Source organism: Ictalurus furcatus, chromosome 16 (assembly GCF_023375685.1).
Source record: "Ictalurus furcatus strain D&B chromosome 16, Billie_1.0, whole genome shotgun sequence".
Lineage (NCBI taxonomy): Eukaryota > Metazoa > Chordata > Actinopteri > Siluriformes > Ictaluridae > Ictalurus > Ictalurus furcatus.
This window is the reverse complement of record NC_071270.1, coordinates 7,984,723-8,046,192: the sequence shown is the minus strand read 5'-3', so window position 1 is coordinate 8,046,192 and position 61,470 is coordinate 7,984,723. Positions and strand designations below refer to the sequence as shown.

The 61,470-nt window shown below is 39.4% G+C and overlaps 3 protein-coding genes across 5 annotated transcripts in view; 2 read left to right on the top strand and 1 right to left on the bottom strand.

Annotated features, from left to right (window-relative positions):
• Window positions 1-17,380: 17,380 nt before the first annotated feature.
• Window positions 17,381-21,380, bottom strand: crybb1 (crystallin, beta B1). Its single transcript, XM_053645759.1, has 5 exons — window positions 21,261-21,380; window positions 20,945-21,063; window positions 20,574-20,706; window positions 19,768-19,910; window positions 17,381-17,627 (listed from the first exon to the last, which is right to left on the bottom strand). Exons 1-5 carry the CDS (start codon window positions 21,378-21,380, stop codon window positions 17,450-17,452), a joined length of 693 nt encoding a protein of 230 aa, XP_053501734.1. The 3' UTR covers window positions 17,381-17,449.
• Window positions 21,381-25,461: 4,081 nt separating this feature from the next.
• cryba4 (crystallin, beta A4) lies at window positions 25,462-29,215 on the top strand. Its single transcript, XM_053645905.1, has 5 exons — window positions 25,462-25,629; window positions 27,841-27,959; window positions 28,258-28,399; window positions 28,671-28,813; window positions 28,986-29,215. Exons 1-5 carry the CDS (start codon window positions 25,462-25,464, stop codon window positions 29,131-29,133), a joined length of 720 nt encoding a protein of 239 aa, XP_053501880.1. The 3' UTR covers window positions 29,134-29,215.
• Window positions 29,216-49,618: 20,403 nt separating this feature from the next.
• Window positions 49,619-61,470, top strand: part of grk3 (G protein-coupled receptor kinase 3) — a 135,811-nt gene continuing 123,959 nt past the window's right edge. Inside the window, exons 1-2 of one of the 3 annotated variants that reach the window (XM_053645754.1) lie at window positions 49,619-49,818; window positions 53,248-53,326. In XM_053645754.1, the coding sequence (XP_053501729.1) occupies window positions 53,313-53,326 (14 nt within the window). In that variant the 5' untranslated portion in view covers window positions 49,619-49,818; window positions 53,248-53,312. Of the gene's footprint in view, window positions 49,819-53,247; window positions 53,327-54,738; window positions 57,035-61,470 lie in introns of those variants that run through there. The other 2 variants (XM_053645751.1, XM_053645752.1) reach the window with 2 other exon arrangements.

Genomic DNA, 61,470 nt, shown 5'->3' with positions numbered 1-61,470 from the left:
TTTACTATTTTGTCTTGCTTTTCAAAGAAAAAAAATCAATTACAAAAACTACAATTTCAAAATATTTATTTAACACTGAACATTTTTTTTCATTCCAGCAGGTATAGGCTACCAACAAGGAACAATATAACTTTAAATAAATAAATTAGTAAAATAAAAATATTTTGATGTGGTCATCTTTGAGCCCCCCTTGAATAGCCGATGTTAGGCCTATAACTGACTGCTGAAAGAATGTAACACTCTGTAGCCTACAACAAAAAAGTGCATTAAAAAGTACATTGACAAGAGTGCAAAAAAATGGTTATATACGGCTGATTATATTCAGTATATATACCGCTCGTGTCCCTGTACACCTCGCGGAGTATTATAGTAGATATAGTATAGTTAGATACGTTGTTAATGTGATGTTCCCTTAAATAAATACGTCTTTACCTGCTTCCGTACTCTACTCCCTTACGTCTCGCGACGTGACAAAATACTCCGGAAGAGAAACAAAACAAACGCATGTATCCACAGTAAACAATGTCACAGTTGTCAACATCCGAAGAGCATGCGCTCATGCACGTAGCTCGTGCATGTGAGCGCCCCCTCATCACTTCGAGCGTGCTGCCGGAAGAGGAGGTTGTGAAATTCGCGCATGTCACTCTGGTTGCTAGGCTATTTAGCGCGTCATCAAACATGTCATTGTTTGGTCAAATTTATTCGGCCTTTTCACTTATAATTTCGGTTACCGAACATTCGGTGCATCCCTACTAAGATCAAGTAATCATATTATGTTGAGTCATGTACACATATGGACTGCACTTAGATAAAAAAATAAATAAATCACATTATATTGAGATATGTACACCAAAGATAACTGCACTTAGATCAAGTAATCATATTATGTTGAGACACGTACACATATGGCCAACACTTAGATCCGTACGTTGTTCTGTACATATGGTCAGCACTTTGAGACGTACGATCATTGTGCATTCTACACGTACATAAACGCATATGCCCTTGTCTATAAAAGTCAGACACTCAGTTTGGAAAATCGGCAAAGGATCGAAAGAAGTTCCAGTCTCTACCCTTCAAAACTTCCAGACACCATAGATTTCTCAGCAGGTAAGAAGATGTGTTTTAAACAATTAAATAGAATGTTTATGTAATTATCCATTTGATATAACCCTAACCTTTCTGAGTACAACAATCATTATCCATATCCAGTCATTATGTAACTAAAAAAAATCATCATATTTTAATAATATCAGATTTTATCAATCTTGATTACCTTTCTCCACATATACTGGCATGAATTTCCAAGACATCAAGGCCCATTTCTTCCTGGCATATAGGACAGCAAGCCTATGGTGTATGGCACATTAATACAAACAATATGAAATAGACATGGATACAAAAGTAACTAAGACAAATGCAAAAATGCAAAATTTATATATATATATACACACACACACACATACATACATACTTACATACACACACACACACACACACACACACACACACACATTAAATATATATATGTGTGTATATATATATATATATATATATACACACACATATGTGTGTGTGTATATACACACACATGTGTGTGTGTATATATATATATATATATATATATATATATATATATATATATATACATACATATGTATGTGTATATATATATACATATATATACACATATGTATGTGTACATATACATACACACACACACACACACACACATATATATATATATATATATATATATATATATATATATATATATATGCATACACATACAGTAAAGCATAAAAGTGAGTACACCCCTCACAGAAAACCCCTCACCCCTTTTTGTAAATATTTGATTATATCTTTTCATGTGACAACACTGAAGAAATGACACTTTGCTACAATGTAAAGTAGTGAGTGTACAGCTTGTATAACAGTGTAAATTTGCTGTCCCCTCAAAATAACTCAATACACAGCCATTAATGTCTAAACCGCTGGCAACAAAAGTGAGTACACCCCTAAGTGAAAATGTCCAAATTGGGCCCAAAGTGTCAATATTTTGTGTGGCCACCATCATTTTCCAGCACTGCCTTAACCCTCTTGGGCATGGAATTCACCAGAGCTTCACAGGTTGCCACTGGAGTCCTCTTCCACTCCTCCATGACGACATCATGGAGCTGGTGGATGTTAGAGACCTTGTGCTCCTCCACCTTCCATTTGAGGATGCCCCACATATGCTCAGTAGGGTTTAGTCCATCACCTTCACCCTCAGCTTCTTTAGCAAGGCAGTGGTCGTCTTGGAGGTGTGTTTGGGGTCGTTATCATGCTGGAATGCTGCCCTGCGGCCCAGTCTCTGAAGGGAGGGGATCATGCTGTGCTTCAGTATGTCACAGTACATGTTGGCATTCATGGTTCCCTCAGTGAACTGTAGCTCTCCAGTGCCAGCAGCACTCATGCAGCCCCAGACCATGACACTCCCACCACCATGCTTGACTGTAGGCAAGACACACTTGTCTTTGTACTCCTCACCTGGTTGCCGCCACATACGCTTGACACCATCTGAACCAAATAAGTTTATCTTGGTCTCATCAGACCACAGGACATGGTTCCAGTAATCCATGTCCTTAGTCTGCTCCTCTTCAGCAAACTGTTTGCGGGCTTTCTTATGCATCATCTTTAGAAGATGCTTCCTTCTGGGACGACAGCCATGCAAACCAATTTGATGCAGTGTGAGACGTACAGTCTGAGCGCCCCCCCCCCCCACCACCCCTTCAACCTCTGCAGCAATGCTGGCAGCACTCATATGTCTATTTCCCAAAGACAACCTCTGGATATGACGCTGAGCACGTGCACTCAACTTCTTTGGTCGACCATGGCAAGGCCTGTTCTGAGTGGCAACTGTCCTGTTAAACCGCTGTATGGTCTTGGCAACCGTGCAGCAGCTCAGTGTCAGGGTCTTGGCAGTCTTCTTATAGCCTAAGCCATTTTTATGTAGAGCAACAGTTCTTTTTTTCAGATCCTCAGACAGTTCTTTGCCCTGAGGTACCATGTTGAACTTCCAGTGACCAGTATGTGGAAGTGTGAGAGCGCTGACACCAAATTTAACACACCTGCTCCTCATTCAAACCTGAGACCTTGTAACACTAACAAGTCACATGACACCGGGGAGGGAAAATGGCTAATTGGGCCCAAATTGTACATTTTCACTTAGGGGTGTACTCACTTTTGTTGCCAGCAGTTTAGACATTAATGGCTGTGTGTTGAGTCATTTTGAGGGGACAGCAAATTTACACTGTTACACAAGCTGTACACTCACTACTTTACATTGTAGCGAAGTGTCATTTCTTCAGTGTTGTCACATGAAAAGATATAATGAAATATTTACAAAAATGTGAGGGGTGTACTCACTTTTGTGAGATACTGTGTATATGTATATATATATATATATATATACACATACCCACATACACATACATACATACATACATACATACATACATACATACACACACACACTTTTTCCCCCCTTGTCTTTCCAAAATTACATGCATTCTACAACTGGTGGTTGGGAGTGTATTCATGAAAACAAAGAGGGCCATATGGTTCTTGACATGGTCAGGAAGAACTTGAAGAGGATAGGATGAGTTGCATTTTGTATAAATTGCTTTTGGCATGTTGCAGAAGGCCACAAATGTTGGTGGCAATGGAGTCGTGTCAAGCTCCTCCTGGAGTGGAGCTACATATATAACAGTGTTTTCTTTTGTTCTTGACGATTTTTGTATCCTTCCTTCCCTTTGGATAGATATAACAGGGTCATTTAGAAAATGGGCATGGTAAAATATACTCAAAAGCCTGTGGATCCTAAACACAAAGTCAAAAATTCACAAAACTATGGGAGGATGTGCAACATATAATTGGAAAGATGCATGCAAACTTTTATGGAAATTGGACAATAGGTGGTGTTATAACTGTTAAAAAGCTTTTTACAAAAATTTCTTTAGTAAACTGCCTGTATTAGCTCTAACTTGTCTTTTCTATCTCTGACCTAGGTGGCTACAGGCTAGTTAAAGAATACATAATACCTTTTTACACATGTGCTTAAAGGCCTTAAAAGGTGGGCTTGAGCAAGTGTACCCAAAAGCCTGTAACTTATCAAGGAATGCTTAGATCTTCATATATGATTTCAAAAGAATAACCTCTGAAAATAACTACTATTGAGCAGAATTAGCCAAAGAGTGGTCCTCTGCTGCCATAAACTCATTATAATAACATTGGCAATCACATTTTGTCAAGGTTTATCACTTCATTTGTTCATTTGAGGTATCAGGGTTTGCAATTATATTATCACATTATGATTACAGTAAGATTGGGAAATTATGTTATAAAAGGGAGACCAGAAGTAAGCATTTTTCATACCCATCATTTATTTCATGTATCTAGATCAACAAAAAAATGTGTGCAAAACCTGAAAATGGTTTTATAAAGGGGAGACCTGGACTAAACATTTTGTTTCTTGTCATTCCTTATAGGATTGCACAATATTAAGTAATATATTTTAACGTCTTTAAGGGTCATAAATAGCTTGAACCCTGATAATTGCTGCTTGCAGCTATATTTTATGTTTATTTTCCTTGTTCAATTCGATAGGCTGTTTTTTTAGACTTATTATTAATAATTTACAATTTTATAAATGTTAGGCTACATTTAACTACGTGTAGGAGAATACCTCAATCACTGCCATAGTTAGTAGCCAACCTTAATGAATTTGGGCTATTGAACTCCATAAAATAGTCTGGGAACCCGGGGCTTTCAAAGTATTTTTAAGGTAGCGTAATACCTTGACATGTCCACGCATGAAGCTACAGACTCAGCATGTCCCTGATGACTACCAGTAAAGCTAGCTAGTAAGTATGTAGCTAGCCAAGCCATTGACTTCGTGCAGGTGTTAAAAATATAACATCGTTAGCTAACGTTAGCTAGCTAGTCACAAAAAGCTAACATAACTTCGCTACAATGAATGACTACCATTTTTCCGAAAGGATAAATTAAAAGTAATTCAACAGTATAGTAAAATATACTACTGCGCTCTGGATAAATAAAGAATAGCTTAACTTACTCCTTGGTTCATCTTCTGCTTCACTACCGGCCCAGTCCACACCACAACCACCAACACTTTAAGCAGGTTCTGAGCAGCGTGTTACAATAGTATCGGCAATCCATTGCTCTTCCTATGAAACCCGGATGTAAAGACTTGAATTTTAAGACCCGAATTTTAAGACCTGAATTTTTGCAGCCTGAATTTGTGAGGTTGAAATATAATGTGTCAAAATATTACCTGACGAATAATGAAGATGGTATTTTAACAACTGAATATTTTGGAACCGTTTTTTAGGAAGGTGAATATGTGTGCATTGAATTTTGAATGCTGGAATTTTGTTTTCAATCAAAATATACAAACCCAATGAATTGCAGAGGAAACTAATTCAAGCACTTATATAGTGGTGTTTGTTTGTTTTTTCGATTTGTGTCAAATTGCTGGGCAGAAAAATTCAAGTATTGTTACTACGATATGTTTTTATTCAATTTATGTAATTCAACATGCCATTTTGCCTTGAGGACATTTGGCACTATTATACTTCCATAGCTAGTGACCAAAAATAAGCAATAAACAAAAATGTTATACCCTTTGTCTTTATTCCAGCCCTGCACACACAGTTCATTCACAAGCAATGTCATGAGGTTCATCCTAATATGCCTTTTAAGCCATGTTGACTGCTTTTCCTAAACTATCTGGTGCAAATCCTCTATTTCTAAAATAAAATAATAATAATAATTTAAAAAAAAAAAAGAAAGAAAGTAAATTTTACTTCAGAATGTTTTTAAGAACATGTTAAACAAAATCAGTTTCATGGAAACCCTGGAAATACAAAGGAAATTTGAAACTGTGATTTCCTGTAGTGAATGACAGTTCATGATCGGCATTGCTCTGACAGGGTTTATCATTAATTTTTCATTACTGATATCTCAGGTAGGCCATTATTTAATGCAGCAGTAATTTTCAATTTATAGCACGTTTCTACTGATGAGAATATCAGAAATTAGTCTCACATTTTTGAAAAATACATAAATATTCAGCTAGATAATGGAACTTTGTGGATAGTTAAAAGATAATTGCATTTTGCAACATGTTAAACACTTTATAGAAATGTGTATGTTTACATTGGAAGGCACAGAAACATATTTACAGGATCAACAAATGCCACACTTAGCAAAGACCAACCGGCCTGAAACTCACTGGCCCTGGGCCAGTGCTTCATATTGTTGAGTCCTGTCTGAAATATTACATCAGCTAAATTGCTATTTGTGAGTGTATGCACTTAAAACATATTTTACATACTTAGCCAGTAATCACAAATAATATAAAATGTAATGAAAATTAATTTGTCAAAAGGTCTGAGTCAAGTGTGTCCAAACATTTGTCTAGTAGTAAAAATACTTCCGGAATTTATTGGATCCAATGTAAATTGGTGCTTAACTTTTGAAATAAAGTTGGAAGAATATGTATAATAATTAGAAGTACATCCACTATGCTAAATGACAATGTTTGCTCAGTTCCAAATTAATATTTGTCATCTGAATTAGTGCCTGGCCCTAGAAAGGAAATGTAGTGATGTAGAAATAATGTAGTGATGTAGAAATGTTTTAATCTGCAGTATACTGAACATGAATATATCAGCAGAAGAAGATTTCACATTCAAAGCAGGAAGAAAGTTGACTGCCCAGCAAAACTATATGTCAGATATATATTAAGGTAAATTTGACATTGTCATGGCCCATTTCAATGCACACAATAAGGAATGTTATGCATAGAGTCAGGAATTTCCTATGTTTAAATAAGAGATTCAGGTCTGCCAAACAAAGGCTATTTCTCATTAGAATTTATGCACATTGTTAAGGTAATTTTTATTATTTAATACAATTATTTGTAATTATTTCAATATAATTAATTTAATATTTATAATACAAATGTCTGTTGTTTCTCAAGTGGTTTTGCTTAAGAACCCAGTATATGCATTATGCATTTGACATTAAGTAGTGGTGAATCATTCTCACTACAGGTTACTGTAGTTACAGTAGTAACCCCCCTGTCCATAGCCTGATTACAGGCCAGTAACCCACCAGCTGAGAACCACTGCTGTAAAATGTATAACTTTATTACTATTTATAAAGGTATAGTATAGTATGGTGAAAGGAGTGCACTCTTTATTTCTGTCTTATGTAAGGGTGTTACAACATATTAGATGGGGACTACTTAACTGGATATTTTTCAGACAAATACTTATGGTATGTTGTTTTTGACAGACATGACAACTTTGCTGTGAGAGAGAAAAGTTATAGAAGTGAAAAACAAGCAGCTATAAAGGTGATTCAGGAGTCAATAAAAGAGAACCCCACTGCCACTTCTGAAGTAATTCATGTAGGGCTGCACGATTATGGACAAAATGATAATCACAATTATTTTCATCAATATTGAGATCACAATTAGTTATCATGATTATTAATTGATTTTAGGGACAACATATTTTTATTGCACTTTCACGTCTAAATAAACAGACCACTGCTTTCACCTCCATGTTGTGCTACATTCCTGCTCATGTACAAATCTTTGTGTAACCAGCTACTCAAAGACTGGCCACTATTATAGGTAACCACAGATTCGCATGACAGTAATGAGTAGTCAAGGTATATAGATGTTCGGAATTTGTCCAGATCAGAAGATCATAGGTTCAAACGCTGAAGCCAAAAGTTGGATTACGACAGTAAAATAACAACACAAGACACAGAGATTAGTTTAACTGCATATATTAAATGCAATGCACGATAAGAACAAGTGCAATGGCAAAGAAATAATATGGAAAAGTGGAAAAGTAGGATCCCAAATATACAAAAGAAGAATATCAAAATAATAAAAGCTCAGTACAGTTATGAGTGCACTCAAATTAGACTAGACCTGGCTCTGTTAAAATAAAAGTTCACAGTCCATCGATTGCACCGATATTGTATTAATGCAAGGTGGGTGTCTTCCTCTAGGGAAAGCAAGTGTCAGTGTGCACATAGTTCTGCCTGACCCCTTGGGCCAATGTGAAACAGATCAAGGCTCTCTGGCTCAGTGTCTCTAGGTTGCAACCTCCTAGCTACAACCAGGCTCTATATCAAGTGGGGTTGGCTCGCTATCCAGTACTGGAACAGTTCATCCAAGGATCTTCAGAATCTCCACCACCGGTTCGGACTCCACCAGTAACAGTGATCACTCAACATCTGAATCCAACAATAAAACCTGACCTATATGGAATCAGTCAACATTAAATTACCTTACAGCTAACACTATTGACATTGCTGTCATAGGCTAAAGCTAGTATCAATAAACTCAATAAACACATTCAAAATACACTTAATAGCCCTAAATGCATGAATGAAGTGCATGAAAACCAGCTCTCCGTTATCATTCACTAATATAAGTGTCTCAACAGGCCGCTAGGCCTCAAGGGCGCAACGGTTAATACACACAATTTAACCCTCGACGTAAGACACAGTTAAAAATCATATAACTCAACGGAGCTACTCCACTCACCAGCGGTAGCAGTCCAGAATACCATGAAATATCCCGTTTAACCAATAAATACATTTCTATTATGTTAACAGGGATAATACACTTTAGCCGTTAGCTTACAGCAGCACAGGGCGTGGTTGCAAGCGCTGTTTACATTGAGGTAAATTTGCATATTCAATTCAGTTCAATTCAATTTTATTTGTATAGCGCTTTTTACAATAGACATTGTCTCAAAGCAACTTTACAGAAATATCAACACGGTATACAGATATTAAAGGTGCGAATTTATCCCAACTGAGCAAGCCACTGAGTGGCAACAGTAGCAAGGAAAAACTGTCTAAGATGTTTTAAGAGGAAGAAACCTTGAGAGGAACCAGACTCAGAAGGGAACCCATCTGGGTAACAACAGATATTGTGAAAAAGTACATTATTGACTTATATGAAGTCTGTAAGGCCTTAGAAGCAGCCGAAGTCCCAGCAGTCTGGAATTGGAGTAGATTAGAGCTCCATCCAGAGGCAGGACATCCGAAATGGATCAGGCAGGTCCGGAGATCAGAAAGGATCAGGATCTCTAGTATCTCCATAAAATTGTGTGTGTCTCGGCAGAAGGAGAGAGGGAGAGAAAAGATTATTAGCACTGGGAATTAGCATAATAGAAAGTCTAGTCAGGGTAGTCTTGAGTAAACAAATACGTTTTAAGCCTAGACTTAAACACTGAGACTGTGTCTGAGTCCCAAACACTAATTGGAAGACTGTTCCATAACAGTGGGGCTTTATAAGTGAAAGATCTTCCCCCTGCTGTAGCCTTCACTATTCAAGGTACCGTCAAATAGCCTGCATCTTTTGATCTAAGTAGGCGTGGCGGATCATAGAAAACCAAAAGGTCGCTTATATACTGTGGTGCGAGACCGTTTAGTGCTTTATAGGTTAATAAAAGTATTTTATAATCAATGCGAGATTTCACTGGGAGCCAATGCAGTGTTGATAAGATTGGGATGATATGGTCGTATCTTCTGGTTCTAGTTAGGACTCTAGCAGCTGCATTCTGAACTAACTGGAGTTTGTTTATGTTCCTACTGGAACATCCAGACAATAAGGCATTACAGTAATCTAATCTAGAGGTGACGAATGCATGAACTAGTATTTGTGCATCATGTAGTGACAATATATTTCTTATCTTAGAAATATTTCTGAGATGAAAGAAGGCTATCCTAGTAACATTATCTACATGAGCATCAAATGATAGGCTGGAGTCAATAATCACTCCAAGGTCTTTTACTGCTGTACATGATGAAACAGAAAGTCCATCCAGAATAACCATGTGATCAGAAAGCTTATTTCTAGCTACACGTGATCCTAATAAAAGTATTTCTGTTTTATCAGAATTAAGTAAAAGGAAGTAAGTTAATATCCAACGTCTAATGTCCTTTACACAATCCTCAACTTTACTAAGCTGCTGTCTGTCCTCTGGCTTCGCTGAAACATACAACTGTGTATCATCAGCATAACAGTGGAAGCTAATTCCATGTTTACGAATAATTTGACCTAGAGGTAGCATATATAAATTAAAAAGCAGTGGGCCTAAAACAGAACCCTGTGGAACTCCAAAGGTAACCTCGGTATGCGTGGAGAAGTCTCCATTTACATCTACGAACTGATAACGATCGGTCAGATAAGACCTGAGCCAGGAGAGGACTGTTCCCTTAATGCCAACAACATTTTCTAATCTATCAAGGAGAATAGTATGATCTATAGTATCAAAAGCTCCACTAAGGTCGAGTAACACAAGCAGCGAGACACAACCCTGATCAGAGGCCAGTAGTAGGTCATTTATTACTTTAACTAACGCTGTCACTGTGCTATGATGAACTCTAAATCCTGACTGATACATTTCATGAATGTTATTCCTATGTAAGTACGAGCATAACTGCTTTGCTACAACCTTTTCAAAGATCTTAGAGATGAAGGGGAGATTTGATATAGGTCTATAGCTGGACAGTTGAGAGGGGTCAAGGTCAGGTTTTTTAATCAGGGGTTTAATAACTGCTAATTTAAGTGATTTAGGTACATAGCCAGTGCTAAGGGAAGAATTGATTATATTTAAAAGTGGTTCAATTACTCCTGGACAAATCTGTTTAAAGAAACATGTAGGCACAGGATCTAGTATGCAAGATGATGAGTTGGCTGAAGAGATTAATGAAACTAGTTCGGTCTCTCTAAGCGGAGCAAAACACTCTAAACATTGATCTGATATTGCTACATTAACATCTAATGGGTTTGTTACAATACTGTCTGGTTTTAATTTAATAGCCTGAATTTCACATCTAATATTTTCAACCTTACCAATGAAAAATTTCATGAAATCTTCACTGCTATGTAATGATTGAGTGTTTCTCTCTGTAGTGGTTTTATTCCTAGTTAATTTTGCTACTGTGTTGAATAGAAATCTAGAATTGTTTATGTTATCTCCTATTAAGGTGGAGAGATAGATTTTTCTAGCATCACTAAGAGATTTTCTATATTTCAGGAGGCTCTCCTTCCATGCTGTTTGGAATATCACCAGTTTGGTTTGACGCCATTTACATTCTAATTGTCGAGTTGTCTGTTTTAAGGTACGCGTTTGATCGTTATACCAGGGTGCTAATTTTTTCTCTCTAATTATTTTTCTTTTGAGTGGAGCCACTCTAGCTAGTGTGTAGCGGAGTGTTGACTCTAAGCTTTCAGTCGCCTGATCGAGTTCTATCGGATCTGATGGTGATCCAAATCTAATTGATGTTTCTGCGAGGTTATAAAATGGCAGACATTAGCATATAGGTGAGCGGAACATAAACTCACCAGTGCAATGGAACGGCAGGTTTTCTTGAGCATGCCCTCCAAATTAGACTCTCTTGTGGTATTCCACAATGTTAGTAGTTTACACCCATAACAGAAAGTAAGTACCAATATACCGCTACGATGATTCAGTTGCCACTGGCATCACCACTGGCATCACCACTGGCATCACCACTGGCATCTCCCTCACTACCGTGAATAGCTGAGAGGCAGGCCTAACCATTCTATTGGCTGGGATGGAGTAACACTCAACCTTACAGGCTAATGTCCCGATAACAATATGCCCTCTTATTGGATGATGTCAAGGTTCACAAAAAACTCCTTTTTAGTTCACAAGAGATCTTTTCAGCATAACTCGCTTTTATATAGTTGTGTTAAATATCCCATACACTCTCTTTCTGGCAGCCAAGAACAAGTTGTCCCTCTCTGAGCAAAACGGACTTCTTGGCCACCTGCGTGAGATAGCTAGTGCCCCAACTGAATCATCTTGTGATAGGGAGGTTGACAGACTGAAGAATTACAAGAAATAATTTGAAGTCAGACATTATGTTGATACAAGGTGGCTATGTATTCGGGAGGTGAGGTACTGCACTGGACATGTTCTGTGTTCCACATGTTCAATTATTGTACACTACATTTAGATTGGTATAAAAGGACATCTCTGCTTGAAACTGTTATGTGCGAGTTCATTGCTATCCTACAGTAGACTCAACTTCATCTACAGTAGTGAATGCAAGGCATACAAAACAGATGTTCCAACGTTCGTGAGAGACAGACCCAGGAGTTTTGTCAAACATTTGCTTAAACAGTATACAAGCAGCTTCCATCTATCCAGAAGAGAATGTTGGGGTACTTGGAAAGGAATCATTCAAGGTAAAGAGTGAGACAACCTCTGGATGGTACAGAGTAGAACTCAATGACTCTGAAAGGTACCTATCTTGTGAATGTGTCTTCTTAAAAACAATGTTCTTACCATGCAAGCATTTCTTTGCTGTTTTTAGTCACACATGGGGAGACCTTAGCTCAGTGTACTGTCAAAGCTCATATATAACTCTGGATTTCAGTGCTGCTCTAACCAATCCACCAATCGCTGAAATCAGCACTCAAGAAGACTTCTCTACTTATGTTTGTGTTAGTCCTCTGCCTTGTCTAAGGAAGCAGACACAACAGTGAACCACAGTCAACTGGTGTAGGAGCTGGTCAGCGGCATCTACGCAAAGAGCTCAAACATTTATATGATGTATCATATATGTGCACTGACAAGGAGGCAATTCAGAATGCATCTTGTGTTCATGAACTCAAATCTAGTTTACCCAAGGATCATGGGCTGGTTCTCCAGCAGCAAGAAGCTGTCAAGCAAAACCTTCGGGCTTTACCAAGTCGCTGTAAGAAGGCCAAACAAAAAACTGTCAGGAAACACAAAATGAGAGTGATGGCAGCTGAAAATGAAGGTTTGTTTTATTACCAAAAAAATTATGTAAATTAAAAAAGTAATAAAAATTTGAACTTTTGTTATCTTATAGCAATATAGTGCTATACAATGTTTGCCAAAGTGTTATTTTTGTAAATTATGTACTATTTCCTTTTCTGTTTTGTTTTGTTGACCTGTCAACTTTGTGTATAGTACACATGGCATGTGTTGGCATTTGGCAACCTTTTTTAATAGTCAATTGTTGAAAAGGGCTCTATGTGTTGTACAAATGATGGCATTTCCATAAAAAGTCTAAAAAGACAGAGAGGGCAGAAGACACAGAGATGGACAAAGACTTGCTTCAAGCAATATACAGTTACTGTACTATTAATGAATCTGTAATTAATGCATGAGATCTCTGTGGAAGAAACTATGAAAGCATCCACATTGATATATGTTTAATTTTGTGACCCATAGTGAAAATTTACCTAGGTTAACAAAGGTGAAATAATGTGATTGTGAAATAAAATAATTTGTTCTGTCAATAACTGAGCAAATTCTTTGAGCTTGTTTATATGTATGTTGCATATATGTTTAGGACATGGCATCAGAGGTGAGACATATTCTGGAATATTGGGTATTATTCAGATTGACTTAAGTTCATCCAGCATAATTCTTTTAGTTAACTTGTGTTGTGGATAAAAATGACATGAAATAAACATGAGGGAGACTTAGTATGAGTAATATGTAATTTTATAGATAATTCACAGGACTGGTGGGTGCGTAATCTTGAGGAGAGCGGTAGGGGGAAGAAAATGGGGTGCGTCCTGGGGACATGGGTAGTCAGCAAAGGTGAAGTGAGAAGACCACTAAGAGTGGGGCGGACTGACAGGTGAGAAGAGGGAAGAATGGTCAGAGCCCAGATCAGAGAAGGTGACATCTTCCTCAGACTGAAAGCTGGAGGGGGGTTCTGGCTGTGTAGAGGCGTCAATACACACGTTCACGGGGTAGATTCTGTATCGGGGGGGGGGACCCGCATTTCCATTTCCAGAGGGGGTGCTGCGAAGAAAGTTAAGTAGCACCATGATATCAGCAGTGAGATGCGCAAGCTGATAATGAGTGTCCAGATCCAGATCCAGATCCAGTAAAGGGGAGAAGAAGGAATGACGATGGGCACCTAGACACACAGAAGCGGTATTAGGCGGATATTGACAAATTGGATTCACACTTTAAAGATCTTTTAAGAGTAACACACTATGGTTTATTAGTCAAAAAGTCAAAAAGAAGTATAAGAGCTGAGGAGTGATAACACACACACACACACACTCTCGTATAGTCAAGGGCGGGCATGTAGACATAACACACAGACACACTCTCTCTGTCTCTCTCTCTCACACACATAACATTATAACTTTATAAGAATAATAAAAATTAGTATTAAGATATTATAAGGGTAATATCTTAGAATAATAAAATATAAAAATAAAGAGTAGTAGGATATGTAGGATAGTAGAAGGGTAATATAATGATATTATGAAGTAGGAAGTACAGTAAACCATTTTGCAAGCAGTATAACTATATATAAAAGAGAGATATAGAGCAAAAATGAAAATAAAGTATAAACTAGAAATACAGAAAAAATGTAACTTACTCATAATTCAGATGGTGAAGATTCTTGTCTCGCAAGGAAGGCCTTAATTTTAAGAGAAAACCATGAGGAGCCATTTATAAGGGTAGCTGAGTCAAGCTGCCCCCCCCCCCCCGCGAGTTAACAGTGAGACCAAGGTCACTCTAAATTGTTTTGTCTCTCCACTTTTGAATCTAATGGTAACTTGGAAAGCCCTTTTTCAGAACCTAAAGGTAAATTGGAAAGGCCTTTTTCAAAACATAATGGTAATGTAGATGAGCTCTTTTTTTAACCCTATTGGTATTGATATCATAGTCTTTTTGAAACATATTGGTTATCTACTGTGTAAATACAGTATAAATACTGGAGCTTGAGCTCCGGGTGTCAGATCACCTCTGAGAATTTTCATCGGTGTGGATCTCGTGTGGTGGAACAGAACCAATAAATCTGGACCCTTGCTTCTTCTCACTCACGGCTGGTGTCTTTTTTCTATCTCCAACTGGGTTCAGAGGTAGATGTGAGTATTTGCTTCTATGTTGAATTTTAAGTGTTTTTGGGTAATAGGCTAAATTTGAGCCAGCACTTGCCATGTTTTTTTTTTTTATTGAACAATAAATATAGAAACAAAATTAGGAAAAATGATACTGATAATTTTGTAGCTAATAATCTTTGTTATAAATCTACACTATTTTGCTTGTTGGCATTGAAAGCCCACAGACATCAAAATGATGTACAGAAAAATTAAGTTGATGTACTGTACTGAACTGATGTACTGAACAGTTGAATTGGACAAAGCAATCTCTGATTTCTTTAAATATTGGCATTGGTCTGATTAATCTGATCATTTTAAAAAGCTCTAATGGTGGCTGTCATGGATATATTATGTATCATGAATATTTTTACTCTTATGTTCTCAAGGTTATTAACTTTAAACTTCTATTTGGCTTTGCTGATGAAGAGGAACAATAATAAGCAGGAAGGCCTTAAAGTCTACTGTTTGAGCACATTTTTCTTCCCAAAGCTTCTTAGTAGTGATGAACATTTTGCAGGCCATGCAGCAGTGAAGAAATGGACAAAAACAGTGGATCTATTACTCTATGATCTGGTTCTTGTTCCTTTGCACCTTGGCTTGCACTGGGCTTTGGCTGTAAAGTAATTTATGAATAACAATGCCTTTGTAACACATTGTTTCTATATCTATACTGTATGACTAAAAATGTAAAACACTTTGTATATTTACTCTTTTACTTATGTCTTTAACCTTTTACCTCCATTTCTTATCACCAGGTAATTGACTTACTTTCAGACAGGTACACAACCAAGCTACAATTTTTTTTATTATTATTTATGACAAACCTGATTCTTAACACACATTTATTTTTGCTATTGAGATGGAGATTGTGATTAGAATATCTGTCTTTCTGCACTGGTCTATCAGTTGGTCTGTTTGTTTTTTCACTTTATCAGTAACAATATCTATCCACTAAAACCCTGGTATCTACCTCACTCTAAACTTTACACTTAGGACTAACACTTAGTATAGTATAGTATAGTATAGTATAGTAACAAGATGGAATACCTTAGCAACTTTATCCCTGTCTCACTGCTAAATCTTCAAAGGCTTTTTTTTGGTCAAAAGTCCATCATCAAAGTTTGCCTGTACATGATTGTTTTCTCTATCTATGTAGTGTAGACATTCCGTCATATGAAAGGTGATGGTGTTGGAGATGGTACATCAGAAGATCCTATAAAGATTGTGTCCTGAGACATACAAAATGTCCTGCCTTCTTGTTCTACTTGCTGTCAACATTTAATCTTTTATTTTTGAATAAAGTTGAGTCTGACCAACTAGTTGTCAGTTTGGTTTTTTAGAATAGCAGCAGAAACAAGTTAGTAAAAACCAAGGTTTAATTGCATATTTTATTTGAAATTCTCTTAGAACTTGTATAAAATCTGTCAGATAATTGGTGATGCAGTGTAGCTGGATAATATTCTAACAGAACCCCTGTAAACACAGACAGCTATTTGATGCACATGTAATTCAGCGCAGACAGGTATCTGGCTTGAAACCCCTGTAAACAGTCATGTATTTGATGCACATGTGACCTGTCACTTTATAAAAGGACATAATAGGCCTACCTTTAGCTAATTACCTGTCTTTGAATTTTAGGTACATAAGAATCATGCAGTTATCAGTGAAAGCAGGTGCAACACTTTTATTTAAACTGGATTACATTTACAGATCTCTGGGGTGAAAAATATTTTTGGTCAATAGGGAAAGTTCAGAGAATTGATGTTTCTGGTGACCTCATCCACTCTTACCTTTACTGTTTAATTCAACAACACAGTTTGTTTTATTTTCATTTCTTTTTTATTTTTGTTAAAAGTGTTTGGCAGCGGATCCTTAAGTGTTCCAAGAATTCAGATTGTTTAAATGGAGCGAGTGTGTGATATTTTAGTGTGTGACTTTGAATAGCTACTTAGTTACTTTGACAAATTGACATTCTCAATTTGAACAGCGGCAAAACAGAAAACACCGTTGGTGATGTCGGTTTAGTGCACATGATCGGTGACCTATGCAAATTATGAATTAGGAGAACGCCTACTGTACAACGTCACATTTTTAAGCTGTACTGAAACCCACTGAAATAAGTGACTGCTGACGTATTCCACGCTTTTACCGCAGTGTCCCTGCAACTTGGTGGACATATTTTTTTTCTGTACTGCGCAACCATCATTAAAGACCTAGCTAAACGACTTAGGTACAGACCTTAGTAAGAGTCTTTACAAGAAAGAAAAGACAACTCAGATTAGAAAGTTAATTTCCTAAATGTTTATTATTTGCATTATAAGAAGTCAGTCAGATGTCTGGTGCAATTTATATCAATCTGAAGTGAGTATCAGAGCAAGGACAGGAAGAGGGGATAAAAAGCACCATAAGAGGGCTTTACTCTGCAGAAGGCCTGTTTCATTGTTTAGCAGCAGTCAGGCTGAAGCTACCACGCTGGTGAAACTGCATGTCCCTTACACGTCGAATAGACTGAATCTGAGGTTGGAAGGCACAAAACTCATTATAGTGTCTGTAGTCTCCACACTCAAATAGATACTGGTAGCCTCTGTAGCCTGGGTACTGGTATCCCACCCAACTAGAATTAAGGAAAGAGTTAAAGAGCGTCGGTATTCAAGTCATAATCATAGACTTTTAACAATTATTTTAGGACACAAATAATTAATGAGTTGTGCATTCAATAGTGACTGTTTGTACACATTTAGAAGTAATCAATTTAATTTTAATAGATAATAAATGTAACATCAATGGACTGGTTTAAGAATTCAGAAGAAATAGGAATGATTCTCTATGTAACGAATAACACATGTCAAACCATGCTGCTACATGAAAATAATCCATGCCTGGCAGGGCAACTGGAGCAACGGGGGCAAGCTGGGATTTGACCCGGCACTTTTCAAATTACTGGGACGGTGACCCAGCACTTCAGGCAATAACAGATAGGTCTGACTTAAAACACCAGTCAAAACTTCCAGTTCAGCTGGGGGGTGGGACATTACTCCTAAAGGGGGTCTCTGAGCGATAAAGGGTTAACTGCGCTTTGGTATTGCTAACATTTCAATATTTTAAGTGACATATACACATATTCTGTATTCTGAATCGATTATAGGAATATTATTCAAATGACATTCTTCAAATAAAGTAACTAAGTCTTGCTGGAAGAATGTTTAGTGAAACAGACAGTTACTACAGTGACATATAGCCTCTTGCGGAATGTGAACTACTATGGCATTCATTAAAAGGTGTGTTGTGCCCTGTTATTGTATATAATCAGACCCTGGCTCTATATAGGACTAAAAGCAAAATACATAGTTAGTCTGTATGTTTTTATAGACAAATGATAAATGTATCTCCTCTGTCAGACAAAAAGATGATGACAGACCAGCATCCTAAGATCTGAGTTCCCAGAAAACATAGAGGTATGCACGTAGCATCAGTTTAAGCACCAGTTAGCAATGGTTTTCCATAGAAGTGGAACGTAACTGAGTTAACCCTAGTATTGCATAAGGATGATGTTGTGGATTCTTTACTGTTTCTGTCAATAAAAGCATCAAATTTTGCCCCACCACTTTTGGAGTAGTGGTGCCACCCCTGATGCCTGGATGGTTGTGATAGGGCACAACAGTACATTTTTTAATCTGTTTATTTCATGGAGCATCCCCATACCAGCTTATGAATGAGCTGTTACTATAGAAAAAAAATATGTGTTAGAACTAGCACATAAAAATAAACCCATTTGTTTATGATACAGCCCGAACTACTGTCTGAGCCATGCTTGATCTAAAGCGAACTTGTATATACAGTGTAACTCACTTAAATGTGAGAAGTGGTACTTTGTTTACTGCTGATACTGTGCGCATTCATGTTGACTTGGCGTTACTTTCTAAACCCGGCGGAATTCAGTGTTGAGGAGATCATGCTGAGTAGGGATTCTGATTTGAGGAAGGTTTTTTTGGTTGGGAATTATGACTTCCAACCTCTAGTTGAATGCAGTATTACTAAGGAGTAATGCTGCATTCTACTTACCTCAAAACTGTAAAATTGGAGCTTGTAATGACGTAATTTTCAATCTCTATGTTCATATTTTGTTAGCGACAATCTAGCCAGCTAACTGTGACTGATGTATATTTAACTCCTCAAAACAGCGATCTGTATGGTCAATGTTATAGATTTAACAAGAGGATATGTCTATATGTTAATTGACCTAAAGCAATTGCTTTTATATATTGCATAAATGATTGAATGGTGAGAAGTGCTACTTTGATTGCTGCTGGTGCTGTGTGCAGCCATGTTGATTTGACATCACTTGCTCCACTCAGAGGAACTCAGGGTTGAGGAGATCATCCTGAGTTCCCGAATAGGAGTTCCACGCACTAGTATTAGTTGGTTGAGGATCCCTAGCTCAATCCTGAGGTTGGGTTACTGTCTGTGTGGAGTTTCACATGTTCTCCCTGTGTTCACCCCGTGTTTGTGTGGTTTTTCTTCAGGTTATCTTGTTTCCTTCCACTGTCGAACATCATGCAGGTGGGTGGACTGGCTATGCCAAATTGCCCCTAGGTGTGAATGTGTGTGTGCATTGGACTGGTGTCCCATTTGCGGTGAATTCTCCTACCTTGTACCCAGTGTTTACAGGGTTGGCTCTGGACCCACCACTACCCTGATCAGGATAAAGTGGTTATTGATGATAAATGATGGATAAATAATTATTTAATACTCACGCCCCACCGGGAACTCTCACGCTGCCCACTCGGTCACAGAAACCATGTGCCCACAGAGTGGGGACATCATCCTCATGGATCTCCATCTTGTTGCCCTGGAAGTCAGACAGCTCATACAGGCAGATCTTGTGCTCCATGGGGTCCTGTGTATTGGGGTTAAAAGAGGAGAAATTTCTGAAATGTAATGAAATGTACACAATATGGCCAAAAGTGTGTGGACACCCTCCTAATTCTTGATTTCAGATTTTTTAATCATACACATTGCTAGAAGGTACATAAAATTGAGCGCATAGCCAAGTAATTTCCATAGACAAACATTGGCAATAGAGTGGGCCATACTGAAAAGCTCAATGTTATAGATAATTATAAACATATAATTAAATTCCATCTTTGCTACAATTCAGTTTGTGAGATTTTTAAGATTTTGAAAGGGAAGGCTCTTTCCGGTTCCTGCATGAATGTACCCCTGTGCACAAACACTGAACATGTTTGGGATGAATTGGAAGTCTGATTGCACCTAAGCCTTCTCACCCAACATCACCCAACAGTGGCTGACCTCACAAATGCTCTTTTGACTGAATGGGCACAAATTGCTACAGACACACTCCAAAATCTTGTAGAAAGCCTTCGCAGAAGAGTGGAGGCTGTTATAGCTGCAAAGTGGAGGGCAACTCCATATTAATTCCAGTGGTTTTGGAATGAAATGCCCAACAGGCTCATATAAGTGTGATGGTCAGGTATCCACAAACCTTTGGCCATATAGAGTATTTTCTGATATGTTATGCTGAGAAAGCTGTTATATTTACCATGCGTATGGGCCTGAATGACATGAGGCAGTCACTGCGGTAGCTGTTGGACCAGGTGTCCCAGCGAGGATACTCACCCTTCTCCAGGATAAACATCTCCCCACAGAAGTTAGTCTGCTCAAAGGCAACAAAGCTAAACAGACAGAGAGAAAAGCAGAAGATGTGCCAGACACAGATTTGCAAAAGATACAGTCAGATGATCAAGATCACAAATGAAGCTAGGAAGTAGAACAATATAAGTACACATAGAAGAGGAGGAATTGCTAAGTGTATTTGATATTATTACTGATCTGTATAAACCTTTTCTATAACCATTTTACATTTTTATATAATAAAATATTTTATACACATTCTTTTAGTGAGAAACTTACGGGCCGCACTCTACAATGATACTTTTTACTCTATCAATTCCATGGTCACAAATGTTCATGCACTCATTGTAGATCTCCATCATTCTGCCCTGGAAATTTTCCTGGTCAAACAGCATCATCTGGAGGGAAAAGTGTAAGTGAAAATCTAAGTACTAAATACTAAACATACCAAACCAAAGTAAAGCTGGAAATTTTTGATTAGCTATGAGTTTATTTTAGGTGAGTACTTTTGTGTTTAAACCAAAATGTTGTGATTTCCTATGTGCTATTAAATAATTCTCTGAACATTTTTGCTTGGAAGAGTAAGAAAACTTACTCTGTAGTTGCCCATTCCAGCATCTCCAGTCTTGGTGGTCTTGCTAGATGCAGGAGGGGCAGGGGCACCCTTATCCTTGGCATCAGTGCCCTGGCTGGAGGCGGACTTAGTCTGAGACATGTTGATGGGGTTCTAGAGAGTCTGTGGGTAAGAGTGGAAGGGCAGAAAATGTCATGGGATTTCGTGGATATATTCCAAATATCCATAGTTGGTCAACATAATGAAGGATGGTAAATCCATGTGAGGACATGTTGAACTTTGATTGGTTGGATTGAGTCTGGATAGGATTTTGGGTTACCAGTATTACCAGTCTACCAGTATTTTAAATGGTAGACTTAATTCCCTAAATAACAATCCTTTCTGCATCCATTTTGTATGTGTTTGCAATTATTGGCTTCTTACCTGCTTGAGTACAGCTGTACCGTGTGGCGTAGGCTGGCCTGTGCTGCTCAATCCATCCATTACCTTACCTTTTATACCCTGGCAAGGGGAGCATGGAGGGGTTTGGCTTATAATAGAAACATCCCTGTCATCAGAATTTCTTAGTTCTAAAGCCATGATGTTATCCCACTGCCCAGAAAGCTCTGCCTGATTGTCTGTATGCACTTTAGTGTCAATAGAAAACCCTGACAGTGTCACTTTGCTCTTTATAATGGTGCTGGCATAGACTGCATTCGGATGTGAGGAATGTATAGGCCAAAGGTCAGTTCATGCTAATCCTCCACCTGTGTCCTCTCGAATTATATATACATAGTATTGTGCAATAGTCTTAGGCACATGCAAAGAAATGCTGTAGAGCAAAGATGCCTTCAAAATAATGAAATTAAATGTCTCTCCATTAAAAACAATACTATAAAGAGCAGTAAACAGTAATAAATTAAACAATATTTGGTGTGATGACCTTCTGCTTAAAAAAAAGTTGTCTCTGGTAGAATTAGTGCAGTTTTATAAGGAAATGAGCTGTAAGTTTTGCAGAGCATCTTTCAGAACCAGCCAGTGTTCTTCTAGAGACTTTGACTGTCACACTTGCTTTTTATTTTTGCAGCAAAATCCAGCAGTTTCTTTACTGACATATAAACCTTTCGCTGTAACATTTAAGTTTGTGCTGGAAAACTAAAATTTGGAAATCTAAAATGTTTTTATATGACTTGATAATGTAGAAGTTACAAAATAAAAATCTATAACAAATTATGCCTTTTTGGTGTGTGTGTGCGTGTGTGCGTGTGTGTGTGTGTGTGTGTGTATATACATACATATTATATATATATATATATATATATATATACAGTATCTCACATTCAGTGTCATCATGTAGGAGTGGAAGAGGACTCCAGTGGCAACCTGTGAAGCTCTGGTGAATTCCATGCCCAAGATGGTTAAGGCAGTGCTGGAAAATAATGGTGGCCACAAAAATTTTGATACTTTGGGCCCAATTTGGACATTTTCACTTAGGGGTGTACTCACTTTTGTTGCCAGTGGTTTAGACATTAATGGCTGTGCATTGAGTTATTTTGAGGGGACAGGAAACTTACACTGTTATACAAGCTGTACACTCACTACTTTACATTGTAGCAAAGTGTCATTTCTTCAGTGTTGTCACATGAAAAGATATAATCAAATATTTACAAAAATGTGAGGGGTGTACTCACTTTTGTGAGATACTGTATATATATATATATATATATATATATATATATATATATATATATATATATATGTATATATATATATATATATATATATGTATATATATATATATATATATATATATATATATATATATATATATATATATATGTGTGTGTGTGTGTGTGTGTGTATACCAACTGTACACCTGCACATTCATGCAGTTATCTAATCAGCCCTCCATTTGCCAGCAGTGCAATGCAAAAAGAAAACATGCAAAAAGAATTAGCCTCGCCATTCCATTACTTTAGTAGAGGACCTGTATCTATAAATAAAAATCTACAGGTCCTCTACTAAAGTAATGGAATGGCGAGGCTAATTCTTTTTGCTGTACACTTAAAACATGGTACCTTATGTTTGAACCCAAAAATATCAAAAATATTGTAACATGTGGCTGACAGCTGTTTCTTGTTGCCCAAGTGTGCCCTGTTCGATTGATTGTTTAAAAAAAATATCTCTGAAAAAACAAAACATCCATATGCTCTACTAAAAATGATATAGCTTGCTCACTTAGCTATGCAAATATATATTTGCATTATCATGCTGGAAGTAGCCATTAGAAAATGGGTAAATTACGGCCGTGAAAGGGGCCCAGGTGTCCCAAGAAAACATTCTCCACACCACCTCCATACCACCTCCATCAGCTTGGACTGACAGGAAGGTTGGGTCCATGGATTCATGCTGTTGGAACTAAATTCTGACCCGACCATCTGTGTGTGCCTCAGCAGAAATCAAGATTAATCAGAAAAGGCTATGTTTTTCCAGTCTTCAGCAGTGTAGTTTTATTGAGCCTTTGCCCACTGTACTCAGCTTTCTGTTCTTGGCTGACAGAAGTGGAACCCGATGTGGTCTTCTGCTGTTGTGGCTTATCCGTCTCAAGGATCACCATGTTCTGAGATGCTTTTCTGCTCATCACAATTGTGCAGAGTGGTTATCTGAATTATTGTAGTCTTAGTGTCAGCTCAAACCAGTCTGGCCATTCGGCATTGACCTCTCTTATCAACACAGCTTTTTCTATCTGCAACACTGGATGTTTTTTATTTATTGCACCATTCTGAGTAAACTCTAGAGACTGTTGTATGTGAAAATCTTATGAGATCAGCAGTTATAGAAATACTCAAACCAGCCCATCTGGCAAAAATCAATCATGCTTTGGTCAAAATCACTGAGAGCACCTTTTTTCTCCATTCTGATGGTTGATGTGTACATTAGCTGAAGTTGCTGGCCTGAATTTGCATGATGTTATGCATTTCACTTCTGCCATATGATTGGCTGATTAGATAATTGCATTAATGAGTAGGTGTTCCTAATAAAGTGCTTAGTGAGTGTATATCGTCCTGGCAAGGATCCATGAATAGGTCAAGAATAATTGTGAGGACAGTTTCAAAATTCACATTTATTATAATAACATTCAGATGGAAATTTATGAGAATTTTAAAATATACCAGCAATATAGCTACTCATTACTTGCTAAAGCTATTTACCTATTTTAATAAGAAAATAAGCAAATACAAGCATATGCAGGACCATCTCAAGTAGGTCGGCAACACTTATTCTGGTCACATTTGCTAAAATTTTTAGATTTCTCCCACGCTCTTGCCGGCAGATGGCGCTGTGGCTGCAACGTGCATGGACAGCTGGAGAGCGTGTGCGTGCACGAGATTACATAAGGAGGACTGTTTCCTAAGGACATGTGCCTTTGTTTTGGTTTTGGTTCTCTTCCTGTCCAGGTATTGGTTGATGTTCGAGGGTGTGTCATTATTGGTCCCAGCTGTCTGTATTCAAGCTTGATTATGTTTGTTATTTAAAGCCCTCATGTTGCTGTGCACTTCACGCAGTATTGAATGAATGTATAGCTGAATACGTTTAAGTATGCCAAGCGGTCTTTTTTTGTGTCCTGTTGTTGTTTCATGCCTCGAGTCTAGTTTCATGTTTAAACCTCGATTATTTCTTCCAGTCTAGACCGCGTTTCATATTTATTAACTTCTGTTTGAGAATAAAGACTTTGATCTGCGCTTGCTTCTGTTTATAGACTCATTTCGTAACAGAATACTGCGCTGCTCACCATGGAAGTAGCAAGAGAGTACCTTATCGGGAAGCGCTCGGATTACTGGCCGCGTTTCCTGTCCGTGCAGTTCCCTCAAAGGTACGCCGCCGAACTCCCACTGGCGACAGCGGGATTGGGGAGTTACCCGCTGGAGTTCCTCTGCCACTGCCAGGTATATTTCTGCAGCCTGGCATATCCCAAGCCAAATAAGAGACAGTGGATTTGGTTCTTAGTGTCCCGGTTTTGCGGGACTGGGTGGAGCAACTGGTGAGTACTGGGTCCTCCGCCCTCCATGATGTCACCGAGTTCTCTGAACTTTTTGTTGAGGAGTTCTACCGGCCAGGACATCTTCGTGGTCTGGATCTACTGGGGTGGCGGGTCAGTGGAAAGCCCCAGCTTGACCCGCCATTCCACCTTTTCTACAAGTGGGTGGACATGCTAGAATCCGCAGTTCCCAAGTGAGTGAACATGCTAGAATCCGCAGCTCCCAAGCCCCAGCCCGAGGTCAACGTGGTGACTTCGGGGTCCCAGCCTGAGGTCAACCTGGAGACCTCGGGGTCCCAGCCCGAGGTCAGAATGGCGACCTTGGGGCCCCAGCCTGAGGTCAGCGTGGCGACCTCGGGGCCCCAGCCCGAGGTCAACAAGGCGACCTCTGGGCCCCAGCCCGAGGTCAACCTGGCGACCTCAGAGCTCCAGCTTGAGACCTACGGGGAGGTCTCAGCTCTGGAGCTCCAGCCCCACTTTGATCTCGAGCCCTGCTTTGATCGCGAACCCCACTGAGGGCGGGGATCCGCCTATCTGTTTCACGGCAGAGACCATGTTCTGTTTGAGAACAAAGACTTTGATCTGCGCTTGCTTCTGTTTATAGACTCATTTCGTAACAATTCCTACATCACATATCATCACACCTCATTCTTAGGTCCATCTACTCTCCATCTACTTTTGGGGCTATGACTAATATATACAGTAAATCGGCACGCAAAAATTGTTGATATTACACTTGCACTGATTTCTACAGCATTGAGGTATGTAACATTTCTTATCTATAGATTTATATATATTTTATATATATATATATATATATATATATATATATATATATATATATATATATATATTAAGATATATTTGAGTTTCATAAATCTAAATCATAAAGCCCAGTTTAAGTAAAACTGTTTGTGTCTAATTTTGACTATATTTAATCATATTGTCACATATTAATGGTGATTTTTTACATATACATATATATTTTCTTTGTGATTAAACTCTACTATGGATATTAGAGATAGTGTTGAACATGTAGGATGTGCTATTTCTGTGGTGTCTGTGGTAGACAAAAACAGTGATGTAAGGAACACACAAACTGTAAGTTACAAAAATAATTATTCATAAAAATGTTTTTTATGGGTTTTTTTTTTTTAACGCTCACAGACCAGTGGAGTTCCTGAACAGGAGTGTGATCTAACAAAAAGTAAAATGTTGCTCTTTCTTTGGCTGTCAGGTGAAAATTAGGTGTCTGAAGGGAAGGGCTTTAGAAAGCAGTTTTCATGGGGACATAGGTGTAGTCTGACAGAAATGCTCAAGAACCTGTTTAGAACATTGATTATAGTGGCCTTAAGACACTACTGAGTTTACATGTGTGCCCTGGTTGAAAGAAGTTTTGAAGCACTGTTGTATTGTGTTTGTTTTGGTACTAAAATAATCCCAAAGAGTCATTCATTATGTTGTTAATGTTGATTGCTTTGAACATGATAATAAATGAGAACGTCATTTCAAATGTCATTTCACAGATAGTTATTTTTATGTTGAACAAGTTGAATAAACATAAGCAATAAGGAAGGTATTTGTTTGCATTAAATAATGAAAGCCTTCCAGTGACCTCTCATCATCCAGACTTTTTTTTTTATTCTTGCAATGTGTACATTCATATAGTAGGAACAATCACAATGTGGCCATTGTAGTGCTGGCTGCAAAGCAAAGATGACATGCGAAAACACTACACCTTCCCCTCCCCATCCATGGAGGCTTCAGACATAATGTAGCATTTGCACTTCTGCCACTCTAGATTTATCCCCGCCTTTGTTAGCCACACAATTGTAGCCCAGCCCATGAGTGCTGAGTTGGGGCTTTTGCCTCGGCCCTTTGCCAGGGGAGGCTTTAAAAGGATAGTGGTGTGTGCCAGGTTTCACACTCTCATCAGGACATCCTGAGCTTAATTGAAGCAAGGTGAGTTCCTTTCTGCTCTCCCCTCAGCTCTCCTCCCCACCGCACGTCTAACTCTGGTTAGTCAAAGGCTTCAGAAAGCATGCGCCTTCAGACTCTAACACCAATTGTATCACCATAGTGCATTCAGCCTTGTATGTAAATCTTGTTCATATCTTTAAATAGCTTGCTTTTGAAAAATTTTATGACCAAAAACTATGCTTTTATAAATTTGGTGTGGTAAATCATATGAGTGCCATATAAACTCGTGGCCTAATTGATTTGGTCACCACTAGCAAGTTTATATTGGCATTTACGCGATTGAGGGAGTTACATTTATGTAAACATGTTTTTTTGCATACTATTGAACCATTTATATCTGAATGTTTCTTGCCATGCTTTACTTAATAAGTCACAATTTATTATAAGTAATTCCATTAAATTGCATGTGTTTTTGCTGCAGACAACATGAATCATCATTGTACCAAGTTTTCTGGCCACTGGAAGGTATGCTTATCAATGTGTCAACATTGTTCTGCCTAAAATAAGCAAATTCTTTATCTTTATTAGTAGAATTTTTTTAAATTTCATACCTCATTAGCCATGGCCAAAATTTTTTTAAAGTGTGTAACCTCTGTCTTTTAGATTATTGTATATGATGAAGAGTGCTTCCAGGGTCGCCATCATGAGTTCACCTCTGAGTGTTGGAATGTTATGGATTTTGGCTTTGAGAGTGTCCGCTCTCTGAGGGTAGAAAGTGGAGCGTAAGTACACAAATTATCTGGTCACAGGAGAATATAGTGTATATATCTGCCAGGTTTAACAAATGACAAACAAATAACAAATATTCCACCGGGAAATTATTCAAGCTATTGCATGGGCTGGCTAGATAGCTGGCTAACTGATTTTTTTCTTTCAAATCTAACTAGATTTTGTATAAGACTGGGTAAGACTTGTGGGTCACCTATTGTTTAAACCCATCATCCAACTAGAAATGATTTTGTAATTTAACCACTACCCTCAACTACTGCTCTCGTGCTTACTTTGCATAACCCTTCATAGGTGGGTGGGCTATGAGCATCCCTCTTTTCAGGGCCAGCAGTTTGTGCTTGAGCGTGGTGAATACCCTCAATGTGATGCCTTTGGAGGAAGCAATGCTTACCATATTGAGAGGATGACCTCCTTCAGGCCCATCTCTTGCATTGTAAGTTTTCAAAGCTTCTACAATCTAGCATTGCATTCCTCTCATATATGTACAGATTTAATCTCAGGCAATGAAACAAATGTGACTTGAGAAAAAAACTAGAATCTCTTTGGTTTCTTTTTTAGGCATTCTTTGTATGTAATGAACCGGACTATCAAATCTGAGAGTTATCCTATCTGATGACTAGATTATCTCTTTAAAAAAATTCACTACTATTATAGGGGAAAAAACATTAGAAGGCACATCATAAATGATTATTCCCTTCTTACAGAACCACAGGGAGAGCAGGATGACAATCTATGAGAGGGAGAACTACCTGGGCCGCAAGGGGGAGCTAAATGATGACTACCCCTCATTGCAGGCAATGGGCTGGTGCCATAATGAAGTAGGCTCCATGCGCATCCACTCTGGAGCGTAAGCATCACTTCATCTTCTACAATATGGCTTTGTGTTCCTATTATTTGCTGATTAATAATGTTTTACAGATTTGTATTTGTGGTTGCTAATATGGTTTCATGTAATGTTTATGTTTTTAATTGAAAATGTATTTGCAATTTTAACTTTGCTTTTTATTTTCATGTAATAGGTTTGTTTGTTACCAGTACCCTGGCTACCGTGGATATCAGTACATCATGGAATGTGACTGCCATGCAGGCGAGTACAAACATTTCAGGGAGTTTGGGTCCCACTGTCAGACTCCTCAGATCCAGTCCATCCGCCGCATCCAGCAGTAACCTGACCATTCTCTGCCAACTTATCCCACAAAAAATCTTTATTCCCTATTGATCTGTGCTGAAATAAATTGTCTTTCTTAGAGCTCAGACTATAAACCTCAGACTATTGTTTCTGTCATGTGCTCAAACACATCACAACAGATAACACTGCAACCATGTTGTCCTCACCTTTATACTTGGATTTCAAGGTATTAGTTGCTTATAACCTAAAAAAAAATACTAATGCAGTGAAGATATAAGCTAGATATAGGTCTAACAACTAATTAAGTTACTTAATTGTACTAGGCTAAAACCACAGTAGCTATTGGCACTTAGTGCAATATGCACTTGCTGCATAGTAGCTAGTTAGCTAACTAGTAACCGGTAAACACTCCATTAGCTTAGCACTATCTAACATGTTGTTTTTTTACGTTACCATTGAAATGTTTAACACACTAGAATATATCCAGTGGTGCTTGAAAGTTTGTGAATCCTTTAGAATTTTCTATATATCTGCATAAATAAGACCTAAAATGTCATCAGATTTTCACTAGTTCTAAAAGTAGACAAAGAAAACACAAAGATGAGAACAAAATAGAACTTTTTGGTTTAAATGTGAGGATTATGTTTGGAGAAAGGAAAACACTGCATTCCAGCATAAGAATCTTATCCCATATGTGAAACATGGTGGTGGTAGTATCATGTTTTTGCTGCATCTGGGACAGGACAGCTTGCCATAACTGATGGGACAATGAATTCTGAATTATACCAACAATTTCTAAAAGAAAATGTCAGGACATCTGACCATGAACTGAATCTCAAGAGAAATTGTCATGCAGCAAGACAACAACCCTAAGCACACAAGTTGTTTTACCAAAGAATGGTAAAAGAAGAATAAGGTTAATGTTTTGGAATGGCCAAGTAAAAGTCCTCACTTTAATGCAATAGAAACATTGTGGAAGGACCCGAAACAAGCAGTTCATGTGAGGAAGCCCACCAACATCCCAGAGTTGAAGCCGTTCTGTACTGAACAATGGGCTAAAATTCCTCTAAGTCGATGTGCAGGACTGATCAACAGTTACTGGAAATGTTTAGTTGCATTTATTGCTGCACAAAGGGGTCACACCAGATACTGAAAGCAAAGGTTCACATAATTTTGACACTCACAGATATGTAATATTGGTCATTTTAATTTTTAATTTTAATAATTTTCCTGAATAAACAACAACAACAACAACAATAATAATAATAATAATAATAATATATACACATGCTTGAAAGTTTGTGAACCCTTTATAATTTTCAGATTTTCTGAATTTTTAAAAGTAAATAAGTATGTGTGTGTGTGAAAAAAATTGATTATGAAAATAATCGTTAGTTGCAGCCCAAATGTATATATATATTTGATTTTTGGTCAAGATCTTATATTGAGGATTGCAGACGGGAGAGTCAAACCACTCCATAAAGTCTTCTCCAGCACGTCCCAAAGAATTTCAATGGGGTTACGGTCAGAACTCTGTAGCGGCCAATTCATGACTCCTCATGCTCCCTGAACCACTCTTTCACAATTTGAGCCCAATGAATCTTGGCATTGTCATCCTGAAATATGCCTTCTGAAACACAGTATGACACTATCGGTCAAAAGTTTGGGGTCACTTAGAAGTTCCTTTGGTTTTGATGGTTTAGTGTTTACAGGGTACGACTTCTGGTGTTAAGGTCTTTGAGTCCAATGCACACTCTGTAAATAACAAGACTTTGTTTTTATCAGATATTATCACAGAAAAGAAACTGGATTTTCTTCCTAACTGAAATTTGGCACAAACAAAATTATGGATTTTTTAAAATTAAATTACTCCTACAGGTTATGGTTTGTTTGAACTCCTGTGGCTGACTGGTAGAAGCAGGGGTATTATTGTAATACATAATTCAAAATACAATATCAGCCCTGTGTTTGTATCAAGGTATACTTCATTTAAATGTCTTGTTTTGAGTATCTCATCTCCAAATACTACCATCATACCACAGTTTACAGGCCTCCAGGGACAAATTAAGTTTTTGTGTCAGAGTTTGTCTATGTTGTATTCCAAGTTCAAGAGAATTCTTATTTTGGGGGACTTTAATATTCATATTGACCAAAAAAAACAGGGATTTTTTGTCATTACTGGAATGTTTCAGTCTTTCTCAGGCTGTCAATGGTCCTACTCACAACAAAGGGCACACATTAGATTTGGTCATTACATATGGTTCTTCTGTGTCTCAAACATTATCTATTGATGTTAGACTGTCTGATGATGTAGCTTTTTTTTTTTATGAACTTGGAACTGACCCGCTCAAATGTCTCCTCTTCTCGCACTATAAATTTTCAGAAGGGAAATCAATTGATGGGTCAGATTTTCCTTTTCTGACCGTCCTGATGACAAAAGTTTGCTATTAAATGATGTTTTGGTTTCTAACTTGGATTCTTATGTTCCTCTTAAATCTCAAAATATTTCAAGTAAGTTGGAGTGTAAATGGCATCTCTTTGGCTTGAATGCTTTTTATCAAGCATGGAAAGATCACTTATCTATAAAACGATGTACTGTCCATATCCCTGCTACTCTTCTTCCAACAAGAGGGAGACGGGGAATCACATGACTGTGTTGTACTGACTAACGAACTCTGCTCCCCTAGAGTCGACCTGAAGGATGTTCCATTGGAAAACCCAGATTTGATCCTTTTTGTGGACGGGTCTGCTTCACGCAAGTCAGGTAAAAATCAAGTGGGCTATGCAGTAATAACCGCACACGAGACAGTCTGTCAGGAAGTCTCCCCTCAATCTTTTCAGCACAAGCAGCTGAACTTTATGCCCTCATAGAGGCATGAAGACATGCTGAGGGACAGTCATTAAATATCTACACAGACAGTAGATAAGCCTTTGGGGTAGTACATGATTTTGGAACAATTTGGAAACACAGGAACTTCCTGATGAGTTCAGGAACACACATAGCCCACCACAAACTAGTCTCTGAGCTGCTGGATGCAGTCCTACTCCCCAAAACTATTGCAGTATGCAAATGTGATGCACACACTAGCAAATTAGACCCTGTTTTCCTAGGAAATGCTCGAGCAGACAGTGCAGCAAAGGAAGCAGCTGCATCTATGGTCCCAAAACTAAAAAGAAATTAATCACTCCTTTACAGCTTTCAGACCTCCAAGCACGAGCTACGGTGGAGGAAAAGGCTGTGTGGCGCAAAGCAAGCTGCACGGTTATTGATGGAGTTTGGTGGTGCCCCCAGGGCTGTCCTTGTCTTCAAAGTTGACGCATGGCAAGGACCATGCGTCAAAAGGGGGAATGATAGCTGTGTTAAAGCATTGGTTTCTCTAATTACTCTAAAAAAAAAAAAAAATTTGTTTACAATGTTTGCACAACTCATAACGTGGGTTGAGGTTTGAAGGTAGAGAAGGCCACATACCTATGTCTAAACAGGACTCAGACGTGGTAGTGATAATGATAATCTCCAGTGATAATGTCACACCTTTTGTGAGCCATGCCCTTAAGTAGGTGGGTGAATATTTGGGTACTGACTTAAAGCAGCACTGTGCATATCATCCAGCTAGTGGTGGGGTGGTAGAGAGAGAAAAAGGGACAATAAAAAACAGACTGAGCAAATGCTGTTCTGAAACAGGCTTAGGATGGGCTTAGCCCCTTTGGGATACTGTTTGGGGGACCTCCACACACAGGAATTGGACCTGTGACAGCTCCTCTTCCCAATGCTGCAGCATGTGATGATGCAACGTTAAATTACTGTGCAACCTTGTCCTCTGCTCTGCACTCTATGCACAAGCAGGTAAAGGCAGTGCTTCAAGCACCAGCCACGGGCCCGCTGCATAATTTGAAGCCCGGAGAGTGGATCATGATCAAGGAATTCCGCAGGACCAGGTGGAACAATCCACGGTGGTCTGGGCCATTCCAGGTTCTCGTTGTCACTCATTCAACAGTGAAAGTCAACCAGCGAGCCACATGGGTGCACGCGAGCCACTGCAGGAAGGTGCCAGAGCCGAGCACTGAGCTGGAGAAGACGGGACTTCGACAGGAGGCCTAATAAGTGATTCTCTATCAAGATGCCTCTAGGAGGACCGAAGCTCACGAGTGACCATCTGCATATACACACCCACACACATGACACACTGCACTCAAACACACATTCTCACACCAGTTCCTTGTGGTTACACAACACAAGACACCAAGTGGTAACTAGTAGCCTGCGAAATCATGGACATGATGAGAAAATGATGATGGCAGAGAAACTGTAGGAGGACCGAACTTCATTAGTGCGTACTATATAGCCACGTGACCAGGACAGAGGTTAGATGACGTGACTTTGCTACCTCACCTCTTACGCCCCAAAGATCCCTGACCACAGTCTACTGTTGCAGACTAGACACAAATCATTAGATGTCAACCTGCACATCCACTCATACATACAAACCTATTCCTAATCATGCACCCTTCTCCTGGTATAGGTGGTATCTGTTAGTAAGCCCTATCATAGAAATAATCTTATAAATCACTGGGACCATTCCCAACAACACTGGGGGTCTGGGGGTAGACCCTTAAGCTGGAACGATAAACCAAAGCATGATATTGAAGTTTATTGGGTGGAAGACTTATTGATCAATCACGTCAATCACAATGTTGTGGCAGAAAGAGTGCATGACGCACACACTTTTACCCAAATTTGGTATTTAGCTGATCGTGGTGATGGGACTAAGTGCCTAAGGCGACGTGATTTCTGTAGGTCCCACATAAGCCCGTGAAGTTCTTTAGTAGACTATTGCTGCAGGTTGGACAACAATTAGTAGTTAAAAGCCCATATGCCTAGATATTGGCTGCCTCTGTAAACTGTTCTGTATCACCTTTGGTCATAAGAATAATTGCCAACAGTGCTACCCACACATCGTCACACATCCCCTCGTCATGCAGACACATAATGGTTATTCTATCATTGAACACATGCGGTCTGCGATACGCAACCCTCCGCAGACTAGCAAGAAGGGATTTCATTGGCTGAACTCAGTACTCGGGGGATGGGGCTCGTGGATATTATCCGTGTGTCTACCAATAGGTGCAATAATTCTTCTCTTGTTCGGAACAGTCTCTCACTCGCTTGCTCATTGAAATCACTAATGAACAAACGCTGATGTTGACAAAGATTGATTACGATCCCTATGATGACCAACCTGACTTGTATCCTAAACCTGACTGGGCACTAGATCCTCCCAGCGACACTGCCGACCCATTGACATCCATTTCACACCTATTGTAAATATTCCTTTGACCATGACGATTCTCATTTCACCCTAAATGAGCTTGCTTGACTACAGGATACTTCATATCTGCAAAAACAGCCTTAGCGCCTTCATTATGTCGGTTCATGATGAATTCAGTTGAACCGTGAAAGGATTCTGAAGTTCTCACAGCTTGTATGTATTCACAGCATAGTAATTTCTCTGTTAATTTTAGTTATCATATTTTGTAATGATAAAATGGGGGAAATGTGAGGGAAATTACTCATTTTTACTTTGTAATAATTTTGTTCTTGTTCTGTTCATGTTTATCTGAGGATAATGCCTAAGAAGGTCATGTCATGTCACTGAGATCAGTACAGAATGTTTATCTGCTTACCGAGACACAAACATGTTCTTCTGTTCAAGTTTTGTCTGCACATCTTCTAAGACCCTAAAACAAAGCCTGTTTGAACTGCTTCAAACCGCTTCTTATCAGTACACAGAAGTGTATCATGCTCTGCGTTTCATATATGTAGTAGTGGTTCAGCACAAGCGCTTCAGAGCACTCTCATTATTCTATCCTGTATTAACCATCTTTCTGTAATAAACCTTTTTTTACCTTCAGAGGACGAGTCTGCGAGTGTTGTGTAATTTCCATGACAGGCTTCAGTAAAGAGTTCCTGTGTATGCAGTAATCTCGTGTCCATGTCGTTCGGTACCTGCAAACATAAAAAAAACATAACATGATTCACCTTGACTGTTCAACTACTCAATGCTATAGCCTGCCAATTCTGGTTAAAGGATGGGTGCAGTAGTACTACATTTTGCATTAGATGTAGTATGTAAAACAAAGGCAAACAACTTAAAACAAAGACAATCTGTTTAAACACAATACAGTTTTATTTATTAATTTTTTTATTGAAGCAAAAAAAGTTATCCAACACCTCTCACCAATGTGAAAACCTAATTGGCCCCTTAAACTTAAAATCTGGTTGTGCCCAGGCCCAGGCCCTGAAGCAGCAAAGCATCCCCACACCATCACACTTCCACCACCATGCTTGACCATAAGTATGATGTTCTTTTTGTGGAATTCTGTGTTTGGTTTTTGCCAGATGTAATGGGACCCCGTCTTCCAAACAGTTCCACCTTAAACTAATAAATCCACAGAACATTCTCCCAAAAGGTTTTAGGATCATCAAGGTGTGTTTTGGCAAAATTCTGACAAGCCTAAATGTTCTTCTGGGTTAGCAGTGGTTTTCACCTCGCCACACTTCCCTGGATGCCATTCTTGCCCAGTATCTCAGAGTCAGGAACAGTGACCTTTATTGATGCAAGAGAGGCCTGTAGGCCCTTTGATGCTGTCCTTGGCTCTTTTGTGACTTCCTGGATGAGTAGTTGCTGTGCTCTTAGGGGAATTTTGGAAGGTCGGCCACTTCTGGGAAGGTTCACTACTGTGCCCAGTTTTTCCATTTGGGGATAATGGCTCTCACTGTGGTCCTTTGGAGTCCCAGAGCCTTTAAAATAGCTTTGTAACCCTTCCCAGACTGATGTATTTCAAGCACCTTGGCAACTTTGGCATAGTGTGTTACTGGGTAAGACTTTTTAACCAACTTAATGCTGTTGAAAAAGTTCTATTTAAGTGTTGATTTGATTGAACAGGTTTTGCAGTAATCAGGCCTGGTTGTGTCTAGTCCAGTTGAACCACATTTTGAATGCAATTTTGTATATTTGGAGAATTAGTAACTACGTGGGAAAATACATTTTCACACAGGCCCAGTTGGTATTGGATAAAATTTTTGCTTCAGTAAAAAACATTATAATTTAAAAACTGTATTTTGTGTTTACTCAGGTTGCCTTTGTGTTATCTTAGATTTTTTTTAATTTATGAAAAAATTTAGTATCAGATTTACACAAAAACAGAAGAAATCAGTACGAAAAAGAGCAATAGGGAAAATAATATGTTGAAATGTCATTACAAAGCTCAAGTACAACATGTGCTGTTCGTGGCTGCACTTACAACGAGGCCAAACTTAATTTGTGGCTAAAACAAGAGTGCTACATACACAGATCTAATGCTAAGGTGGACTGCTCCCGTGAATGATTGTACAGTTTCCATCACCTTCCAAAACACCTGCATTCCACTTCCTTTGCACACCAGGGCATTGCATGCCTGTTTTGCCTTGCCTGACTGTATCCTCTACCTTTGTAGAAGAAACAACAGTCTTTCTTACTCTTTATTAACTTACGTCCCTAGGGCAGTAGTAAGTAAGTAAGCACATTTTATTTACATAGCACATTTAAACACAGCAAAGCTGACCAAAGTGCTGAACAGAGTAAGAACAAGTTAAATAAAAAACAGAATAAAACCAAATAGAGACAGACAATAGACATTAGTAAAAATTTGATTAAAATGCCTGGTAGAAGAGACATGCTTTCAGCCTCTTTGTAAAAATGATAATAGAAGGTAAAGGTGGATATCCAAGGGCAATTGATTCCATAAACGAGGGGCGGCAACGGAAAAAGCTCTATCCCCCTTAGTTTTTAAACAGGATCGAGGGGACATACAGAAGAAACTTATCAGAAGATCTTAAAAATCTGCTAGGTGAATGTGGTGTAAGAAGATCTTTGAGATAAGATGGAGCTTGATCATTAAGAGTTTTAAAGACAAACAACAGAATCTTAAACTGGATCCTAAAATGGACCGGAAGCAATGCTAAAATTGGGGTGACATGATCATATTTATTTGCCCTGGTCAACAGCCTTGCAGCTGCATTCTGAACCATCTGGAGGCGAGCAAGAGATGACTGAGGAAGACCCAAGTAATCTAAATAATAATAAATAATCTAACCGCAATGTGATAAAAGCATGAATAACTTTCTCCAAATCTTGGAAAGACAAAAATGTTTTAAGTTTATAAATAATCCATAATTGATAAAAAACTATTCTTAATGACAAAATTTATTTGCTTGCTTAAGCATAATTCTGAGTCCAGGATGATACCAAGCTTCCTAACCGGGTAAGAAATTGAGGGGAAGTGATTACGAAGCTCATTAATGAAACCATCTCTCAATCTCAGGGGACCAAAAGCAATTATTTCAGTTTTGTCTTCATTAAGTTGGAGAAAGTTATTTGTTAACCATTTTTAATATCGTCGAGACAGTCCAACAGTTGAATTGAGTTGCCAGCTTTCAACGGTATGTACAACTGGATAACATCAGCATATAAATGAAAAGGGACATTGTGCATGCTGTCGCGATGGACCAACAGCCGGCGCACAAGGTATTAAAATCGCTCCTTCCCCGACTACCATACTGTACCATCCAGCAGACGAGGGGAGAGTATAAAAGGCCGCTCTTCTGCTCGTTCGGGGAGAATAATCTCGCATGACATGTTGCCCCCCAACAACAACACTCCTTGTTGCTGGACGGTTTTTTGCCATTAACTAATCGACCTTGTCTTTCCATGTGTGTGTTTGTTTTGTGTTTTAGACGAGTCGGATCCAGACGAGGCCTCCACTCTCTGACTACGCGCGCGGCGTTGCTTGATGGCACAGAAGAGCCCTCATTCATCCGGGAAGCCCGGCATGACCCCGGAAGAATCCTGCAACTACAGTCCGCACGCAAACACACGCGCACACACACACACCCTCCCCCTGAACACCAAAGAAAGAAGAAAAAAATAAAAGCAAACCTCATTTAACCACCTGACAACGGCCTCTTGTGTGTCTGTGCTCCACCCATCACGGGCTACTACCCTACAATGCTAATAATAATATATTAGCTATAAAACACTAGTAGAGCTGCGATAATGCTACTACTACTAGCCTAATACTAATACTAGTAATAATAATAATAATTATTATTACTATAATCTTTTTTCATCTTTAATTTACTGACCTTCCACAGTATTGCACCTGCATGACTACAAGCGCACCCTGGTCCTGCAATACATGAGCACCCCGTAGTCTGTATGACACCAGATGTTGACACTAAAACCGAAGCTTTATGGTGTGACATTCAGGCTTTGACTTGGCTCTATATCAGCTATTAAGTACACATTTGTTTATGTAATTTGTTTATGGAAGTTACTCCCATAATTCGTGCAAAGCGTCACGGAACGTAGGAAAATGGTGCACACGGGAAACCATTCTAAGGTCATATGAAAAGTTTGGGCCATGGTCATACATGGGGAATGGGGTGGAGATAAGTTCAAATAACTTTCTCAGGGACAATCAGTCTTATTGAGCTGAAAATTGGTAGAGTGCATATCTTGGTTAATCTGTCAGTGGACCTTCGATGATGGACTGATCACTTAAAATCATACAGTAGTTGCCATCAGCCAATCAGATTTCAGCAGGAATTTAACAGGGTTAAAAATGGCTTTTGAACCATTTAGCCACACCCACTCAAATTTATGAAAATTTGCATAATATGCTAGATATATTTTTGCAAACTAGCCTCTGTTCCCAAAAACTGGTATCAAATTATTTAGCTGAGTTTAATATTCAAAAATGATCATAAAGATGTTGAGATTTGCAAACATGGCCTCCATATGACAATCAATCCAAGTGGGATGGAGCTTGAAATAGTAACACAGTTCTAACTGAGGACTAGTTATATGGATCCACACAAAATTTGAATGGCAACTTCAGGCCATTGTTATGAGGAAGTGTGCCAAGTTTGGGTAATGGATGTAGACAGGGGGTGGAGTGAAGTTCAAATAGCTGTGTCTCTGGAACTGATTGAGCTGAAATTTGGTGTGTTGAATTGTTCTGATAATCTATCAAAACAGCTCAAAAACATGACCACCTTCAGCCAAATGACTTTCAGCAACATTTCATATATTTTCAAACATTTCATTTAACCTTTGTGAGCAATCCTCACAAAACCTGACAAGTATGTTCATTTATGGCCTGGCCAGTGGGGGCAATACTTGCTGAAGGTACTTGAACCCTGATAATTACTGCTTGTGGCTATATTTAGGGGGCCAAGCACAAAGTACTTGGAATCCTATTATTTTTGTTAGGATTTTTCTTCATCTTCTTTATTATTATTAGGGGTCTTGGAACTTCTAGGATTTTTCTTAGGATTTCTTCTTCTTCTTCCCCACTAAAACTGCAGACCAAAATGTATGTCCTACAGACATGAAACTTGGTCAGTATGTAGTACTCCCTCCTGCTGTTAAGACAAGAGATATGAACCCAATCTGCCTAATGGTGGCACTAAAAGCAAAGTGTTTCACATTTTCTCTCCATATCTGCAATATTGTCATTCCTGCAGTGAAAATTACATTTTCTACTTATTCCATGGGTTGTCTAAAAATGCTTCTATCTCTGGCACGTAGATTTTTTGCTAATTTGCATAATAAACAAAACATACTTTTATGAAATTTTCATAGAATTTTCGTCCTATCTTTATAATTTTGTTGTCAAACTACTCAGAGTGTGAACCCTGATGATCCCATTTGTAAACAATATGGCCATATCAGTCAAATCTAACAAGGCAGATGTGCATCCAGATGAAACATGAAAGGCATGTACAGGACAAGATTCTGAGGTCATATTCAAATTTTTGAGCACTGTCATGCATGCAGTGCAGCTAATGTCAGATAACTGTTTCTAAATAACCATAAGTATGATTGAGCTGACATGTGGTATGGCATATTAGTATGCTCATCATTGGAATTTTGATGATGAGCTAATTACTTAAAAAAAAAATGGCCGCAATTGGCCAATCAGATTTCAGCAGCCATTTGAAAGGGTTAACATTGAGTGAGGTGCAAACAGTGACTATATACAGACTGGTGCTCATTAACCGGAATGAGAGTGAGGTGCGGGTGGTCATGTGACCGTGATGCAGAGGTGCGGTGGCTGCTGGGAATTGAAGTCCAGAATCCCTTCTGGGAATTCGTAACACATAAATGCTTGTAGACCCCCAGCAAGTCGAAAAAGCATTGCTGGGGCCTACTAGGCACGCACAGCATACAAATTCTTTCCTCCTAGAATGGAAAAATAAAATAAAGCACATTGAGCTCTGGAAACTAATATTTTAACAGATGTCTCACCTCTTTGGTCTGTAGAAGAAATTGCGCATTTTATTATTGTTATGAATTTCTATTATTTCTTTTTATTTCTCATCATATAAACAAAGACATTTTATGTAGGCATAAAAATGATAATTATAATATACACACAGTAACTGTTGAACAAGCATGAGTCTAGCCATACCAACATATTGTACCATTAAGATAACAATAAAACCCCTAAGTAGCTGTGTATGCTGAAAGAGGCCACTACCATTAGGGAATACCTTTGCCATTGAAGGGGTGTACTTGGTCTGCAACAATGTTTATGTAGGCGTACCTGTCAAATTAACATCCACATGAATGCCATGACCCCAGGTTTCCTGGTAGAACATTGCTCATAGCATCACATTGACTTGCCTTCTTCCCATAGTGCATTATGGTGCCATCTCTTCCCCAAGTAAGCGAAACACACGCACCTGGGCGTCCACATGATTTTAAAAGAAAACATAATTCATCAGACCAGGCGACCTTCTTCCATTGCTCCATGGACCAGTTCTGATGCTCACTGCCCATTGTAGCCATTTTTGGCAGTGGACAGGGGTCAGCATGGGCACTCTGACCAGTCTGTGGCTAAGCAGCCCCATACGCAGCAAGCTGTGCACTGTGTTCTGAAACCTTTCTATCATAGCCAGCAGATATCATAGCCACGCAATTGTGCAGTGATTATTTTCTGGTTGGTCTCAGAATCAGCAGTCTTGAGTTTCAAGGAAGAAGAAATTTGAACTTTGGTATTATGTAGCTTGATTTTCTCTGCATGTCAGCAGAAAGTTCCATCTATAAGAGCACCCAGAGACTCTTTCACATTACCAGTTTTTCATGTAAACCGTGCTCTGTTTCGGACACAACTGCCAGTGTTATATCCCCTACTGATCCAGGAGGACCACCTTATATGCCATAACAAAAGAAGATTTGAAGATTAAACTATTGCATCTATGACAACCTCACTTTTTTTTTTTTAAGCATAGTTGCTCCTTACACAGTTTTATTCCCTCTACACAACCACATGGAAATTAACTTTGTTATTTACATTTTGTCATGAATCAGAAAAGGAACTGTGACTACAGTTCCCAGCAGCCACTGCTTCACTGTCACATGACCACCTGCACCTGATTTACGTTTCAGATAATGAGCTCTCTTGTATATAGCCACTGTTTGCACTGCTTTCTTTGTCTTATGTTGTCTTACTTACCATTGTCTCTGCTGCTGTGTTTTTGTCTTTTTGTTGTGTGTGTAGCCTTTGCCTTAGTGTTTTAGTGTCTTTGTATTTTGATTGTTTGTTTATTAAATCTTCAAAATTCTGCAATTGCTGCCGTCTCAACTTCTTGATGTGACACATTTGTCATATAAACAAATTGCAACCATAAGAATTTACATAAAATATTTTCATACTTTTAAAGACAACTCAGACTTTTATTCATAAAGTAGCTGTAAAGTTAACATAAAATGTAGTCAATACATTGACCAGGTTAGAAATAATGATTTTTGCTTGAAATCAGAATTTTGTCCTTCAAATTTTGCTTTCATCAAATAATCCTTCCTTTGCAGTGTCGTGGAAATTAGACAACACTCGCAGACTCATCCTGTGAAGGTAAAAAGGTTTATTACAGAAAGATGGTTAATACAGGATAGAATAAAGCAGGATAGTATAATGAGAGTGCTCTGAAGCCCTTGTACTAAACCACTACTATATGTATGAAACGCAGAACATGACATAATTCTGTGTACAGAAGAACATGTTTGTGTCTCTGTAAGCAGATAAACATTCTGTACTGATCTCAGTGACATAACATGGCCTTATTAGGCGTTATCTTCAGATGAACATGAACAAGAACAAATTATTACAAAGTAAAAATGAGTAATTTCCCCCACATTTCCCCCATTTTATCATTACAAAATATGATAACTAAAATTAACAGAGAAATTACTATGCTGTGAATACATCAGAACTTCAGAATTCTTTTGATGGTTCAACTGAATTCATCATGAAATAGAAATAATGAAGGCTCTAATGCTGTTTTTGCGGATATAAAGTATCCTGTAGTCAAGCAAGATTATTTTAGAGTGAAATGAGAATCGCCATGGTCAAATGCATATTTCCAGTAGGTGTGAAATGGATGTCAATGGGTCGTCATCGTCAGTGTCACTGGGAAAATCTAGTTCCCAGTCAGGTTTAGGATACAAGTCAGGTTGGTCATCATAGGGATCGTAATCAATCTTTGTCAACATCAGCGTTTGTTCATTAGTGATTTCAACGAGCAAGCGAGTGAGAGACTGTTCCGAACGAGAGGAACATACAAGGCAAAATGAGCAAGACGAGAAGAATTATTGCACCTATTGGTAGACAGACGGATAATATCCACGAGCCCCATCCCCCGAGTACTGAGTTCAGCCAATGAAATCCCTTCTTGCTAGTCTGCGGAGGGTTGCGTATCGCAGACCGCATGTGTTCAATGATAGAATAACCATTATGTGTCTGCATGACGAGGGGACGTGTGACGTTGTGTGGGTAGCACTGTTGGCAATTATTCTTATGACCAAAGGTGATACAGAACAGTTTACAGAGGCAGCCAATATCTAGGCATACGGGCTTTTAACTACTAATTGTTGTCCAATCTGCAGCAATAGTCTACTAAAGAACTTCGCGGGCTTATGTGGGACCTACAGAAATCACGTCGCCTTAGGCACTTAGTCCCATCACCACGATCAGCTAAATACCAAATTTGGGTAAAAGTGTGTGCGTCATGCACTCTTTCTGCCACAACGTTGTGATTGACGTGATTGATCAATATGTCTTCCACCCAATAAACTCCAATATCGTTCCAGCTTATCTTTCCAGTTTAAGGGTCTTTCCAGCTTAAGCGTCTACCCCCAGACCCCAAGTTTTGTCGGGAACGGTCCCAGTGATTTATAAGATTATTTCTATGACAGGGCTTACTAACAGATACCACCTATACCAGGAGAAGGGTGCACAATTAGGAATAGGTTTGTATGTATGAGTGGATGTGCAGGTTGACATCTAATGATTTGTGTCTAGTCTGCAACAGTAGACTGTGGTCAGGGATCTTTGGGGCATAAGAGGTGAGGTAGCAAAGTCACGTCGTCTAACCTCTGTCCTGGTCACGTGGCTATATAGTACGCACTAATGAAGTTCGGTCCTCCTAAGAGTACAGTTTCTGTGTCGTCAACGTTTTCTCCAAAGGCTACCTGTCCGTGATTTCGCTGGCTACTAGATACCACTTGGTGTCTTGTATTGTGTAACCACAAGGAACTGGTATGAGAATGTGTGTTTGAGTGCAGTGTGTCATGTGTGTGGGTGTGTATATGCAGATGGTCGCTCATGAGCGTTGGTCCTCCTAGAGGCCTCTTGATAGAGAATCTCTTTCTAGTCCTTCTGTCGAAGTCCCGTCTTCTCCAGCTCAGTGCTCAGCTCTGGCATTCTCCTGCAGTGGCTGGCATGCACCATTGTGTCTCTCTGGCTGACCTTTACCACGGAGTAAGTGACGAAAAGGATATAGAATGGCCCAGACCTCCCTGGCTTGTTCCACCTGGTCCTGCAGAAGTTCTTAATCATGATCCACTCTCCGAGCTTCAGATAATGCAGTGGACCCATGGCTGGAGCTGGAAGCGCTGCCTTTACCTGCTTGTGGATTGAGTGCAGAGCAGAGGACAGGGTTGCACAGTAATTTAACATTGCATCATCACATGCTGCAGTGTCGGGAAGAGGAGCTGTCACAGGCCCAACTCCTGTGTGTGGAGGTCTCCCAAACAGTATCCCAAAGGGGCTAAGCCCATCCTAAGCCTGTTTCAGAACAGTATTTGCTCAGTCTGTTTTTTAGTGTCCTATTTTCTCTCTCTACCGCCCCATAACTAGCTGGATGATATGCACAGTGCTGCTTTAAGTCAATACCCAAATATTCACTCACCTACTTAAGGGCATGGCTCACAAAAGGTGTGCCATTATCATTGGAGATTATCATTAACACTACCGCATCTGAGTCCTGTTTGGATGTAGGGACGTGGCCTTTTCTACCTTCAAACCTCAACCCATGTTATGAGTTGCGCAAACAGCGTAAACAAATTTTTAATTTTATTTTTTTTAAAGTAATTAGAGAAACCAATGCTTTAACACAACTATCATTCCCCCTTTGGGACCATGCATCAACTTTGAAGACAAGGACAGCCCTGGGGGCACTGCTAAACTCCATCAACATTCGGGCAGCCTGCTTTGCGCCACATAGCCTTTTCCTTGTCCGTGTAGCCTGTGCTTGCAGGTCTGAAAGCTGTAAAGAAGGAGTGATTATTTTCTTTTGTGTTTTGGGACCATAGATGCAGCTGCTTGCTTTCCTGTACTGTCCTCTCAAGCTTTTCTAGGAAAACAGGGTCTAATTTGTTAGTGTGTGCATCACATTTGCATACTGCAATAGTTTTGGGGAGTAGGACTGCGTCCAGTGGCTCAGAGACTAGTTTGTGGTGGGCTATGTGTGTTCCTGAACTCGTCAGGAAGTTCCTGTGTTTCCAAGTTGTTCACAAATCATGTACTATCTCAAAGGCACATCTACTGTCTGTGTAGATATTTACTGACTGTCCCTCAGCATGTCTTCATGCCTCTATGAGGGCATACAGTTCAGCTGCTTGTGCTGAAAGGTTTGAGGGGAGACTTCCTGCAGACCGTCTCGTGTGCAGTTACTACTGCATAGCCCTCTCAGTTTTTACCTGTATCTGGGTCACGGTGTGTGACACAGGCACATCCACAAAAAGGATCAGATCTGGGTTTTCCAATGGAACATCCTTCAGGTCGACTCTAGGGGAGCAGAGTTCGTTAGTCAGTACAACACAGTGATGGTGGTGGGCAGTGGTGGCTTGATGGTTAAGTCTCTGGGTTACTGATCGGAAGGTCAGGGGTTCAAGCCCAAGCATTGCCAAGCTGCCGGTGTTGGGCCCTTGAGCAAGGCCCTTAACCCTCTCTGCTCCAGGGGCACTGTATCATGGCTGACCTGGCTCTGGCCCCAGCTTCCTGACATACTGGGGTGTGTGAAGAAAAGAATTTCACTGTGCATACGTATATGTGATCAATAAAGACTCATTATTAACACAGTCATGTGGTTCCCTGTCTCCCTCTCTTGGAAGAAGAGTAGCAGGGTTAAAGTGACATTCGGCATGTCTAGAAGTATAGTGTTATGATACAGACACTGTTGGGTGGACAGCTGTGAGGTTTTCTGTTCAAGTAGGAGTAACAACACCTCATGTGGAACCAAGAGGTTCAATTCTGTGTAACCTACCAGGTCTCTGGATGCCACCACAGATTTCTCAGCTGTTGCTACTGCATGTACACATAGGGGAAACCCTGCAGCGATTGGATCCAACTTACCTGAGAATGAGCTGTCCAACCTGTCGCATATGCCATCTCTCTGAGTGGTGCTTCTAGACTGGAATAGTTTAGAATGAAAGTTCTGCAATATGAACACATACCTAGGATAGAGAGAACTTGTTTCTTCATCAGAGGCTTGGGAATCTTCTGGATTGCAGATACTCTGTCAGCTGAGAGTTTCTTTCCCCTGGTGGAGATGTCATGCCCTAGAAATCTCACTTCTTGTTGTACATACTATAATTTGGAGAGACTGGCATTTGGTTGTATATCGTTATTGACTCTCAATTCCCTTAACACAAGCGAGTGAGTGTAAGGACGTCCGCCAAATATGAATGCAAACTGAAACTGCCTTTATCAAGAGATATACTGAAAAATGCATTAGCTAAATCTACAACTGAAAACCATTCTCTATTTGCTGGAACCTGACTTAATGTAGTGTAAGAATTTGGCACGTCTGGAGTTCTCTGTTTGACTGCTGCATTAACCGCTTGCAAATCTTGTACAACTCTCCATTCATCAGGTTGTAGGGGTTTTTTTTTTTTTTTTTTTGCTTCTCACACTGGAAATATTGGAGTGCGCACTGACGAATCAGGACAGGGAACAATGACCCCTGCCTTCAATAATGAATTGAAATCTGGTCTAATTTCCTCGATAGCTTCTGATTTAAGAGGGTATTGCGATTGTCTGGGCCTAAAGTCAGATTTGGGCGTGATCACGACCGGTGGTGCACTTCTAATCAGGCCTACGTCATGTTTCCCTTGGGCCCACAGGCCAAGAGGCACCTTCTTCAGTTATGGGTGTATCTCTAGGGGTGAGGGGCTTGTCCCAAGGTTCAGAAACATTCACTTGTCATGACAAATAACATCCTGGTTAATCTTGCACATTTCCTGAAAGAATTTTTATGAACTCCCAGTGTCAGGCTGTATCACATGTTGGAGGTGGGTTCCTGTTCCCAAATAATTTTCCCACTCTCACATAATCTGACCCATGGTCCCACATCTTTATACTGTTTGTTCTTCATTTTGGCTAATGAGACGGGAGGCGCTGATTCTGGGACAAAAATGCATGCAACTGCGTGTCACTCAATTTGACTGAACATGCACAAAATTTATCACACCAATATAGGTACAGCTCTTCGCTTTCTGGGATATCCATAAACCATTCTTTTTCCAAATTAAAGTCTCTTCCTTCATGCACTTGCGCTGTGCAATGAAGGGCAGAGGACAGCATAAAATCAACATGGTTGTCCGTCATCTTATCATGTGCCAACGTCAACAAACGAGCACCGGCTCTAGGCTTGTTATGCATGGACCATTGATAAACACAGAGCTCTGTTTCTTTAACAAATGGAGCTCCCAAAGATGAGTCATCACTTATTGTTACTCCCTGAGGTGAGGACATCAAATTTAAGTGTAAAACATACATTATGTCCCTGCCCAATAGGAATTGGTGGGTTATTATTTTCCTATTTTCACATTCACAAACTAGCGGTTCAGAGAAACGTTCTAATACTGAATGTCCTGTTACACCCATGAATTGCACTGACCGTGAACTTGTTTTTGGGGATTCTTTTAATTCGCAGTGTTTTATTACTGAATCCATTGCTCCTGAATCAACTAAAAATGTGACACTTTACCCATTAACTACAAGAGATATACCTGGTAACTATGTAAAAGGAGAGGCATTATACTTTAAAAGGTTAAGGGTCATGACTGGTTCAGACATTTGTGAATTGTCAGTCTGGTTAATGTTGGATGTGGGTGTGTGCATATATTCCTGTTCTTTGTGAGCTAACTAATAGTTTGGGTGTCTGATGTCACCTCTTCTGTTCCCAGGTGCCTCACCCTTCCCTTAGCTCCGCCCATCAGTTTGCTTCTGCTCTGGACAGTCTCTTACAAAATGTCCAACTTTTCCACAGTTGTAACAGTTTAATTCTGGTCCATAGCCCTGACGGCTGGGTTGTCCTCATCTGCGTGCTTTTGGTCTTCCTCTCCTCTCCATCTTTCTTTCCTTTGCCTCTCGTAGGAGCTTCTCTATGCGGATTGCATACCTTTCCACTTGTGTGAGGCTTCTGGTGTCCCAGGTGATACATTGTTGTTTGACTATAGCGGCAATTTCTGGTTTCATGCTGTTCATAATGCTCTTTCTGAGATGTGCCTCCCATGCTGTGACAGCCACCTGCCCATCTGCCAGAGTGTCAGGTTTCTCCAAGCCTGAGTTTGCGTCATGGATCTCAGTGAGCCTGGACAGGTACTGTGATACAGTCTCTGAGTCTTGTTGTTTACACTTTGCTATTTTTGTCATGTCCAGTCGCACAAGAAAGGTGTTCGTAAGCCTCCGCTGGAGCTCCGTGATTTGTGCTCTATAACTTGCGTTGACTCCATCATCCCACTGTGGGTTGATCAGGTGGACATCGTTCTCTGGGAATACACATGAAACCTTGACCAAGTCCCTGCCAAGTTTTGCCATGAGCAGTCATCGTAGTTCATGAGCGATGGGTCTGAATTCTCTGCAGAATATCTGAAGTTCATCCCCAAACTTTCGTCCTCCTACTTCGCGGAGCGCCAGCAGCGTCATGCTGCTCCTGATGTCTTCCAATGTCCAGGGTCTGTGAACTAGCATAGGGCCTCCTTCTCTGGCCACTTCTAGCATTGGGGCATTTACCACGGCGTGCACTGTCCCTTCTCTGTCCGATTTTGTTGGTCTGAAGCCCTCAGGCAGCAATGCTGTTGGTCCCTTCACTTGGGATCTCGTGTGTAATGCCACCGGTGAAGGTAGGACGGCTGGAGCATAGTTCGGTGGGGGTTGGTGGCTCAGTTCTGGTTCAGATGGAGTGGCGTAGGCTGGGCCGCTTCATCATGAGGAAGTGCCTCTGAAATTGCAGGTTCCTTCCTCCTTACTGGCTGTGGGCATAGCGGTGTAACGGAGTCCAGGTTGGGATCGGCTTTCTGCAATTTAGCACACTGAGAGACAGGTGAGGGCCCTGCCTGACATTTTTCTCTCTTTTATGTGCCTCGCTCTGCCATTAAGCAAATGCCTTCCAGTCAGCCAAAAACTGCATTTCGCTCTTTGTTTTAGGGGTCTCTCTCTCCTTTGTCTCTAAATTAAGTTTCAGTTGTTCTAACTGTCTGATATATTATATTATATTAATTAATATTAATATTATATTAATATTATATTAATCATATAACTTATAGGTTCAATAGAGCAAACCTTAAGAATGTAAAAGAGTTTACCTGTGAGGGCGAGTCCACATACAGAAATTTGGTAGGACTTACAGTTTTCTCTTCCCTTCTTTTTAAAAAAAAAAAAATTTCTTTTTTTATTATTATTTTTTTAACTCAGTAAAATTTACTTGTGCGTTAAATTTGCCAAATATATCATGTACCGCTGATATCATGGAATGAGTCAATGGGGCATGCCACTTGATGATAATCCGCCGTAAAAATACTGCGCCTCTTGCGCTTCTTAATAAGTACTCTCATTACTTATTTATTGCTCGAACTGGACTCTTTCCGTTACCAAATATTTTACCATTATTATCGCTCTCTCTATATATACCCGTCGGTATATATCTTTGTTTTGAAGCTGTGATCTAAGAAACACCAATCTCTCTGCCGTCGCAGAGCCGAAGTTCCTCGAACTTCTTATAAGAAATCACCTCCATGTAATACTTCTCTCAATGTAATATGCACATTTCTTATATCATCGACTCCCATTCAGACAGCAATACACAATGACCTCATAAAATTCTAATTCTAATTCTAAATTCTTGAAGATTCCTACCAGTCAGTGGTAAGGCTGCATCAGTCTTTCGCTCTGCATAATAAAAGGCCTGCGTGTCAACACAGACTTTCAGGGTGAAATTTTTCCACGGGCGTCCTCCGGTTTGCTTGTTGTCCAGACAAGCTGAAAGACTCGCCCAGCCAGGAGACGCCAAATTGTTGTCGAAATTAGACAACACTTCGCAGACTCGTCCTCTGAAGGTAAAAATGTTTATTACAGAAAGATGGTTAATACAGGATAGAATAAAGCAGGATAGAATAATTAGAGCGCTCTGAAGCGCTTGTGCTGAACCACTACTATGTATATGAAACTCAGAGCATGACACACTTCTGTGTACTGATAAGAAGCGGTTTGAAGCAGTTCAAACAGGCTTTGTTTTAGGGTCTTAGAAGATGTGCAGACAAACCTTGAACAGAAGAACATGTTTGTGTCTCTGTAAGCAGATAAATATTCTGTACTGATCTCAGTGACATGACATGGCCTTCTTAGTCATTATCCTTAGATGAACATGAACATAACAAGAACAAAATTATTACAAAGTAAAAATGAGTAATTTCCCTCACAAGCTGAATGTAAAAATACATGACATCCCCTTTCCTAAGTCTAAACTCTTGTCAACATAATATCTTAACTAAACAGTTATTTAAGCTTAACAGCACTTTGTTTATGAGCAGTGAAAACAATGAGTTCATAGAAGTTTATTTATTTATTTATTTAGCTTGCACAAATTATTCACAAGAAAACAAAAAATAATAAACCTTAGGTTACTGCAATATACATTTGTAGTATATGTCACTATGTTCATTCCTTGTACCTTGAAGGTACATTCACTTGTCTACCTGACCTGGTAACATATCTATGTGGCTGAGACTCGGGTAATTCAGTGTTTTTTGTGTCTTTGGCAATTGTAGACGAATGAGTGTCACCTTAGAGTGATATGTGAGTCCATCTCGCAAATAGTGTCACTGACTGCATTGTCTGTTGATGTTGTGAATTTTTTTCTCTCCAGTCTTGAGAAGATGTTTTCTGTTTATCCTGTATCTTCTTCCATCTGGAGTTTGTACAATGACCGATCTTGGTTGCTCATGTCTTTTGATGATCACAGCAGGTTGCCAGACATCTCGTTGCACTCTCAATCTTTCTCCTACAGTATGTGAACATCTGGAAGCACTCTCGTTTGTCAAAGTAAGCTTTTTGTTTGTCTTGCCTTTGTTTCAGGTCGTCTTGGATCTGTATGTTATTCACAGGTGACAAAAAGGTGGCAGAGGTAGCTATCTTAGATTTTAATCAATGTCCCATTAGTAACTGTGAGTACCCCATACCACTTAATTGCATGTTTCAATATTCCAACAAGGCAATGTAAGAGTTACTTTTGCCACTCTGAGCTTTCTTTAATAAGTTTATGATGGTTTGGACTGCTCCTTCAGCTTGTCCATTCGCTGTGTGTGTCCTGGGCTTGATGTTATATGCTTGAATTTCTTATATGCTTTATTTGTTATATGCTTGAAGTTGCTGAATTGTTTGCTTGCATACTGTGGTCCAATGTCCGTGATTACAGTGTCTGGTATACCATGTCTCACAAACATAGATTTCAGGGTTACAATTACACTCTGAGCAGTTGTGTCAGACATTTGGCTGATTACTGGAAATTTGGAGTATTAATCAACAGACAGTAAGTAATCTGAACCACTGTAATGTAATAGATCTGTGCCAGTTTCATGAATTTTTATCAGCATTTCCTGTCTCAATTCACTTGGAACAATAAGCTTTCCAGATTTTAACAAAAGTTTTGATGTGAAGCTTATTTCTTCTTTGAATGTCCAGCACTTCTTTCATTAGGCCATCCATCCATGGTCATTTTGCGCAGTAGTTGCATTTATGGATCAGCAGCTGTTGCATTGTGGAAGGCACTCAGATTTTCTTCACAGGCAGAAGCATTGCTATCCAACACAGCTCTAGCTCTTGACCAAGTAAATCCTCTGTATGCTCATTCAGGTATGCTTGACTTAGTGCGTCCGCGGTGTGCATCTCTTTACCTGGTTTGTTTGCTACTTTTATCTTTGAAGTCTGAGAAGCATACGCTGTAATCTGGGTGGAGCTTTATGCAGTGATTTCTTGAAAATGCTTTCCAGTGGTTTATGATCACTTTCAACTTTCATGAAAATTTTCGCATCCACAGATTATGGCAAGTAGCTCTTTTTCAATTTGTGCATATCTCTTTTGAGCATCTGTGAGTGCACATGATCCGTATGCAGCTGTTTTTTTTTTCAGATGCCTTCTGAGCTGGCATCAACTGCAAGTGTCACTGGTTTCTGCACATCAAAGAATTTCAGTGTTGGTGCATTTGTTAGCAGAGTTTTCATTCTTGTGAAGCTTTTTTGATGCTCATCCTCCCAGTGCCACTGAACATCATCTTCTAACAGCTTTCGAAGAGGAGCACTGATGTCAGATAAATTCAGAATAAATTTGGATAGGTATTGCACCATACCCATGAATCTCATGAGTGCCTGTTTGTTTTTGGGCGGTGGCATTTGCACGATTGCTCTTGCTTTTTCATCATCTGGCTTAAGACCTTCTTCTGAGGTGATGTGTCCAAGATATCTTATTTTTGTTGTTCTAATCCGACACTTGCTTTTGTTTAATTTTTTGTTTAATTTTACATTTCAAGACCTTCTAACAAATACGCTACTGCACACTGGAAGACTTCGCTGGCTGAAGATACATCAAATGGTAAACAAAGAACTCTATATCTCCCTACTGGCATGTTGAATGTGCAGAGTTTTGAACTCTCATCATCTAGTTTTATTTGCCAGAATCCTTGGCTGGCGTCAAGAACTGAGAATATCTTCACATTTGGCATACTGGCCACCACTTCTTCCACTGAAAGTAGAGGGTAATGTTCATGCTTTATTGCATTAAGGTCTTGTGGCTCCATGCATACAAGTATCTTGTTTGGTTTCACAACTGTCACCATGCTGTTCACCCAGTCTGTCAGTTCTGTTTGCTTTGCTCTTACACCCAAGATTTCCATCTTGTGTAATTTTTAAACTATTTTGTCTTTGAGCACTACAGGAACCTTCCTTGGTGGATGTATCACTGGTGACACAATGGGGTCGGTTTTGATCGATGCTCAGCTGGCAAGCAATCCAGGCCAGAAAACAGGTCGTCAGTCAAATTGCCAAATTGACAGTCTTTCGCATTATGTTTAAAGCCTGTGACATATGAATCAATTGTTTCATCTGGGCCTTGTGGTCTCATGAAAAAAATCTGGCGAGTGTATGGCATATTCTTATTAAGTTCACAGTATTCATTGAATTTCTTTTTTAGTTCTACAATTTTGTTCTTTTCTCGCTCCATGAACTGGAATGTGTCATACACTTTAATGGCTTCTTCGCCCACAATATGAAGAAATGTAGCACACTGCACTGTCTCCGATTTCTCTGCCACTCCGCTGGCAATGAGGTACAATTCAAATTTCTGAAGCCATACCATCCGGTTTTCTGCCAAGTTGCCTTGAATACACAAAGATGATGATGGTTGCAATAGCAACATCTTTCTCAGTTGTGCTTTTCATTTCTTCTATCCCACTTCTGATACCATGTTATGTTTTGTTTTTAATATGTTTACAGGAACCGAACGACACTGACACGAGATTACTGCATCAACAGAAACTCTTTACTGAAGTCAAATATCAATGATGTCACACAGGTACGGGTAGCACATACATTCAAAATACATGACAAATCACATTTAAGTGTATGAGTTCAGACGAAGCCCATTCAAAAGCCTGCCCTGCTTTTGAAATAGCTTCCTTACATCGAACTAAGCAACACAATGATTTTTTAAAATAATATATATATAATATATTTTTACATTTTACATCAATACAAAATATAAATGAGTTATATGATGCTGATACCTTATAGTTACTGTATATCAACATGCCATTTTACAAGCTTCTTTTGTAGATTGAACTAATCCAGACAAACAGTAATGTTTAATACGCTGAGGACATCTAGTGGCCTTAAACAGCACTGCAGGCTCTGCCCTTGGTGTTTGGAAGAATTTCACGAACTTGGGCTCTGCCAGCTTGCCTAGTACTTACCCTACTGCTAAACAATACTCCAACACACTTTCTGACTATAATTTAATTTGAACCGAATGTGACGTGGAATGATAACGTTAATGATTAGTGTCGGTTGTTATTCGTTTGGTTGTCGTTTTAAGGCGACTAACTTCAAATGCGCGTCCCGCGACGGGTGTGCTTTTTTCGGCACAACACCTGTAGTTATACCCATAATCGTTTTCACAGCAGCGCCCCCAACAGGCTTTGTGTAAATCCATGCAACCTAACCTAACCTGAGTTAAAACTGTGAGTAAATTAGGCTCCACCTCATAAGAATTGATTGGCATGTGACAGCCATAATATTTTTAAATGGCAGCAAGATTTGATTATTATTGCCTTTCACACTCTCCTGGGTAGTTTGACACCATTTTAAAAAGATATGCAAAATTCCTAGGACTAGTTTGCAAAAGCAACAAATTGTAATGCAAAAGTAATGTCACAAATTAGAGTGGCCGGTGCTAACTGTTTCAAAAGTCAAATTTGTATGGATTGAGCAAAACAATCAAGCTAAAAAAAACGTAACTATACGCCTTAATTTCCAATAGATCTGCTTGGTTTTGTGCACACAAATACGAATAGTGCTATCCTCCTGTAAATGTGCTATAAATAGACTCCCTCACCGGTGGCATGGGTTCTCTTATGGATGTTTGGTAACACCGTGCATTGGTCCGAATGAACCATCAGAGGGCGCCATGTAACCAAAAGGTGGAGGCTTTAGTTGGTTTAAAAACGAACATTTTCATAACATAAAAACTGTAATAACAGAAATGAAAGCAAAACCGAATTCGTCACAACTAAGTAAAAAAAAACAATTTCTAAATAATAAAATTAATTTTTATCTTAATACATTTGAGCTGAGATTTGAATGAGAGCTCAATAAATGTGTAGTTAAAAATTTAACTTTCTGTGGTAGATTTTGCTCTGGGGAACAATTAGTCATTTCTGTTAGGTTACTCGTGTGAATTAGAAGTTGAATTCCACGCTCCACTACGCGGTGATCCAGTCCGTGTTTTTTTGCGGCGCGTTTACACTAAGAGGAAGTGCAGCTGCTGAACAGCTTCTGCTGCAACAGGAGAAAATCTATTGCATAGCGAACTGTGGTTGGTCACATAACCTAGCAAATATATATTCAGCGAAGTAAATAGTTTCGTCGGAACTAACATATCGAGGGACAATTTTTTTGTTTACAACTCCGTATATTCAGATCGTTTGAGAACCTTTGGGGTTGTGAGGATTTTGTGAACTATATACTGGACGGCCGTGAACAGTTTGAAGCCTTTTCCTGCAACTCAAATGCGGATGCGTTGCGCTAACAGCTGAGTCGGGGACTTCAAGATGAGAAACAAGAACACCAAGAGTTGCTTTCCTTTCTAATGAACTTACTGAAAGCTGGATTTGTGTTAGTGTGTGGAGTCTTATCAACGGAGGTTTTGATCTTGAAACAGGCTAACAGTGTCGGCACGAATATTTAGTTCAGCTAACTGTCTAGCGAGCTAAGTGGCGGTTATCGTTTTTTGGATAGCCAGCTAAGTGAGTTAGCCATGAAAATGAAGTTCCGCAAGAGTTAGCTTTGTGGTTTGTTCACCAAAGCCAACCGCATTTCTTTCTTTCTTTCTTTCTTTCTTTCTTCAACCGTTGTAGGTCCGTTTTACATGTGCAGACACCAAACAGTTTGGAAGTAAACTGTAGCACTTAAAAGTTTTTAGTCGCATTATTAGTTCGTGAGAGTCGCAAAGCAAGCTAACATCGAGCTAACTTCCTTTTGAGCGCCCCCTCACCCGTCGCCAGGTAGTCACCCGTACAGCAATACTATAAAACCATGTAATTAGTTTCCCGCTGCGCAACACTCAGGCAAAAATACTTTCTTAATACTGTTTGCTGCTGATTATGTGGTTGATTTGCACAGGGGTGAGAATGTTGGGTTTGTAAACTTGGATCTACGATTTGACACATATATGAAACCATTTGCGCGACAGCCTGTAAGATTAAGCTGTATTATAAATATAGAGATATTTCGCAGAACGGGAAAACTCAGTTGTTAGATGTGACGGCACCTTTCTCTGTTGTCAAGGGAAAAATGGAGGCGCGACAGCTGTCTGATAGTGTAAATGGAGCTATCTAGTGCTGTATTTCAGAAAATATAATTAAAAGCCTCATCAAGTGATGGATAATTAGATAAACAGCCAGCCCACGCACGTGTTTGGCTAGCTTTCGGAGCCGGATATAGTGAGCTAGCGTGTTAACCAGCTAGTAGATACACATTATTTTATCTGGTCAACAAGGTCTGGTCGGTAAACCCGTAGAAATCGACCATTCGGTTCATCTTCGCCAGAGAGGTGCAGTGGGAGAAAGAGAAGCGTGTTTAATAAGCATAAGCGCGTCGTTCAGTTGGTAAAATCTCTGTTTAGATTGACTTGAAATGTAGGCAAAACAACGTCAGCTAGCTCACAGTCGTCGCCCATTTTCATATTTTTGTGACTCCTTGTAAGTGAGCTGGTCTGTTCTTTACCAGTTGAACTGTAGACACGGGATTTATATATACGGGTACAGGTCTTGTAGTAGTTATTTTAAAGTGTGCATTATTTTTACACAGCCTCTGTTTAGATTAGTTTAAAGTGAGCCGCACGTAATAGAGCACCGCGCAGTTTGCGACTTGCTTACCCGGGCTAGCTGGATTAGCCAGCTAGCAGTATTTTGATGTGTGAATTTACATTTGCCCACTTGGCTCGATTTTGAGAGTCTTAACCAGCAGGTGGGTTCTTGCAATACGCTCTCTGCAAGGGGTGGGGGTGGGGTGGGGGGTGCGAAAGGGAAAAATTGAATAAAAAATATTACTGTAATATCTAGGATTGGATTGGCTGCACTTGCTTTCACGCTGCAGTTTTTACAATTAGAAAGCCCACCGCAAATCAACACTGCTGCTCGCAGTAGAGACTCTCTTTCCCCTCTTCGCATGAATCTTGTTCTCTATGTTACAATGAATGTTTTTTGAAGATCGGCAAATCAAGACTAAAGAAAACGGACGGGCTTGATCTATGCTCGCCTAGGACTCCCGCACTGCCACCGTGTTGTTGGTTTTGTGTTGATTAAATAAGCCCACTGTCTTTCGCGATTTCTTTGTCCCCGCAACATTCCCGCGACTGTTTCTACATCGATTCGATTGAGCTACGGTTGAAGATGGCGGACCTAGAGGCAGTTCTCGCCGATGTCAGCTATTTGATGGCGATGGAGAAGAGCAAATCAACTCCAGCGGCCCGAGCAAGCAAGAAAATCATTCTCCCTGAACACAGGTAACGGAGATCAACTAGACATTTGCGTGCCGTGACGCATATATACTTTTTTTTCTTACTTTTGGGCTGTTTGTGTCAGTAAGGTTTCTGATATGTCTGAATGGCATCGTTAATCTCAGGATCACACCACAATAAGCAGATCATTCAACCTGTTAGCTTACATTAGGCTATTGCTTGCCTACCACATATCCATGCAAAGAATAAGGAGAGTAGTCAAAGCCTGAGACAGCTCATATGAGGCACATAATAAACCATCTTTCATCTCCATTTGAAGTCAGACAATTTTTCTGCACACTCATGCACATGTATGTAAGGTTCATCATTATTATACCAAAGGGGAATGGTGGAAATGTGCTTATTAACAGTGGTGGCCTTTTCCAGTAGTTCTTCATATCACCTGTAAATTTAGATAATGTGGATTGAGATGGTTTTCCTATAGTGTAAGGAATATTTTGTTTACTTATTAGGAATGTCACCCAGATCAATCTAGCATACAATACTAATGCTAATTTAATCTATGTCAAGAATGAGATTGGTTAATTCTCTTTTTTTGTATCCTTTGTAAAAAGTTTCAAAACATCCCAGAAAATCGTAATTGTTGTTAGACATATGTACAGCATGATCAACATTTTAAATTTATGTATCCTGGTTTGGACAAAAGTTAGTATCAGAGTGCAACCTCATGAGCAGAGAAGGTTATTGGTCTTACTCAAGGGCCCAACAATTTTGGCTTTGCAGTATTAGGATTTGAATCCTTAAATTACAGATTAATAACCCATAACCTCTACCACTGAGTCACCCCTACCCATGCATCAATACTGCATAGATTTTTTTTTTTACTGTTGCCTCCCAGCCCATAATTTCAAGTTTGTCATGTGCATAGAATGCTTTAGCAGCTATATACAATGAAATTCATGTGCTACAGTTGCACACTCTTACCCAGGCATAGTGCAAAAATGATAAATTAACTCTTGCGTAGTACAAAAAGTAGCAAACTGTATTATTAATGTGCTCTAAGGAAGGAAAAATAGTAATAAATTGTAACATCGTATGCGGTCAAAAGTGACATAGCCGGAGATATTGCACATACAGTACAAGGACTGTCAGAGTCCAATGTAAATGATAAAGTGCAGTTTATTGGAGATATAGTGGGTTGTGCTTGTGGTGGTGGTATTGGTCAGATTTCAACAGTCTGATGGTCTGCGAGAAGAAACTGTCCCGCAGCCTGCTGGTGTGGGATGTGCTGCTGCGATAGTGTCTGCCTGATGGTAGCAGCAAGAGCAGTCCATGGCTTGGGTGGCTGGAGTCTCTAATGGTCCTCTGTGCTTTCCTCACACACCACCTTGTGTAGATGTCGGGGGGGGGGGGAGCTCACCTCCGACGATGTGCTGGGCTGTCCTCACCACTCTGTGCAGAGCTTTTGCGGTTGAGGGCGGTGCTGTTCCTATACCAGGAGGTAGGACTGCACGATTATGGCCAAAATGATAATCATAATTATTTTGATCAATATTGAGATCATGATTATTCATTGATTTTAGGGACAATATATTTTTATTGCACTTTCACATTTAAATAAACAGACCGCTGCTTTCACCTCCATGTTGTGGTACATTCCCGCTAATGTACAAATCTTTGCATCAAATTAGACTGGTCCTTAAAGTGCATCATCTCGTAGAAGCAAAATATAAATAAAATTATACCCAAAATATAGGATAAGTAAAAATAAATGTCATCAACCAAATGAAAATATGCGATCAAATATAACAATATGCAAACAAATGAAAACAATTCAGAGCTATGCAGAAAAAGGAATAACATTGTTTTACAGGAGGAGAGATGCAGCCAAATCACCCAATAGAGTGGTGCAGGGATGATGTAATTTTGTACCGGATGTTAGCATCACATTTTATGGTGACTGGCTGTAAGTTTAGGAAGTGCTTGATTTGATATGCAGTGGATATATATATACTTTTTTTATGAGTGGAGGACAAACTTTAAACGTCAATATCACAGTCGTTCATGTTCATGCAATCGTGGGCAATCAAAATTGTAATTGAGATCAATATTCAATTAATTGTGCAGCCCTACCAGGAGGTCATGCAGCCAGTCAGGATGCTCCCTACGGTGCAGGTGTATAATGATTTGAGGATGTTGGGAATAATACCAAATTTCGTCATCCTGTCTGAGGAAGAAGAGGTGCTTGTGAGCTTTCTTCCCCACTGCCTTGGTGTGGGTGGACCATGCGAGGTCCTCAGTGAGATGAACACAGAGGAGCTTGAAGCTGGTGACCTGCTCCACTGGTGTCCCGTCAATGGTGATGGGGTTGTGCTCCCTGTCCTGTCTAATAAAGTCCACTACAAGCTCCTTGGTCTTTTTTATGTTGAGCAGGAGGTTGTTTTCACCTGCCTGAGTGTGGACCTGAGTGTAGGCTGTCTTCGTTGACTGTGATCAAACCTACCACCGTTGTGTCATCTGCAAATTTGACAATGACATTGGTGCTGTGTGTGGCCACACAGTCATGGGTGTATAAAGAGTACAGGAGAGGGCTAAGAACACAGCCCTGTGGGCTGCAGTGGTGAGAATCAGCAGGGAGGAGATGCTCCTGCTAATTCTGACCACCTGGAATCTCCCTGACACGAAGTCCATGATCCAGCTGCAAAGGGAGCTATTCAGGTCCAGAGTCTGGAGTTTCGAATCAAGCTTGGAGGGCACAGTGGTGATAAATGCTGAGCTGTAGTCCACAAACAGTATTCTCACATGTGTTCCTTTTGTCCAGTTTGGTGAGAGTCATGTGTGTGGTGACGGCAATGGCATCACCAGTGGGGCCATATACAATGCGGGAAATAAGTATTTAAGGTGTCCACATTTTTTTCAGTAAATATATTTCCAGTGAGGCTATTCCCAGTAGTGTTTTAAGGGTGATGTGCAGTGCCATTTCTTCTCCAAACATGATGTGTAGTATGACAGCCAAAAAGTAAAATTTTGCTCTCGTCTGCCCAGACTGCACTCTCCCAGTATTTCATAGGCTTGTCCAAATGAGTTGTAGCAAACTTTAAATGAGCTTCAACATTCCTTTTCTTTAGTAATGTAGTCTTGCGGGGTGAGCGTGAGCATTGCCTATTGTTTTCTCTGTGACAATGGCACCTGCTGTCTCTAAGTGTTTCTGGAGCTCTTTCCGAGTGGGCCTTTGGCTTTTGGGCTGCTCTTCTGACTATTCTTCTGAATCACTGGTCAGAAGTTTTGCGAGGATCTCCTGTGCATGGCCGGTTGATGACGGAGTGATGCTGCTTCCACTTGTGGATAATGGCCCCAATAGTGCTTACTGGAAGATTCAGGAGTTTTGAAATACGTCTGTATCCTTTTTTCATCAATGTTTTGCAACAATAATGTTCTGAAGGTCTTGGGAGAGCTCTTTGCTTTTACCCATCATGGGATGTTTCTTGTGTGACACCTTGGTAACGAACAGCTTTTATATAGACCATCAATTTACCATCCCAGCTGATATTAATTTTCACAGATAGGAGGTATACTTACTTATGAATTTCAGCTGGTTCTTGCCTTACCTTGCCTTGGAGAACTGCTTTTTCATAGCATGTTCAATAATTTTTTCCTGTCATTCCACTTTATTACACATAACTTTACGGACTTTAATATTGTGAATTCTTTATATTTGCAGATTTCTTGAGTTAATACTGATGTCTGGTGAAAATTTCATGTGAATAGCCTCAATATGTTGACACATTTAATACTTATTTCCCCCTCTGTAAGTGAACATGGGAACAGCATTTATGTCAAAACTGGTGCACTCTTAAAAGGAAGTGTTTAAAATGTCACACCAACTGAATACTACAGCTGAGAATCACTTATCAATACAAACACCATAGGGATACGATGGTGGCATTCATTACAGTAGATCTTTATATTTAGTATTGTGATGCCATGCTATTACTAGTTAAAACAGCATCATACTAAATTAACGTGAACTACTCCGTTTGAAAATCACAACTTATATTTGAGGCAAGACAGGCTTTTTTTTAAAATGCTGAATTGTAGCAGGCTATTTATTAACAGATTTTTGTTTAATTTGGGGAAAGTCTGAAGAGTTGCATTGTGCTCATGAACATAAATACAATGGATATAAAGTTTACACACCCCTGTTAAAAAAAAAAACAAAAAAAAAAAAAACAGATTAAATTAAGATAAATCACCTTTAATCTGAAAAGTATACAAATAAAGTGAAAATGATCAGGAGCTTTTTTTTTTTTTTTTTTTAGGGAAAAATAATTAAAAAAAACAACTTATGGTTTTGAAACATGCCTAATTTTGTTTTAAATGTCTCATACAATAGATTTACATGCATCCAAGGTAAAAAAGCACTTTAATGTGCTCAAAATTTAAATTGCTGCATTACCTTTTTTCCCCAGCGTCACAAACGG

Bases quoted from the DNA above. Each gene is read 5' to 3' on its own strand.
- crybb1 (XM_053645759.1), bottom strand. From the start codon at position 21,380: ATGTCTCAGACTAAGTCCGCCTCCAGCCAGGGCACTGATGCCAAGGAT. The intron at 21,064-21,260 runs GTAAGTTTTCTT...TTTTCCCTCCAG, and splicing joins CTGGAATGGGCAACTACAGA to ATGATGCTGTTTGACCAGGA. The intron at 19,911-20,573 runs GTAAATATAACA...CCCAATACACAG, and splicing joins CATTCAGGCCCATACGCATG to GACCCCATGGAGCACAAGAT.
- cryba4 (XM_053645905.1), top strand. From the start codon at position 25,462: ATGCTAGAATCCGCAGCTCCCAAGCCCCAGCCCGAGGTCAACGTGGTG. The intron at 25,630-27,840 runs GTCAACAAGGCG...TCTGTCTTTTAG, and splicing joins CCTCGGGGCCCCAGCCCGAG to ATTATTGTATATGATGAAGA. The intron at 27,960-28,257 runs GTAAGTACACAA...AACCCTTCATAG, and splicing joins CTGAGGGTAGAAAGTGGAGC to GTGGGTGGGCTATGAGCATC.